Raw genomic sequence first — 72,089 nt, forward strand, 5'->3', positions numbered from 1 at the left:
AGAACGTGCGCCTACCTAATAATATAATTGACTGTGCGAGAAACTGTAGTAGTGAGAAAGTCGGCGAGCGACTGTAAGAGCGCGGCTCCAACACACGGCTATTCATTGCATCACTACCAATAACTACCTCACTACCCATAGCTACCTCACTACCCATAACTACCTCACTACCCATAACTACCTCACTACCCATAACTACCTCACTACCCATAACTACCTCACTACCCATAACTACCTCAATACCCATAACTACCTCACTACCCATAACTACCTCACTACCCATAACTACCTCACTACCCATAACTACCTCACTATCCATAACTACCTCAATACCCATAACTACCTCACTACCCATAACTACCTCACTACCCATAACTACTTCACTATCCATAACTACCTCATTACCCATAACTACCCTACTACCCATGGAATAAATGCAAAAGTGCGTTTGCTTGTTAGTTTGTGCTTCAATCACGTGCAACGGAGCAATAGATTGACACGATTATTTGCATGGATAATTTGGATATACATAGTTAAAGTCCAGGAAAGTGATATAGGTTATTATTATCCCGGAAAATCAAATAGTTCCTAGGAGATTTTCAAAACACCAGACCAACCTCAGAAGTCACGGGCATCAGCTTGTTAAAAATAAGTCAAGCTGGCTGCTGGACACTTACACTGAGATCTGTAGAGCGCACTTTTATTTTGCTCAGACTTAAGACACTGTTAAAACGAAACAACGTTATACCACTGGCATAAATCTGTCTCGTTCTAACTGAAACTTAAGTCTAAGCAAAGTCAAAGTGCGCTCTATAGATTTCAACCCTACACTCATATGAGCTGAACACGTTCCTATCACGCATTTTCTCTGAAAATATTTCAACTCTGTAGCTATTACGGCTTATGAGATACAGCCCGTTGACAGATAGAGAGATAAACAGCAGAGGATTAGTAACAGTGTTCCGTTGGCACTCTTCTGACACGGAATCCTGATAAGGATTAAAGATGACTATTTTTTTTTTTTAATTTATTTATTGTTTACTAATACGCAAATCGGAGATTGATGATCCGGTTAGATCATCGTGATGTTCTGTCAGATCGTGGCTCACGATGGTCATTAATTGTATGTAATTAAGCGTTACTTAGGCAACAAAAGTGTTAGGTATCAACCATTATGTACCTACCTACATAATTCGTTTGTACTTTGGGGAGTTCCGAACAATCAATTGAGGTTTCGTTTGTGTGCGTTATGTGTCTTAGTACGTACTATAGTCGAGTCACGGAGCAGAAAGAATTTCGTACAATGACCTCTTTGCCTACTGACAGTGGTCACAAACATTTTTATATTAAGTGCGGTATTTGAAGGAGAAAAAAAATTACTAGCCTATTAAATAAATTATTTATTTTGATTTAAGTATGAAAACAGGTATAATAATCCATACTAATATTATAAATGCGAAAATGTGTCGGTCTGTCTGTCTGTCCGATACATTTTTACGGCCCAACGGTTTAACCGATTCTGACGAAATTTGGGGAATCTGGCAAACAGGGTTAGCTTATATCCCGGGGACTGACATAGGCTACTTTGTATCCCGAAAAATCGAAGAGTTCCCACGGGATTCCTATAAACCCATCCGCTTAACCGATTTGTATGAAATTTGGCACCGAGGTATCTTGCGTGCCTGTAATTCACATAGGCATTTTATCCCGGAAAATCAAACAGTTCCCACGGGATCCCCTAAAACCTAAATCCACGCGAACGAAGTCGCGGGCATCCGCTAGTCTAATTATATTTACTTGTTATATATAAATAAATAAAAAATAATTCCAAAATCAGAAATCCGTGGTATTTTTGTTGTGACTCAAGGCCAACCACAAAAACCTCATGCAAACAAAAACAAACCTAAGTTCGCAAAGGTTTACAATCCCCGAAGAGGGCGGTCCTTGCATCTGTGCGAGCGTGACGCATTATTTTAACGCCGGAGTGACAGAGACAGGTAGTAACAGGTCAATGTACGAAATTCTTTCTATTCCGCGACCGTAGTATACTAGGAATAGTAAATATACTGTCAGTTAGGTATACTATAGTTTCGTTAAGTCCGTCTCTGCGTCTGTCTATGTGAGAGCCTTTTTAAAATTAAGCTATGAGAGCTGTATAGGTATGTAATTATAGTTTAGCACAATAATTATTATTATTCAAGAAACTAACATGTTGGCACTAAAAAAGTTTTTAGGGAACCTCCTGAGTATGAAGAATGAGAGCCGAAAAACAATTGGTTTTACTCCTGGGTAAAAACCATTGGGTATTTTAAAATCATTATTAGCTTTCTTAGACAGGATCTGAAAACAAACTTCCACTTAAGAAAATGACGGATAAAGTTTTATAGGATAAGGAGCCCTATCGTATACGTATTTTGTTGTTTCTTTTTTTAATTTTATCCGATAACAAATCACCACTTTTTTAAAACCTGAAGTTTATGAAATAGTGCATGACAAGGAAGTATCTTATCGCCGAAACTATTTTACGTTTTTAAAATGGATTCAAAAGTTTGTGAGAGTATTTGCACTGAGAAGAATGGAGAGAATAATTAGCAATTAATGGCTCAAGTAGAATGACCTGACGTTGCAGATCAGACGATTCAAATGGACCCAAAAAGTCAATTTGTAATGTTCAAATTGATTCCAGTTTAAAGTGGAGATTTGATGAATAGTTTCAGAGATGGAGGATGAAGCTCGTCAAAAAGTAACATCATATCAATCGCTATCAGTGTAATGGCTTAGTAAGAAGTTTAGATATTACTTATGTTTTCATTTCGTCTCCTCAACATATTCTGCAATTCAATAACATTCATATTAATCGATGGTATAGATAGGCCCTCGTGCGACGCCGGGGCGGATCAACTAATGTCCAATACTTGTCATGAACCAGATAAAATGGTGATTTCTTTACTAATTAAGAAATAATATCAAATGTAATTAATTATGAATTGGAAGATAATTGAATTTCGTGGAATCAAATTTAGAGTTTTCCGTAACTCTGTTTGTCAAGTATACTTGAAAATCTACCTGTTTACAGCAATATCGCCCTTGTTTCTTTCTTCAGTAGATACATAATACCGTGATGATAAAATCCTGATGAGCGATTTAGAAAAGCGCTCAATGGAGTACTGTATAAAGTATATAAATATACATAAAATATAAGAAGACAAGATAGTTAGGGCAGCATTAATTGATAACTAAACATGAGGAGTGTATTTTTGATCAGTGCTATTGTACTGCATATTTCCTGGTGTTATGGTAAGTACTTGAAGTTGTTCACCATAGCCGCATCTATCTAAACCATTTTTGTAAATCTAATGAATTAAAATTATTTCTCTTTTTCTTTCCAGCCTTTCCAGGCTATGGCCCATATCAACAATGGTACGTTCCTGTCGTAGGTATTATTTTATTGAATATCTTTTTGTGGGTAGGATTCTGTACAACTGTATACAATAAATGATCCCGTCATTATCTAAGTACGTGTGGTTTGATTTAGATGAACTGTATAATGTACTGTTGAAAAGTATTTTGCTTATATCAGGAAGAATGGAGAACACACTGATTCGTTATTATTTTTTTTAGGATTCCCCCTTTTTTCCCTGATGGTGGCATTCCAGATTTCGTAGATAGATTTAAAGAGGTATTTCTTTTGTTTAATATTATTATTTTAGCTGGTTAAGTTATTGGTTTGTAATAAGGTCTTATTTGACATTGATACATATCCAAGTTCAATGTTGTTTATATATGTAACTGTGAGTTTACACCAAGAACATTAAACATAAGGTTAATCTCATATTAATTGCTTTGTTGAATTTTCGTTCGCCCTGCAGAAAATCACAGTAGATTTGAATATTTGTAAGTCAGGCTATTAATTGTAAAACCAGTTCTTCTTCAACAAATTAAATATATGACAATGCAAAGTGCAAACGGAGTTCAATAGATGCATTAACAGAAAGCAGAGCTTTTAACATGTAAATGTTTCGTCAGTGCAAACTCATGGTAAACTGTAATGTAACACATTGGATGGCTGTAGGAATGTTCGCCTGGTGCCATGTGCAAAGGTGCCTACTTAAATATTTTTAAATTTTCAGATATTCCCACACGACGTTAAGGTTACTGGACTCAGCGATCACGAAAGTAAACCTGGTGTACCTGGGAACCATGGATCCTCTTACACTGTCACGTCACACTTCACCACAATAGGTAGTGACGGGAAACTGCACGGGGAGGGTGAAACTATTGTTAACAATAATGGAAAAATTACCAAGTACAAGTACTGAGATCTGCAGCCGAGCAGTCGGTGTCACTGTCGAATAATCACAAGGAATGCTGCAAATTATATGTAAATCAATAAACAAAATAGCTATTATCCATTAGTGTGATATTTATTTCATTAAAAATTGGTAATTTACTTAACCTTCCTTCACAAAAAAGAAACTTATGGTTTTGTTGAAGACATTTTCATCTGTGTACCAATTTTGTATCGATAAATATAGAATATAAACAATACTTTTTATTATGTAAGTACTGATTGATGAAAATAAATTTTCTTTCTCATCCGAATTCTTTTTAAGTTTTTGTATGGACTCATAGGTTGGTAATTTATTCCCTGCTTTGTTTCCTCAATATCTATAGATCCGCTATAGTTAGATAATTTAATAAAGGTACTTAAATGTTTCAATTTTAATTGATGACGTAAAATGTAGGTAGGTAACCATCCATCTGATGTAAGATTTGCTAATTTAACTCGCGCAAAAAGTACTTATTACTCTTACGGACTTTACTTTTTACTAACAAAATTAATTAGCCACGACAAAAACAAAGGTAAAATTTGGTATTTTCAACGATGCATTTATGATTTTAGTCAAGGTCATACATATAGTTTTTTTGCCATTGCTATATTGAACGTTACAGTCTGCTTGATGGATTAATCAATCAATATTTTTATTTCTACAACATAATATACAAAAAACCTGCCAAGTGCGAGTCGGACTCGCGCATCGAGGGTTCCGTACTCGGGTATTTTTTCCGTCATTTTGCACGATTAATCAAAAACTATTATGCATAAAAGTAAATAAAAATCAGTGTAAGAATTTACAGGTAAAACATTTCATATGATACCCCCCTTGGTATAGTTATCTTACTTTGAAAATTGAAATACATTTAAATTTTTTTTAAATGATGTAACGACAAATTCACGGTTTTCAGATTTATTCTATACTTGTGTTATAAGACCTACCTACCTGCTAAATTGCGGAAAGAATGTGTGGAAACTCTTCGATTTTCAGGGATAAAGAGAAGCTTATGTCCGTCCCTTGGATGCAAGCTAACTCTGTACCTTTCATCAAAATTGGTTAAAAAAAAAAAAAAAAAAAAAACTAGCCTTGAAAAACTAGCAAACAGACACACTTTCGCATTTTTAATACTCGTACTACTAGTGGCATCGCCTTGAACCCTGATGCTTATGTCATGTTCATGATAAACATTAGTGTTTTTGATGTTATCTTTTACAATGTTAAGTAATGACGCTGAGGTCACTGTAACGAGTATTTTATAATCATTATACATACATACCTACCCAACGGTTACACGATATGTATTTTTCGGGGTCACGAAAGATTTTATTATTTTGCTTTTTTTTACACTTTGTGGATGATATTAATTAGGAAAAGATTGAATTTTTTAAAGATATAACATAGAGAATTATTGTCACGTCAAACATAAAAAAAATTGGGCACAAGAATACCTACGTGTAACGAAATGATTCAGTCATCCGATTATTCAGGAGTCTCACTCAACACTAAGAAAAAATTATTTTCTTAAGGTCCTTATTTCCACATTTTTAGGGTTCCGTACCTCAAAAGGAAAAACGAAACCTTATAGGATCATTTTGTTGTGTTTGTTTGTCTGTCCTATTATATTACCTCCTACATTCAAACATATATTATATTAGTGTAGCATCTTCTAGGTAAACGCGTCCCATATCAGGCCTCAGGAAAAACGAAACCCTTATAGGGTCATTTTGTTGTGTTTGTTTGTCTGTCCTATTATATTACCTCCTACATTCAAACATACAAACTTTACCTCTTTATTATATTAGTGTAGCATCTTCTAGGAAAACGCGTCCCATATCCAGGCCTCATCATCACTTTCCATCACAGGTGTGATTGTGGTCGTGGTCAAGCGCTTGTCTATAATGAACAAAAAAATACAAAAAGCCTCAATTCCTTCTAAGAAATAAACACACGGTTATTAATCTAACAGCTTGGTAATTAAGTGTTTACGTATTTTTTAAAATCTGAATCATAATTAGCCACCCTTATAAGGAGAAATAGAGATCTTAGAGTATTATATTTAGCTAAAGCACCGTTACAGCTTGTACATGTCGTCTTAGAACATAAAATGCCAAACATACTAACCCGGTCAAGTTTCTGTGACTCGTCGTATCTCCATTTATAGATGTTCAGAGGTTATTGCCGCTTTAAATCTTGTAGTTTATACCGTGAAATAAAATTACATTTTAAAACACATATGATACTGTAAAACAAGTAACACGTGTATGAGGGCCAATAATTTAAAACTTATCGAATTAAGCATGCAGAATAAGTTATAATATGACCTAGTCATGCTAAGTAATTCAGATTTAAGCTAAATTAAACTGATATTTCACAGCTTCTAGAAGCGAAGTTTTAATTTAGTTTAATAATTAATTAGCAACTACCTTTTGTATGTTTTTATTTAGATAATTACGGTTAATAAGTAAATAGGTAAGTACTAAGTACCTATAATTATTGTCCGTTTCACTATTTTTTTTTCTATATAAAATTATCACGTTGGAAATTCAATGCAAACTAAATACGATTAATTTAATGTCCGACACTTCATCTGCGTGGATTTATGTACTTTTTTAAAAACCACACCGAAACTTTTTGATTTTTAGTGACAAAAATAAGCTATATCTTCTGTTCCCGGGATGAGTCATATCTGTAGGTACCTACCAAGTTTCGTCAAAATTGGTTTAACGGATCGGCCGTGAAAAGAAAACACGGCATTTTGCATTTATTTTAATTAATATAGGTAGGTATTAATGTGTGTAATTAAATTTAATGAACGTTAACTTCAAAAAAGCAGTAAGTACTCAATTTTTTATTATTTCACTTCACAAAGCATAATTCTAAAGTTTTTCCTAGTAGCACTCGAGACGTTGCCCCCGGATATTTACATAATATCATAATATCATAAAAGCGCATCTAAGGACGTGGAAAATAAACCTGCAATCCCTTGAAAATCAATTAATATGTATACAGAAATCTAACCTTTATCGTGTTTGACACTAATCGCATTTTACCGTGAAGAGAAAAAAAATTGATAAGCGGCCTGGAAAGCATTTAACGGAGAGCGGTAACTAACCACCAACACTATACATTGAGGATTCAAAGGATTCACTCGTGTATCGAAACGTATCCGATATTAGTCACAAACTGGTTCCGTAGTGCATCGTGTATAAATAGTAAACATGAGGGGTTTGGTTTTTATCAGTGTTGCTTTGCTGCAGGTTTCGTGGTGTTTTGGTGAGTTTCTTTATGTTACCACTGAATAGGTCAATTATGATACTGTATTATAAACACGATTGGTTTTAACATTGAACATGTAATGTAACTCTGATCGATATTATTAACTTGATAAGCTACGTAGACATATCGTACTTACAGCTTGCATAGGCTGTTATTAGAATAATGTGTGAAAATATAGTTAAAAAGAGTATGTTTGAGCTTAGAATAATAGTTTTAGAGGTATTGTTTTTAAATGTACTTAGAAGGTATAATAGGACCGCGCGTTCGGAACCCTCGTAGCATTAGTTTTAAGCTTTTTAGTTTTAAGTTTTTATAGTTTTAAGTTTACGTAATTAATTATCACCAATATATTATCTTACAACTTACTACTACTATATCATCTTTCATCTTAATACTTATCTTAAAGGCGTACAATAGTACCTAATTTGAATAAATGATTTTGAGTTTGAGGTTTGGATATTTTGGTCAAGTAGGGTGGTCTTCTCTTTCTTACTTGTGGATGGTTTTGTACATGTTTCCAAGTTCTAATTTTTATATGGAAATGAGCATCGATGGTAGTGGGATATCTTTAACACATATTATATTAGCCCATAGTGCTAATTTTCGCACCATAGTTCAATATCTACATCCATAATATTGTCATAAGAAAACTACTTGTAAGTAGGTCCCAAGTATTCAGTTCATATCTGCAATTTAAACGTTAGATTTTCCAAAGGGAAACCTAAAATCGAACACAGTTGAATATCAACATTTAAATAATTATGGTTTCGCTATTTACAACCTTTGAAAACTTATAGATACACTACCTATTTAGGTAGATACTCTTACCTATATTATATTGACGAAAACGCATCCTTACAGCTCACACACGTTTTAACTGAAAAATTAATAGGTACCTAGGTACTAAAGCTTCGTCCGCGTGGATTTAGATTATCAAAAACCCCATGGGAACTCATTGCTTTTCCGAGAAAAAAAGTAACCTATGCCACTCTCCAGGTCAGGTCTTTAACTATATCAATGCAAAAAATCACGTCAATCCGTAGCTCTGTTGCGGCGTGATTGAAGGACAAATCAACACACTTTCGCTTCTATAATATTTATAACTAGCTGATGCCCGCAGCTTCGCCCGCGTGGATTGGTCAGATCCCCTGCAGCATCAGGATTGAGGAGTTGGAATCCAAATTTTTTATGAAACAATGTCGCAAAGTTCCTCTATCGATAAAAAAAAAATTACGCAAATCGGTTCAGAAATCTCAGAGATTTCGGTGTACATAGGTAGAAAAACACAACTCCCTTTTTGAAAGTCGGTTAAAAAAGTAGCCTATGTTACACCCTGGTCAATCCTCTACTTGTCTGTGAAAATCCCGTCAAAATCGGTTCAGCCGTTCCAAAGATTAGCCTTTTCAAACAGACAGACAGACAGACAGACAAAAATTTTAAAAACGTGTGATTCAGTTAAGGTATCGTTCAAATAACCCTATGAGCTTAATATGAGGTAGTTATTTCGAAATTACAGACAGACACTCCAATTTTATTTATTAGTATAGATAATAATTTTATTCAAACAAGAAGTGCACAAGGCGTTACGGAGGTTACAATTTACAATAGGAACGCTAACAAAGCCGCATCCTTTTTTGGATCACACCGAACTGGAATGTTTATGTTTCTAGCATGATAATTAGAACGCTAGCCAAACAATGGAAAACCCAGAATTTTCAAACTTGCTCTAAAACTTCAGCTAAGTTGAATTCAGTGTACAGTCAAAGGCCATAAGTTCCTTATCACCTTAATGGTCATATTCGCGTGGTACGGTTATGCACATGCGTTAGGCGTGTGTGGCGTGTTTATAGAAAAAGGTCATAAGTGGGACATGTTTTTGATGCAATAGTTTCGCGAAATTGCTGCTGGAATTTTGAGGCCGACCGTACGATCTCCGTATTTTTACGTCAAAAATCCATCAAATACGAATCGTAAAAGCACAAATTATTGCACACGCGTACGTACGTTTTGTATGGCGGCCGCTTTGAATCGTATTTTTATGAAAACGAATACGAATGAGAGCACAAACGCTCTAAGTATTCTTGCCCAGAAAGGACTCTACTCTTTTCTGGGCAAGAATTTGAAATGTTTCATTTTACTTTTCTAAAAATTTAAATATATAATAAAAAGAACTTGATCCCATTATACATAATCGAATATTAATGGTTAAACAAACAATAAAAACAGCGGAATATCTAAGAGGCATAATCTTCAAGGAATTAAATAAAAAAGTGACACTGACCGGAGTAAATGCTTGGGTTTTTTATTATCATTAAGTACCTACCTTGCCTGCTGTAGGAAATAGGTATAAATTAAATATAACGTTGTTTATTTCAATCATTAAGTCTTTGTAACAGTAAATAAATTACAAAATCGGTTCAGTAATTTTAAAAATTACACCTTAGATACCATGCTTAGATACTAATAATAATACAGACTGACATGTCTCTGTAATTATTGTCTTCGTCTTCAACCAATTTTTTTGTCACCACCTAGCACAGATAACGGGATCTGTAGCACCTAAACTATAATCTTACCAGAACAATAAGATGATTCTCCACATTAAAACAAGCCATAGTCAATTTTTTTATTCCGGAGACCACTTTAATAGTGACTTATGCAATCAATACTTACCGATAAAATATATTTGTAGGAATTCTTGTGTCAAATGTGCATGAGACAAAATATGTTCAAAATAATTCCAATTCAAATGAAATAAGTATGGTTTGAGTCTGAATTTATGAGTTTTACATATTATTGAATAATTCCTTAGGGGAATTATTTTTTATTGCGTGATACAACAAAATGTGATGAAAATAATTCCAATTCAAATGAGCTTGAGTCAACAATTAGATGACTCTCTACGTTTGTACAAGCTATAGTTAATTTTTTAATCCCGGAGACCACTCTAATAGTGACTTATATGCAATCGATACTTACCAATAAATATTTGTAGGAATTCTTGTGACAAATGTGCATGAGACACAAGTGTAAATTTAAAATTTATAACATCCCCGACAAGTGAAGGTTACAGTAACTAGAAAAAAGCTGATAACTTTCAAACGGGTGAACCGATTTTCTTGGATTATAGCTAAGAACACTCTCGATCAAGCCATCTTTCAAACAAAAAAAACTAAATTAAAATCGGTTCATTAGTTTAGGAGCTACGGTGCCACAGACAGATACACAGATACACACGTCAAACTTATAACACCCCTCTTTTTGGGTCGGGGGTTAAAAATGTGTTGAAAATAATTCCAATTCAAATGAAAAAATAAGTATGGCTTGAGCAAGGGCTTGAGTCTGAATTTATGAGCTTTACATATTATTGAAACATGAAACATTGACACATGGTAGATATATCTAATAATTAAAAATGTCTACTTAATCTATTTCTCCTTAACTGACTTAAAAAGTAAACAAGTAGCTTCTCGCTGAAATTTTGTAAGAGGCGCACTGCACTATACGCGGCCTTTGGGACCTTCTTTTCTTACCGATAACTGACAGTTAAATCATGATAAGAGTGAAAAATCTAATTCCAGAAAAGCAACGTTGTACCGTAGTAGTCCGTAATATTTCTAAAGCTAAGCTTCCAAACGTGCTGATCTAAGAAGAAGCCACAAAAACCTCAGCTGGTTTCAGTATTTCTTTTTAGGGTTCTGTACCTCCAAAGGAAAAACGGAACCCTTACCTATTTAGGATCACTTTGTTGTCTGTCTGTCTGTCAAGAAACCTATAGGGTACTTCCCGTTGACCTAAAATCGGTAGGTATGTAGGTCTTATAGCACAAGTACAGGAATAAATCTGAAAACTGCGAATTTGTGGTTACATCATTTAAAATTAAAATGTGTTTCAATTTTCAAAATAAGATAACTGTACCAAGTGGGGTATCATATGAAAGAGATTTACCTGTAAATCCTAAAACAGATTTTTATTTATTTTTATGTATAATAGTTATTGATTTATCGTGCAAAATGTTGGAAAATATACCCGAGTACGGAACCCTCAGTGCGCGAGTCTGACTCGCACTTGGCCGGTTTTTTTATTTATCACCATTTTATCCTTTATTGGTTTGTTCGTAGACAACAAAAAATATTAAATTGGCAGGTTAGAAAAATTACCAATTACACTAGTATTACTGTATAAGCTATAAATTAAGCTTCATTAAGTATAAATAAGTAAAAATTAAAGGATAAAACACATAAATTATACAAGTTTTATTTGCTTTTCCCAAAACGGCAAGTTAATTAAACTAAAAAAAAAACTCATTAATCAAATTGATGTCGAACACAAATTTGGATATTTTCGTTAAAATATTAAATACCTGTCTACATATTTATTTAGTATCCAGCCTCTAGATGTTTTATTACCTAGCGAAATCGACATAAGCGTGACATAAAAAGGTAGTAATAAATAATAATCAATTCTCTACGCTCGACTAGCGCATAAAAGTAATACAGGAATGATATACCTACCATTAAAAATCTGGTATTTAATAACTAAGAGAATAAACCTCTAAGTATGGTTACTCCTAAGATTCCTTAATTAAGCTAGATTGGTTGAGCGTCTTAATTAAAACTAAGTAATGGAAATTGCATAATTCTGACAAATGAAAAACCGACCAAGTGCGAGTCAGACTCGCGCACTGAGGGTTCCGTACTCGGGTATTTTTTCCAACATTTTGCACGATAAATCAAAAACTATTTATACATAAAAATAAATAAAAATCCTTTTTAGAATGTACAGGTAAAGCCCTTTCATATGATACCCCACTTGGTAAGTATAGTTATCTTACTTTAAAAATTGAAACACTTTTTAATTTTATTTTTAATGATGTGACCACAAATTAGCCGTTTTCAGATTTATTCCTGTACTTGTGCTATAAGACCTACCTACCAAATTTCATGATTCTAGGTCAACGGGAAGTACCCTGTAGGTTTCTTGACAGACACGATGGACGGACGGACGGACGGACAGACGGACAGACAGACAGACAACAAAGTGATCCTATAAGGGTTCCGTTTTTCCTTTTGAGGTACGGAACCCTAAAAATTGCACAATTCTGAGAAATGAAAAATGAAATTCTTAGAATTTGTATGTAAATGGAAAACATAATTGCTCACGAAACCCCACTCACGTTTTTACAAGATGTCTATAAGGATACTAAATTTTATCTATTCTAAGACTACAGCAAAGTTTTAAATTTAATTGCATGAAGACAGAATCATCAAATAGGACAATGAAAATAACAAAAGAAGAATTGGAAAGTGGTTTTCGATATTTTATAAACCGTTAGAATATTAAAATAATATACACCTAATAAAAATAAAAAACAATGTAGATATTAGAATTTATTGGCATACCTAAGGATCATTAGCATGTAAATTGCGATATCTATATAATATTATTTTATTATAAGGTATATATTACATATACTATAAATATTTACCTTATTTGTTTATATTTGCATATAAATTATAAAATTTAACATGAAATAGCTGTATACAAGTAATAATATTGTTTATTGTTTTTTGGACAAAAATCATTATAAATGCGTATATGTATAATGTATATAATAAGTATACTATAATATGTCTGTCTGTCTGTTTATTACATTTTCATAGCCCAGATTTTGACTGGACAAAGATAGTTACTACCTAACACTCGGCAATCTAATTCAAAACGGAGTAAGTCAATCGATGGCAAACAAAATGGGTTAAATATGAACTTCTCTAATCTACTTATTTCGTTCAGTTTTGAATTCTGAAATTAAGTCAAAATATTTTTGGATTTTTAGATAAGCTATAGTAATCCAAAAATTACAACCCAACAGGAGTTCAAGAACCTAGTTAGTAAGTACTTAGAAGTTTCATGCCCTTACTGTAGAATTATATATATCTTGTAATTACCCCGGTTTATTTCCCAGATTCTTAATAATTTTACCGGTTCATCCTGAAGATGACATAGGTTACTTTTATTCCTCAAAATCAAAGAGTTCCCACGGGATATTTAACAACTCATATCCGTACATTTTTCGTGATAGTCGAGTCGAATTAAAAAAATGTAGTCTTTAATTCAAAAGGATTTAAAAAGAATATACTTACAGGAAGTTTTGTAGCATAATATGTTTATTATATTTATATGTTTGATCTAATATCAAATTATTTACAATCTGAACTTTGTGAAATGGCTCTTAAATAAAGATTACTTCAGACAATAGCTTTTTATCAAGGCTTTTATTCTGATAGTGAAAAGCGGTTACCAATTTTACGCAAATTCAATAACACTATCGTCTGTATTAGTGTGCTTTTATACAACTGTTCTTTACTTCTCTGTATCAAAATCGGATCGGAGCCGCGAGAGTTGCTCATATTTAGTCCAAGTTTGAGGACGGTTTTTTATGGAAAGTAAGATTGTCCTATGTTTAAAAAAAAACCCGACTTTTGTTAAGCCAATTATTATTTATCGGCTGTCGGCGGTAGTAAGGAATAGCTATACAGTGCGTGACGACCATTAAATGCAGTCAGTCGCAAATAGAATTATTATGTTCAAATGACATTGAACTTCAGTGTCATGGAGTTCATTCTCTGAACAGGCAAAAAGTCACCGAATGTGGGAGTACCCACTGTTTATACAGCACTCCTACACATATTTGCAAATGGATATACTTACGTATCTATAAAGCCTTCTATAAATAGGTATTTTAAGTATAAGTACTACTCGGCCGCCCTGGCTTTGCTCGAATTTCTAAAAAGTGTCGAATTTAATACCCAGTAAGCTTGGAGACGCGCTTCAAATCGCCAAATAGTTTAGTTTATCCTTATTTTATACTTCCCAATTAGGAAATAAGGCCATTTTAGCTATCGTGAGTGATATTCATTATTTTTGATGATTATATTATACAGGATGTAATCAGAATAGCAAAAACGAAGACAAGTGATAAAACTGACGATTACTGATAAAATATTACCTACCAATAAAAATAAAAAAACGCGAAAAAATAAATGAATAAATCCTGTATTTTTAAAAGTTCACAATATATTGCAAATAAGACATCTGACTGACGCTAGAGGTCAACGAACGTAGCGTAAGTAGGACATTCGGAATCAATGCCGCGTCGTAGGTAGGGCATTGACTCGAATTTCGCACGCTGTACATTGCGGGTTTAAAAATACAAAATCACTAAAACTATAGAATAAGGCAATGGTTACAGACATTGGATTGTGATTAGGTAGTATAATATATAACGCTAAGTTTCTGCTAGCATTCTGGTAATGCCCTATGTATAATAAGTATCACTCACGATAGTTGTCGGAGTATGCCCGACTAATTTCAAACCCGTCATGGGGTCCTTATTCCGTGGGCCTCTGCACGCGACGCGGCGCCCATCAGACGCCGCTGCTGGGCGCCGTGTAGCTCATAAAATGTTAAAGTGCTAATCAATTCACGCTTTGGTGATGCTATAATAATCATCTATCATTATAATTGAACTGGTTTTTACAGAACCAAGTTTGAACAATACAAATGCTGACAAAAAAAAAACACAGCTTGAAGCCCCGAAACGGATATTAGGCACATACGTAGAATAAAGACTTCCCATAGGATTTTTAATAAAACCTAAATTTACTTGAAGAAGTATCGGGTAGGTATCATCTAAGTGGTACAGAGACGGCTTACAATGGATATAGCCTGATTTTTATCCCGGAAAATCAAACACATTCAACGGGATTTTCAAAAAACCAAAATCAAGCGGACGAAGTCGTGGGTAACATCTAGTTCTGAATGCCTCTTAAGCTAAAAAGATTCTAATCGAGATCTTAGAAGACTAGCGTCCGGTGTTAATATGATATACAAGTCGCAAACTTATAATTAAACCGAGATTTAATGATTTTAATTACAGTAGGTAGCTTCTGTATTCTAATAGATTAGGTATGTATTTGAATTTTTAAATATTGTCTTAAAATAACAGGTCTCAACACCTATAATTAGTTATAATTAATGAATTGCCAGCTTAATTGATAGTAAGGAAGAATATTACACATTTTTAAAAAGTCCAGCATTTTTACCTACACGGCGAGCCATAGATATACACCACGCAATAATTAGGTACCTACCTAGTTCCTACTCAAAAATCTTAATAATTTTAAACACATATAAAAACGGAACCTGTGTTTCCCGTGGATATCGCGCCCGGAGCGTCTCTGACCACACGCGCTGCTGGTTTGAATCCTGCCGGTTCCGAAATGTTTGATATGAATTTTTGCGCGAGTATAGTTAAAGACTTGAAGAGGCTACTTTTTATACCGGAAAACCGGATTTTTTAAAAATCATACGAAGGAAATCGCGGGCATTAGCTAGAAGACTGAAAAATGACCGGTATGTACTTAGGATTTTTTCCCTGAAGTCAACCGAAAAATATGCTGAAAATGTTGCGTGCGGCGCGTGCTGAAGATGCTGAAATGTGTGAACAGTGTTAGGTACATTCTACATCAAAGACAGTTTCATATCTGCTAGACAAGGACAACGTCATGGTCAATGGAACACAAACAAAGAACAAATCAAGACGATCATAATATTATCATCTATTATTATATTGTTACTAGCTGATGCCCGCGACTTCATTCCAGTGGATATAGATTTTTCAAAATCCCGTGGGAACTCGTTGAAACTCCGGGATAAAAGTAGCCTATGTGTTAATCCAGGGTATAATCTATCTTTATTCTTTTCAGCCAAATCAGTCAAGTATTTTGCGTGAAAGAATAACAAACATCCATCCACACATACAGACTTTGGCATTTGTAATACATATTATAGTATGATTTTTCTTGCAACAAACGTAACCTTAAGAGTTACTAAATCTATAGTTACCTATAATACAAGTGCGACGGTATGTCTGTCTGTCTCTTCTTTCATAAAGGTAACCTATCAGTTATCCCAGCTTGTCATTTTTACCGATTATGTCGTGGTGGTAACTTCCTGTAGTAGTAGTAAGTAGTAATGGTGGTGGTGCTGGTGGACTGAGATAGCTTGCATTCTGGAGACTTCTACTTTTTATGCCAGAAAATCTCAAGAGTTTCCGCGGAATTTTTAAAGAACGTTAATTTAATCCACGCCACGCGGACGAAGTAGCAGGCATGATCTAGTAAATGATTACAACTGATCTTGGACCTTTTATCTATTTTATTTGGATAATATCATTCTAATATCTTATTTATCGGCTACTATGGCCGAGAACTATTTGTATAACACAAATGCCAATGTCAATTTAAAAAAATACTATTTTTTTATTCCGTTACAAATTAGCTCTTGACTGCTATCTCACGTGATGGTAAGTGATGATGCAGTCAGTGCAGCAGATGAAAGCGGGCTGACATGTAAGGATGTCCCCTTATCGGTTTTTACGCTGTATCGTACCGGAACGCTAAATCGCTTGACTGCACGGCTTTGCCGGTAGCCGGCTAAACCTCCCATCAGATAAAGAACAAAATAATCAGGAGAAGCCAGTACTGGAGTTGTGACTATCACATTGCGACAATCACACAGAGAAACAATTTTACTTTTAATTATTATTCATTTTCATCCTTCAACCCTATTCAGCAGTTTACCTTTGAACTTTTTGGGTTCCGTACCCGATAGGTGAAAACGGGACCCTATTACTAAGGCTCCGCTGTCCGTCCGTCCGACCGTCTGTCTGTGAACGGGCGGTATCTCGTGAACCGCAATGCAATAGATAGGTAACAAATAATAAAATACCAAGATGGCGAATTTCAAAATGACCGCTATGCAAAGAAAGGATGAAAAAGTACATAGTGTTATTATTTGTATGATATCTAGTCATGTGATGATGGTATGCGTCCAATTCGCACTCGACCCGTTTTTAGCTTATTTAAATAAATAGTAACATAAGTTAGTAATATAATGAAACCATGTTAGAAGCCTTTTCATATCAAAATATATGAACAATAAAAACGACTGTAAATAAGCGTAGCCTTCATACCTAGTTTAGATTAATTATTGCGCAGCATTTTCGCATTTTTCATTCGTCATACTCTGAAAACAATCGGATCGAATGCCTTAGTATAGTATTATTTGGATTTCTGTGAATGTAGGCTATAGTTATTGTTTCCCAGTACATTTGCGACTGCTTTGGCGATCACAGTTTTGGTGAGAATTTTTCACAGTTAAAAATTACCTAATTTAATCTAGTGTAAGTGCTATAAGACACGGGAGCAAAGCTTTAAATTTAAATTTAATTATTTTCTGGCCAAAGGTCTTCCTTTCTTCTGCCAATCCTTTTTATTTTGGACCGTTCGGGACCATAGCATTTATCCTCCATGCTTCAATCTCGTTCTTCACCGGCCTAGGTATGTTGGCTTCATAATTAATTTCTTACCCTTGCTATATGTTCTGCCAAGTTCCATTTTTATTAACTTCATAATAGTATAGAAAAGGAAAGCTTTATTTGTTTGTAATCGATAAACTCTGAAATTGCTGAACCGATTTCAAATCTTAATTCTTCATTCTCCCTTAGGCTGAGATTTATAGAGCGCACTTTGAATTTTGGATTGTGAACTGGATAATTAGATGTTGTGATATAACAATCACGCTCTACTTAAATCATTTATTTTGCCATTATTGTTTTTAGATTAAAACTCTCAGATAACCTCTACGCATTGAACCTGTGTTTTTTGCGTAGGTTTTAGGAGGACGTCCAATAATTCAGGTATTATTTAAAATTTAAATAATACCTGCTTTTCTGAGTGACACCAATAGTACATTGGTACTTCGTATTTATGTTTTCAATTTTCACGATAAGTTCACACCTACTATTCTAAGCTTCACTGAGATTTTGACCTTGTCAAGATCAAGGTTAGTACAGTATATAGTTACGTGTTGTTTTGAAAACTTGATTGTTAGATATAGTTTTCCTCGTCATTATTACTTTTTGTTCGTTAGGTAGGTACCTACCTGTTTAAAGAGAATCTTTACTCCTAAGTGCTACTAATTATAACCAGGTATATAATACGCGACAGGTCGCTGTCAACTCGAGATGGCAATCTGGGTATGAGACGGGGGAATTCCCTGCACACCCGCACGTCACTTGCGCAATCCCGCACCGGGGCGTCCCTCCGCCTCATACCCCGATTGCCATCTCGACCAATCACGTACCTACTATATACCTATGAATAAATGAATATACTTTTATTGTACACCACAAAATTAGTACAGAAAAACACATAAAAAGCTCAACAAAATATAGGTACAATTTGGCGGCCTTATCGCTACCTAGCGATCTCTTCCAGGCAACCAAAATCCTTCTACCTACCTTTTTTTTTAACTATAGACTAGCGCTTGGCTGCAACAAGACCTGCTAGCAAGTGATGATGCAGCCTAAGATTGAGCGCGCTTGCCTAGAAGTTGCCTATTCACTCAATTTATCAATTCGAATATGAGCAATATGTATTATTAAAGGAAACTCAGTGACATCCTATTTATCTAAATAAAGATCAGGAAAAGTTATACAATAAACATTTAATACCATTATCTTTATTTATATGGTACAATTAAAGATTCATCGTTTAAGTGTGTTTAGCACTGCCCTTTTGTAGGAAAATTATTTATTTATAATGTACATCTACAATCAGGGATTTCCGCCCATTAAAGTTTAAATGCGCAAGAGTTTTTGTCCGTTAATGTCGATTGCCATTAAAGCATCTTCATCACGTTAGATAAATATGTGATGAGCAATTAAAGTTTTTAATAGGAAGATAGGTTAGTTTGATGAAAAATTGTTTTCTTGGTTTTGATTTTATAGTGAGCAATCTGTGGTTAGTTAAATGATTTTGTTATTTATCTAGCTGATTTTTTTTATGTTATTCGTTCTTCAATTTTTAAAGTTGCTTTTTAAATAAAAAAATCTGCATTTAATATAATAATAAAATATCTATCAAGCTTATTTGTTTATTGATTGAACGAACCAACAGATCGTTGGTTTATCCTTTAATCACGTCTATCTTACTCTTTGATCACATCGCAATGCGACGGAGCAATGGATCGACGTGATTTTTTGCAACATTATAGTTAAAGATATAGGCTACTTTTTCCCGGAAAATCAAACAGTTCAGGAATCAAGGATTTTAAAAATAAATTCACGCGAACGAGGTCGCGGATATCAGCTAATTTAAAATATTTGAACAAAATGATGTCACAATTAATTTTCTCTTGTCTCTTTTTCAGCATATCCGAATCCGGCAGGTGTAGGGGCCTACGCATACCAGGACTCATCAGGACATAGGTACGGTGGAACTTACGATCTCAAGGACGATTTCAATCCATTCAGAGATCCTTTCGCATCTCCCTTCAACGACGTGGACGCATTCTTCCCAGATTACTTCAGGAATTACGAGAACTTACTCCAACAGTAAGAGATATGCCGATAAGTAGATGCTGAGGCTTCCGGTGATGGTATCGACAGGTGGAGGTTACAGTTTTCCATGTATTTGCACACACCGTTCAGTAAATTCACAATTATAACGTGAATAGCAAGCAGTATTTAAGGCTTTATGATACGTTGCATTATAAATTTTGCACAAGGTATAGTAAGTGCGTTAGTAAGTTTATCGGTTCCCTGATAGTTACCAAACCAATTACTTATTACATTTTGATGAGGTACAATTGGAATTTCGTATGTCATAGATTTTGACGTCATTACAAATACAATATGGCAGCAACAACAAAAATACTTCAAGAAATCCATACAAATATTATAAATGCAAAAGTGTTTCTGTTTGTCTGTCTGATAGCTTTTCACGAATCAAATCATCATGGAGTTTTAGATGACACATAACGTATGACTCAAATAGGTACGAAAGGTTGACAACCGTTATGGTGTGGCTTCGTTGTTAATGATCTTTCTATAGTAGGTATTGTTTTAACGCATTTTTAGATTATCGAGATGAGGCCATTTATTGTTCTAACAATTATAAAGCAAAATCAACAAAATTCAAACATATATTTATCACAGATAAGCCAATTTATGGCTCTTACGACGTAGGTAGTATTTACTATAATAGGTGATGCCCGCTAGACGATGACCAATTTGGTTAAAATTTAAACGCATGGATTTTGAAAAATCCTATGAGAATTTTTTGATTTTCCGAGACTAAGAGTAGCCTATGTCCTTCCCCGGGATGTAAGCTAACTCTGTATCAAACATTAAAATCAGTTAAACTGTTGGGCCATGAAAAGCTAGCAGACAGACAGACAGACACAATTTCGCATTTATAATATTAGTATGGATAGACTTTTAGGCGTTATCATTAGGTAAGTATCTACATTGTAAAGAAGAAAATTTCTGCTCTTAGTAGATTAGCTAAAGGCGTCATGTAGCAACTAGCAAGGATACATATAAATCAAATACCGACCATGCATAGTTCTTGGCCTAGTTGGACATCTACCCATAACATTACGTGATTCTTAATTCGATAAGTCATTGTTCGTATTGAAGGATATTTAAAGGATAAAAGATGCTATTCACTTATGCTTCTTAACCATATGGATTTATTGTTTGTGGATATCAAAAAAATAAATTAATATATAGGTATCAAAGAAAATTAATTAATAATCATGATTATAATACCCTTAATCCCTATACTGATTCTACGAGTATAGGTAAGTATGTTTCTCTCATCCTAGAATTTTTGAGTACCTATATTTGTACCTACTCTGCAATTACGGGTTTAGTACTGTATTTCAACGCCGTGAGTTTAATTTAAATAAGTACACTAACTAACTTTTTTATGATAAAGATCAGCTAAGTATACATATAATCCAAAATTATAATTTTTATAGCAAAATCGCAAGACTGACGAAGCGGGCGATCCGTCCATTTGCATTGCGCCCATCCCGTCCATTCCGTAGGTAAATAAAAACGTTATAGCTGAGCCTCAATAATCCAGAATAAGCGTGGCAGCATCGTATTGTCTTTGCTTTGCCTGGTAGCGCACTCGAACTGCACTGCAGCGGAACTGCGCGTCGCGTCAGCGCCCCGCACGATATTCTCTCCAGCCGCGCCGCACAGCAGTGACGTACGCGCGTCGCGGCTCGAGAGAATATCGTGCGGGGCGCTGACGCGACGCGCAGTTCCGCTGCAGTGCAGTTCAAGTGCGTGGGCACCTTTACCCATAAATACTCCAGCCCCATGCCTCTACTGAGGCAAAACGCGTCCTTCAGAGGTCAGACGTACATACCTATCTATATTTATCCATTGGCCGAAATTATAACCAATCTATCAGGTAATGTAACCTGTTGATAAGTTACACGGCAACGTTGTTACATTAAAATATGTTATAACAACTTCAAGGGGACCACGAATATGTCGCAATTCCCATAGGAATTTAGTCGTAATAACCTACAAATAGCCGGGCTTTAGTCATTGTAACTGATAGGTATGTCATTATGATGTTCTAAACGGGGTTTGTAAAATTTCTAAGATCACAAAATAACAACGTTGCAATGCAACAATCTATCTGTAATCGGTCGATAGAGTTTTAGACTTGGATTGATTATTTTTTTGGTCGCTAATCGATGGCGCTGCTGGACAAATTAAAACAAGACTGCCGCGCTTAGTATGGACCCAGCTATTAAAGTGTGGAAAAGAGTGACGTGTGCAGTGTGCTTAACATTCTGGAACCATTTCTACTAACTCTACCATCGCTATCCTTTTGCTTACATCGTAGCCTCTTTTTGTACCTAATTTTCGGGTGTGTTTGAAAATAATCATTGTGTTTACAGGATTTTTGCTTCTGATATAGAGAACCAAAGGTTAGCGTCATACGCTGCACAAAAAGCGTATGATCTAACATATAACCAAGCTGGTTACCATACGAATTTCTTTAGGTTCCCCAATTTTGGCGGGTTCCCATTCTTTGGAGCAGGACCGATGCCATTTAACGTGGGCCCACATAGCCATAATGCAGCCTTTGCAGGTGCTGCCGTAGGACCAGGATTCAAGCATCAAGTTGCTGGTATTGATCCGATCAATGTGGTAAGAAATTTTTATACATATAAAATATTATGATGTATCCTTAAATGTGTATTGCCCCCACGGGTCTACGGGCCCCTATCAATATCTATTTCCCCTACGGGCGATGGCTGTTGGTACCGAAAAGTCCTAAAATGGAGACCGTATATAAGTAATCGTATGGTAATGCGCCCTCCAGCACGAAATAGTAAAGAGATTGGCCGGAAGTGGCTGGAGAGGAAGGCCTAACAGTGAATGTCAACAGGATAATGATGAGTGATCCGTTAGCGGCAAGGTTACTTCTGAAAATGACTGCGCTAGATCAGTTTTTTTGAGTTTATAGATATAGATCATGAAATATAATATTTGAGGTACAATGTTTTGTAGTACTCTGTGAAGATAAAAATATTTCATAGGTTATGTAGGATTTCCTGTCTGCTTAGCTTAGACTATAAGAGTTACGTCAGTATTGAGGCTGGTCATTTTTGAAGCGTGAGTAAATCGTAATGAATATTAATAGCACACTGATTGATTTTATCGGTCGTGTTATCGAGCATGCAAATTGCAACTGAGTTAACGCTTTTTATCGATGGTCAAAGTTTATTTTTCTAAACTTCTTATACTGAAAACCGGTCAAGCGCGAGTCAAACTCGCGCAACGAGGATTCCGTACTTCTTCTGTAGAAGGAAAATGGTAAGAGTCACTTTTGTTAACGTACCGCATACACCCGCGGGCAGTCGGGCAAACGAGTAAGTCGTTTTTTGGATAGTTTTATACCTACCTACAATTTATATGGTTCTTATACAATTATAGTCATAGCTTGTTACTATTTGAACCGAATAGAAATGTCCTATCCGAATAGAACCTATCTGAGATCCATCTACATACAAAGACGATATTTTTTGCGGAACTAAGAGGCCGTATCGAGTGAAGGGAGAAGTGGCGAGCGAAGCGAGCCAGCGATCTGCGGCGATTAGGTGTAGCTGAATAAAATATGACGGGGCGAAAACGAACGAATTTTCTGGCGTAAGCCATTTGAGAAAACTCCAGGGGTAGGATCTACACTTCGTCGAGTTGCGGGAGCTTAGAACTATTTTTAACCGATATTTTTCAGTCAAAAGCACTACTAACAATAGCTTTTAGTTATAACAAGATACCTATAAGAATATACTTTTTACGAACTTGTATAGTCAAAAGTACTTTTGACTGTTTTTTTCAGTGAAAAATAGTTCGTCTGTAACATCCATAATTTTAAATTTTCAGAATATACCGAACGTGGACGTAGTCAACCGTTTTAATGATGTGCAAGGAAATGGTCCTGGAAAGTTTTACAGCGTCTCAAGTTCATCTTTCGCCTCATCCTCCAACGATAACGGGAAAATCGGAGGCCGTAGAGAAGCTGAAACTATAGTGAACGAAAATGGAAAAATTACTAAATACAAGGTCCATAGCTAAGCGTATTAACGTCATGTACATAATATATTGTATAGTCTGATGTAAAATTGCATTGAGTAAATATGGCAGGCCTTGAACAACAAGTACCTATTAGGTATCTAGTAAAATCACTGACTCGAAATGTTCGTTTTTAATCAATAAAAAATCGTACGTTCTTTGTTTGCCCCGTAGGTATATTATGTTCCTACACCATTCATCCGATTGCAACAAAACTTTGTAAAGTTGTTGTTAGAACTTACGGGATGGTTGTTGATATCTCGTAGATACCATTAAAATGTTTGTAATGCATGCTGGTGTTTACTATTGTGATTATGTCAGATTTTACAAATTTACTCAGTGCAAAAAACAAGTCGGACTAAATGTACTTAATCGGAGGTAGCGCCGCAATTCTTAACTAGTATTTTTAATTTCTATCTGCATTAGGCAATTTCTCAATAGTTGGTATTAATTGATGCTGTGCATCCCAAAAAATTACACGAGTCTGAAGAGGCTGTGATTATGACTGTATAATGTTATCAAGTTGAAATGAAATATCGTAGGTAACATATAAATATAATTTGTATCTATTGTTTTACTTAAACTAAATAGATATAAATGAGTTGGCGCTTCAAAATGTGTTTTTTTTAATCCTCTTTTCAATCTATATCTACGTATAAATAGACTTAGCCAGATTGGCGTTGTCAAGCTACAAACTGAAACTAGGTTTCTGAAGACGTAGGCACTCAAAAAGAACGGAGTTTTAAAAATGTCACCCCTAAGAGGATAGGTAAATTATAGGGGATGAAAATATATATGAAAGCCGTCATTTTTTAAGTTACTCTTAGTATATCCATTAAAATTGGTATTTCGCTTTCGGTTTAACGATTTTCTCAAAGGTGCCATGAAAATTGGTGTTTGGGTGTTTGTTCAAACTAGCACACATACCTTCGAGTTTCGAGAGTTTTTGAAATTCCAAACCCCGCCTATTTTCCAAAATTCCACTCAAGCGAAACCGGGTTGGTTTAGCTAGTTAGTAATTTAAAATTAAAATACTTTGGAACATTTTACTGCATCTAGATATACAGAATAAGTTTCAGAAATCAGGATGTAGGTAGTTGTTTGAAGCATTTTTATTAGTACTCAGTCATAAAGATCATAACATGAATAAAAATGAATGCCGCAATAAAGATGAACTGAAACGATTCCCATAAAAGTGTATATAATTGTATAACTGCAATTCTATGCACCAAGCTCAATGAGGATGATCACATTATTACTCATACACATAACGTAACCTTTAAACCATAATCCAAGGTTATAAAGATCGCAATCGGATTTTTCATTGTATAACGTAGCTTGTAATTACTATTACGTACTAGGAACTATGAATATAATAGGGGATTAACTTTAGACAAGAAAAAAGAACGGATTTTTAAATTCTCACGGGATAGGGAATACAGGGGATTTTCGTTTCAGAAACTTCATTCCAGCGAAACCAAGGCGCGTTTGCTACCAAGTATCCTGAACTTCCGAATAGATTTCAATATAGACATACAAATCAGTCAGTAACAATTAATTTAATTTTGCTAATTTGCCATCGATTTTTATTTTAGGAGTCGTACTTTCGTATACCCAAGCATTTCGTCGCTGTTGAAAGCATCCTCTTGAACCACTTAATTCTCTACATTTTTTACAATAGAATTCCCTTGCTCCATTATCTGTGACCCTTCTATGAAATTTTTGATAGTCGGGCCTTCTTCGGATGTAATTATCAAACCCATCTTGATTCCAATTAACGTTGTTGTAAAACGTTGATGGTTTCCATTGCATAGGATTTACAGCTAAAGGATAGAAATCATATTCATCCCTAGCATTACCGTTATAAATAGCAAATTCTGGGAATTCTGTAGATTTAGTCCTTGTATCCGGTGTCCTTATTTGTGTTGTTTCGACTGATTTAAAAGCTTTTACTATAGGCACTTCACCACTATCTTCTTTGGTTGATTTTTGCTGATCAAATCTGTAAGTTGTACTGCCTCCGTCATCTGAAATTTTACAATCAGTTTTAGTATTGATACCAACGATTTATCATGATATAATCAAATTAATCACGTTAGAAATCTGTTGCAGAATTTATTCGATTTTCTGCAGTGAAAACATAACAAGTTATGAGATTCGTCACAACCGATGACATATTATTGTATTCACATGTTTAATGTTTTTGATGCAATCTATGATAAGAGAAAAACAATGACGCAAGAAACAATGTTAAAGTGTACGGTATCTGAGGGATTACTGCATCAGCTGCAAAGGGTTAAGAAGTATTTAAATATTACCATTTGTATGTAAACCTCTTCGATTGTTATTTTTCAGCTTCGTAGAAACTACTATCGTGTGTTTAACTTCGACATCGTCATCTTCTTTACTTGAATTATTTGCAACTGAAGAATATTCTTCTCCGAAGTCAAGTTTTGGGGACACTGCTTGGCTCACACTAGTTAAACCTATTGAAAAGAGAATGATTTTTTGGTTAATAGATTTTTCAAAAAAAGGGTATACATATTATATACTAACAGAGTACATAAAAAATATGCAAATTAATGAAAATAAGTAGTTATAATTTATTAAGTCAGTTAATCACTGAGTTAACATAACCCACTCAGAAAAAAATTAAGGACAATGACGCCGTGGTTTCATTTGTTTAGATCAAAACTTTTTTATGACAATTTCGTGCTTGACTCGATTTCACTAGATGGCAAATAAGTGATAAGGTAGTCCATTTTAGATACCATCTGGATACAGTACCATCTGGTACAGTAGCTTAGGTACGATGCAAAGATAGGTAGCCCTGTCTGTAAAAGGTAGTCTGGAAAAGGTATGGCGGGTATAGGCTGTTTAATAATGTTAATCAATCTAGATCTGTAATCTCTCGTAAAGTTACTTAGCAATGTTGTAATATTTAGTCAAAAATTGTAAAGGCTTTTACAAAAAATATACCTACGTTGTTAAGTAACAGCTTATCGACAGGTCACAGATAGATTGATTTAATTTGGGCCGAAATCAATCAATCATTTTTACAACAAGAGAGCAGAAACTTGGTGATCCAACTTTGATAGTGTTCGCAGCTAGTAAAGTCTAAACCAAACCAGATCTGAACCAATTTAGAAAATATAGATAAGTATACAATTTCCCATCGAATCCAGAACCTTCTTTTTGTTAGCGGGAAGGAATTCTTCTTAAAATAAACGAGGTCATAGAACAGACACCGGGTTGCGTAGGATTTTTATTTTCTAGCTACTAATGAACCCTATCCTCAACGCATATTGGGAGGCTCCGAGATCTCTTAAGAATAAATCCGTGCCCCTGATACGCTACTCCCATTGGGCACGTCCCAGAGAGAAAACCCTCTGACTCACACCTCGCTATGAGTTAAAGCAGCTTGTGCCACAGCAAGGTCACATACGAGATGGTATGGTGAACGTCGGGAGCTGCCACTCCAGCTGCTCAGGACTATAGGAGAGACGGGTGGAATGAAATGGCGAGAGCGCACTTTAGTAAGTAATCCAGAATCCAAAGAAGTTGTTAAAGAATAAAATGGAATAATTCTTACCTAAAATCATAAAACAGATGGACAAAGATCTCGACATAACTTCGCCGGGTCAAAGAAATCACAGAGACGTGATCGCGTGTCCTCTACGTTTTATACAAACTGCACAAATTACACTAAACGATGTCAAAGAGGAAATCCAGCAATTATCCGAGACTACACAAGAAAAAACATTAACTTATATCATTATTAAAATTATAAAAAATAATGACAATGATCTGTATGAAATATGAATTCACCGTTGTTAGATGGGTAGGCTTGATAAATCATTATTATCATTAGTAGAATGGCAAATCGTTGCCTTATTTTTAAGAACCTGCACTTAAGCACTAGAGCAGTGATATTCTAATGGTTTAGACCTCACATAGGCCTCATTTTTCAAGGGAGAAAATCAGAATAATTAATTTATTTAATGAAATACAGCCTTCAGTTTGCTTCTGTTGTTATCATTAGTTTTTATTTAGAGACAATCGACACCATTAAAAACAGGTGCTGCCATCTAGATTATTTTCATCCAACTAGCTCTTAAACTAGTGCTAGTGTTTCAATACAGCAGACGCCTAATGCTTTTGCAATTTACATCACACAAATTACTTCACAATGATAACGCTAGATGGCAGAACGAGTAGGTTATTTAAAAATTACCTTTGTAGACTTTAAACAGCAAAAGTTTTTTCTGGCAACTGAAAAAGCAAAAATTAAGAGAAAATTAAAAAAAATACAAAATTTTACGAAAAAAAGCTTTCGCCCAACGTGGGGCTCGAACCCACGACCCTGAGATTAAGAGTCTCATGCTCTACCGACTGAGCTAGCCGGGCTGTGATACATATTCTTAAATTGCGAGCTATAATCATGTTTTTGATCAATAAATAAATGGTTTTGAGGACCTTTGAGGAATTTTATTTGAGAATATTAATTTCTGGTATGTTAATATACATTTTTTTTGTGTTTAAACTAACTCCACCTATTGTATCATTGTGTGTTGATGATACTACTATATCAGAAGCATTCACGAAACTGCCAACAAAAAAGGTACAAAGTTTGAATACAATCAGATGAACGATGCGCAAACGCGTAGAATACAATCACATTTTTTTTAAATAAAGAACAAGATACCTACCTACTTAAACTTTTTAATTTTTTTCTCTTATAAAAAGTTTGTTTCCAGTTTTATCTTAATTTAGACAGGTAAGTTTATTATTATTATTAAGCTGCTCTTCTTAGAAACGAATTACTTCTTACATCTTAGCTTATCCCTAGTATGAGAGTAGGTAAATATAATTACTCGTACGTTCATACATCCTTTTCTCTTATGTAGTTAACTGTTACATATTTGGAGAGGAACATCAAAGCCTTGGGCGACTTAGCTTTGTGCTAGGCTGCGTCTCGGATAGGCTTGTTGACAAGTGCATATTGCACTGCATTCGTATCAAAGGCACAAATAAAGTCTTCAGTCTCAAAGCCTGCTACGGCAAACATCCTTGTAGGTATCATATAGCTATACTGTATTATCCGTAGTACTTAGTTGGTCATAATATCTACCAGATACGAATGTATCTAGATTCTAGTGCTAAATAACCGGCCAAGTGCGAGTCAGACACGCGCACCGAGGGTTCCGTACTCAGGTATTTTCCGATTTGCACAATAATTAAAAAACTATTATGCATAAAATAAATAAAAAATTGTTTTGGAATATATACAAGTAAAGCTCTTTCATATGATACCCAACTTAGTATAGTCTTATAGTCTTTGTTATATTGATAGTCAGTTTTAGAAATTGATAGTCAGTACTTTGAAAATTGAAAATACGAATGATTTGTTCTTAAACTCATTTTTTTAAATGTAACAACCAATTCACGGTTTTCGGATTTTCGCCTTTACTTGTCCTATAAGATCTACCTACCTATCAAATTTCATGATTCTAGGTCAACGGGAAGTACCCTATAGGTTTTCTTGACAGACACGAGAAACGGACGGACATAGGTACCTACAGACGGATAGACAGACAGACAGGGTTCCTTTTTTCCTTTTGAGGTACGGAACCCTAAAAAATCAGTCAAGCTGGATTCTGTGGACATTGGATGAAATAAGGAAGGTGGAGAACCGTGTAACGCTGAAGGGAAACATCGTGAGGAAACCTGCAAGCCTCAGAATTCTCTATAATGTTCTCAAAGGTGTGTGAAGCCCGTACTTGGCCAGTATAGTGTACTTTTAGCCTTCTCATTCCGAAAGGAGACCCGTGCTCAGTAGTGAGCCGGCGATGTGTTGAAGATGATGATGTTTTACCCACTATTTGTATTGGTGCAGGTAAAAGTGAACAAATAAACAATACAGTCGCAATTCCTCGGAACGGAGCACTGTTTCCATCGCACTCCGCTGATTGCGCGCTGCGACTCACGGCGTGCCATTTGCATTTTCAGTATCGGCTGTTGGTACAATCGCAGCTAGCACTGAATACGAGAAAAACAAAAACATTAACGGCAGAGTATGGAAACATCTCTTTCTCAAAATTTCTTAAGAGCTTTCGATTAAAAAGTGTCTGTTTTTTTTTTATTATAATGCTACGTAGGTACCCGTGGAACTAAGAATCAGCTTAGCTTCGATTTTCTGTGTGCGTGCCTTTAGCTTTGAACCAAATATTATTCGGTACCTATATTCGAATATATTTTTGGTTTTTTTAGATGTTATAACCATTGATGACGGATGCCACCCCTATAAGTGGTGGTGGTACACACCACTAATAATTTTTTTTTTGTTAGCAAAGAGCTACATTATTACAATTTTGTACTTACACCATATATGTTTATGGGTCTGAATTAAAGAAATTTTATTTTATTTATTTATTTATTATTCCTAAGTGGCATAGGCTATATTTTATTTTCAAAAAATTAAAGACCCCTATGAAAATTGTAATAAGCACCCTTGCGAAGCCGGGGCGGGTCGCTAGTGAATAATATTTTCGTTATGCAACGTTTTTCTCGACTGTACAAGTCCGGGAGAGCGATCTGGGAATGGGATCCAGCGCAGCATCTTAATAATTTGAAAGCGTCGCCCGCGTCACTTGCGAACACATGCATCTTTCCTGAATTTATGGCAATAGATCTGAAATAAGAATCATTGACGAATTCACGACATTTCGATGAACATTTTAATAAAACCACGATTTTTTAAATGGGATTTTCTCATATTCTTATTTGATACTAGCTGTCATACTCGACTTCGCTAGTATTTTCGCTGAAATTCCCACTTAGTTAATAGGCGTACCATAACGCGACCCACAGAACCTTGTTATTGCGATAAAGGAGTGAAAAAACTAACTCCAAGAGGTCAAAAGCACAGGGCAGATTGCGTTGCTTACACGTTTCTCGAAGAAGGTTTCTGCAATTTGTTTATATACTCATGATATACTCGTAATTTAGTCAGCTAATGGATTAAGAGCCTGCGAGGGCCATACTTTCGTTATTTTATAAAAGCTGAAAGTTTCTCTGCGTATTGTCCCCCAACGACACTCTCTCTAAAGGAAAATTAGGTCCTGAAGGGAAAGTTTCCATATTTTGTCCAAAAATTTTCACTCTGTTACCTAAACTTATTCTCGAAACTTTCTAACAATTTTTCAAAGACATTTATCATTTTTCAATATATATTTGCCATTTTTCCCACTTTTCCGTTTTCGAAGGAACTTTTCGCTAATGCAGCCTGGAGCATCGCCAATGGAAGTGCCGTCCTGTCTTTGTGTAGCAACTTGCAAGCTAAAAGAGAGCGATTGGAAAATCGGAAACTGAAATATCGCATTGTCTTGATTGCTTTCCTAATTTGTTAATTGCTTTTTCTTATAACATCGGAGTACCTATACGGCTGCTTATAGGTACTATTGACTAGTTTTAGCCCGCGACTTCATCCACGTGATATAAATTATTGCCTCAGGGATTTAGGTACCTAAATTCGAAATCGGATCATTTGGTTACCCTATAACTACTTAAATACAAACTAATTTTTACTTCTTGATAATATAAATAGTTAGCACCTATGTGAATTCGCTATTTTTAAATTTCGACGAACAAAATACTTAACTCTCTCTCTCTCCGTCACTTACTCTGTAGTTCCAATTTCATTTGAATATTAGACCCATCACTTACTCCGTAGTCCCAATTTCATTTGAATATTAAGCAACCAAAGTCCTTGAAATTTTGCAGACATATTCTAGAAACTTATATCTGTGCCCGTGGTGTTTTTAGATTTTTCTAAAAATATGTAGTTTTAAAATTACAGGGGCTCAAAGATTTGTATGTGAATTTTTAAGACCGCGTAACTTTGAAACCGAATATTTTAACGGAAATCTGAAAAACCACAGGTATAGATATGAGTTCCCGGAACGTTTATACCAAATTCCATTGAGTATGATTGCTTAGTATTCCAATGAGAGACGAACGACGTTTGTATGGGGCGAGTGACGGAAAGACCCCTCTTAAGTGGTTTTTTTTATTTTATTTAATTTGTTTTTAATCAATTTTACTTTAAATCATAAAGGGCCCTCTGCTCTGCGCGGACGCCACAGTCGCTGGACCACGAAAAGTTCGAAAGTCCACCTTCCTACCTATTACAAAATAAAATAATACCTATATAAAATCTGTACCTAGTTCCAACTCATTTCCGATTGAATCCGCGACATTTCTGCGGGCTCCAATTTCATAAACATGAAATGTCACACTGGAAATGTCAACTGTGAATTGTCTATTTCCTATTGAACGAGCAGGAACCAGCTCGTCATGTGAATGTCCTGACCATTTTCCAATAACAATACAATTACTATAAGACTTATCATATAGGTGTAATAAATCAGTATCTGTGCATGTATACGGTAGTCTTTTCACTCAGTAAATATAGGTACTTATATTGTGCAAGGATGCAAAGAGGGTATTTGTGTCACACACACACACATACACACACATACACGATCACTCTATTTTCAAAGCTTATAGCATTTAAGCCCTACCCTGGCGGAAAAGGATCATAAATACGTCTAATGAAAGTCTGCTAAAATCATAACCCTTCCTTTCGGCTTTGCCGTAGTCGGGTAAAAAGAGTTCAACTACTATAAAACTGAAGCGATTATAATGGTGACTGTCACGTCTGGTCTCTTCACTATCTTCATTCATCGCAAGTGCATATAGTCCGTACAAAATGACTTCTCACGTGCCATTTTGACTCCTTTAAAATAAGGACTAAAATCGTACTTTTGACATGATATTTGACACATAAAGTTAAAATAGCGCGTGAGAAGTGATTTTTACGCATTATACTTAGATAAGCCAAGTATCAAAATGGCATAAGATTTAAAATTTAAATGTTTGTTTATAATGGGCTAACTTAAAAACATTCGAATCTGCCACCTTATTATTAGTAAGCTCGTTTTCACTGCAAGACTCTAGCAACTTTTTTTCACCTAGATCTAGAAGAATTTTCAAAAAATGAGTAATTACTATTCGGGTACTTCTAAAATACTGTCTAAGTAATTCCATATTTAAATACATTGAGTAGTCAGCGCCAGTAAAATGAAGCCGATTCGTAAAGTGTTCTCAATCTTAACTACGAATAAAACGAATAAGAAAAAAAAAACAATCACTCATAAGCCGAGCCGACGCATACCATGTCCGTCCGATAATCACGATTGTGTTTAGATAAAATATAATAATAACAAAATAAACAAGACCCGTAATCACCTCATGTCAAGCGAATGGAGACTAGGCTGACCAATAGTATGAAAAATCACGGATAATTTCCAGAAACATTTTTTGATGTACTTATCTTTTACAAAAATCATTATGTTTCCCACTTTTCACTCACAACTGTTAACGAACACAGTTAACATTAGATATACTTACTTTCTGACTATTTTTACATTCATTCAATAAATTGACAATCAACTATTTTGAATAACTGCTTTAATTTTCAGTTTGAGTTTGACACATAAGCTTTACATATCATTTTAGTAACATACATAGTTTTTGTCCATTCTTCACAAAGTATAAACTGTATTTTGGTAGTTGTACCTTTCGATGGCAGATTTTACAACATGGCGGGCATTGCAAAGCTCCCGTGGCTAATAAATGTCTAAAATATTCTTATTTTTTAAAAGGACATTTTTTTGAGTACAGAGTAGATAAAGACATAGATACTTTTAATTTGTTTGTCCGCAAAATAAAGTTTTGTGGGCACCATAGGCCTATGCCACTTGAATTTCGAGTTTCATCATTGGACATGACGGTTGAGCGACGTTAAAACATTTTTAAATCAACGTTTATTAAGTATTTAAGTGCATTACTCTCGAAAAACGCTTTCAAATTATGATTGAATATTATTGTTTCAATTATGTGACCAAACAAATATTTAAGTAAAGAAAGTTACGGCTCGTTAAAAGCTTTAATTTCAAATAGGAGTATGAAAATGTGATTCAAAAAATTATTATTAAAAACTAAAAACATGCATAAGTAATGCACAGGTTTCATAGATAGGTCAAACGAGGAGACAGTCCTTTTATTATGGCCTCCTCTTCTCTTCTTTCTCATTTTGGCTGGTGGCTGTATCATCAGCCACCTCGATAGTAGGTAGGTACCATGTTTAGTAGGTAAATGCCCGCTGCTTCGCCCGCGTGGATTGGTCAGATTCCTTGCAGCATCAGGATTAAGGAGTTGAAATCCAAATTTTATATGGAACAATGTCGCAAAGTTTTTCTATCGATTAAAAAATTACGCAAATCGGTTCAGAAATCTCGGAGATATCGGTGTACATAGGTAGAAAAACACAACTTCTCCGTTTTTTTTAAGTCGGTTAAAAAAGTAGCCTTTGTTACTCCTTGGTTAATCCTCTACTTGTTTGTGAAAGTCCCGTGAAAATAGGTTCAGCGATTGCGAAAATTAGCCCGTTCAAACAGACAGACACTTCAATTTTATTTATTAGTGATTAGTAAGTATAGATAGATCTATGCTATTGCGACTATGAAACTCGCATAAGTTTGCTTTCAAATTGTAATCTCAAAGTAGGATTAGGTATACGTGAATAGGAACTTTTTACATGTTTTTGCATTCTTCCAAAGTTTCAGGCACGCTGGTACTTGCGATATATATCAAAATATCAAAAACTTTGCTGGTTTTAGATAGTCATTTTGTAAAAAATCTCCTAGCTTTATTTTCCAGTTGCAAAAGCTCATTAAGTAGGTAGGAAGTTTCTTTTACAAGGCTTCTATTCAACAGTGTTTAAACTTTAATCCTTAGGGAGAGTCAGGAATACATCCGTGTATTAAGTTTCTTAAGCTGAAGTATGAATAATTAACCTGTACAGGAAGACGGAACTTCCATTTACCAGAAGTTCCTCTCGGGCCACCTGCGTCAAATCTTGAAACAACTTAATATCCTATATACTTGATTTCAAACTCTATTTTAATAAGCGTATGGTTGAAATTCGTATAGAGTAGTAATTGCAGTCGATTATAGAGATGTCTTGAAGTCTACATAGTTTACATAGTCGCTTGCAGTTACGGCTTTGTTGTGATATTAATCTATAAGACTATAATAAAGCCACCTGATGCTGAGGATGTTCTTACTAAGTAATTATTACTTTAAAACTTGGTTCATTTTTAACTGAGTTCCAAAAAGAGGAGGTTCTCAATTCGGTCCGTTTTTAGGGTTCCGTATCTCCAGAGAAAAAGGAACCCCTTTAGAATCACTTCGTTGTCTGTCTGTCTGTCATGTCTGTCAAGATTCGTCAAAGGAATTAAACCCATGTCCTTCCCGTTGACCTAGAATGATGCAAATGATAGGTAATAGTGTCTTATAGCACAACTAACTAAAGGAAAAACCGTGAATCCATGAACCGTGTATTTGTGCTTACATCACAAAAAAGTGTTATTTCTTGTGCGATGGATAGTACGGAACCCTTCGTGTGCGAGTACGACTCGTACTTGGCCGGTTTTTCTTGTAATGAATAGATTAAGTTATAGTAATTCTCAAACTTCAAACCCCAAAACAAAAATCAAAAACACGTTAAAACTTCCATACTTTTTTCTCGACGGCTTTCCCTAAGATAAGATGAGCGTTTCAAGCAGTAATCGTAAATTCAAATCACAATTTAGGGAGGAAAATATGGTACAATAAGAATATATTAACCTCTGAAAATATCCTTCTCCCTTAAAAGCGAATAAGGGATGAGGAACATCGTTTAAGATTATGCTTAGACGTTAATAAATTAATGCTGTAAGGTACTTATAAACACCTGGGGTTCTTAACTTTTTAATAAAAATATAGAATAAAAATGTACCTTTCACTATGAATAAAGGTTTTATATCAGACTAGATGCCCGCGGCTTCGCCCGCGTGGATTTCGGTTTTTTAAAATCCCGTAGGAACTCTTTGATTTTCCGGGATAAAAAGTAGCCTATGTGCTAATCTGTGTAATGTGGATATTATCTATCTCCATTCCAAATTTCAGCCAAATCCATTCAGTAGTTATTGCGTGAAAGAGTAACAAACATACACACACACACACATACAAACTTTCGCCTTTATAATATTAGTGTGATACAGCATTCAGGTCTCTAGAGACAACGACAGAGAGTACCTGTCTGCCGTCCTAACGAAGAGAGCAATAACTAGGTTTCGACTACTTTCGAGATATTCGCGCTTATGATTAGCTACTTACAAATCGTAATATTACATATTGCAGTTTTGATAATCAACAGAACCGAAACTACTGAAGATACAAAAAAGACGTCTAAGGCGAAAATATAGAGCTCATTTTCCTGATTACCCTAACGAAGAGAGCAATAACTAGGTTTCGACTACTTTCGAGATATTCGCGGTTATGATTAGCTACTTATAAATCGTAATATTTATTGCAGTTTTGATAACCAACAGAACCGAAACTACTGAAGATACAAAAAAGACGTCTAAGGCGAAAATATAGAGCTCATTTTCCTGATTACCCTAACGAAGAGAGCAATAACTAGGTTTCGACTACTTTCGAGATATTCGCGGTTATGATTAGCTACTTATAAATCGTAATATTTATTGCAGTTTTGATAACCAACAGAACCGAAACTACTGAAGATACAAAAAAGACGTCTAAGGCGAAAATATAGAGCTCATTTTCCTGATTACGGATATGGTCTTAAGTCAATTTGCCCAAAAACTCGACTTATTGCACTCTTTGTTAGGACGGCAGAGGTAGGAACTAGGAAGGTAAATATATCTGATGTTCCGCAATCAGTTTTATGCCTATGGGCAAGGCTTATTTGACCTCTGTCAACTACTCACTTTTTAACCCCCGACCCAAAAAGAGGGGTGTTATAAGTTTGACGTATGTATCTGTGTATCTGTCTGTGGCATCGTAGCTCCTAAACTAATGAACCGATTTTAATTTAGTTTTTTTGTTTGATCGAGAGTGTTCTTAGCTAGATATAATCCAAAAAAATCGGTTCAGCCGTTTGAAAGTTATCAGCTCTTTTCTAGTTACTGTAAGCTTCACTTGTCAGGGGTGTTATAAATTTTTAATTTACACTTGTTATGTGTGTAAAGATCAGAAATCTCCTAAAAGGTATGAAGCATGTATGAAGATATCAAATCAAGACGTTTTTCCGTTCGTAGCATATACTCTTGTTTCTGGTTATATGTGGGAGCACGTGGTAGCACTCCACGCACAGACTCACTCTACGATTTGTAGTATACCTACCTATAACAACGAATTCCAGAAGGCCCGATTTTTTGCCTCCAATCAAAATTGTTCTCCAGTGTATGTTTAAGAAATTACCGTTCGCCCAGCCATTGATTACTTCTCAATACCGGTTCATAAAATAAAGTCTTGGATAGACACAACGTGCAACGGAAGTGACGTAGACTAGCTTACAGCTTAAATCACTGGGTCTACAATATTGAGGTTTTGTATTTAAATCTTTATTTGATGGACGTAACTTGGCAAAACCCCCTCTGTCGAATGGATATTTCCCTTTGATATATTTTATTCTGAAGCACCTAAGAAAGGGTTTTCTTAGGGTCAGCTGGTCTTCCTATATAAACTACTAGCTTATGCTCGCGACTTCGTCTGCGTGGAGTAGGTACTCAAATGTCAAGCCCCTATTTTACCCCCTTAGGCGTTGAATTTTCAAAAATTCTTAGCGAATATCTAGGTATATTAGATATAATAGATAACTATCTGCAAGCTAAATTTCAGCCCGATCCGTCTAGTAGTTTGAGCTGTGCGTTGATAGATCAGTCAGTCAGTCAAATTTTCCTTTTATATAATTATTTAGATTTACATTGCAGATCACGCGTAAGACTAGGATCTAGGCGCTGAAATGCTGAAGTGCGTTTAGTAACTGTTGCCGTCGTCGCACATCGCTGCCGCCACGCTTCTTGTCTGTCCATATCCTTACAATCGGTTTGTATTTACATGGCAATTTTCCACCATAACAAATTAGCCCTTCGGCGTCTCATTACGTCCAGACCAGAGTAAATATTTCTTCATACTCTTGTACCTTGTTATCAAAGCTTGTTATATCAAATGTTTGTATATAGAGGTACATAAAGTACGTAATCGGTTCTCTGGAAACTAATATAAAAGGTAAAATAAAAATTATAATAATATTTGACCACAACATTACAACTACCTATATTGGGCACCTTCTGGTAACAAATGGCTTGGCAACTTTGTGATTTGTGACAATAGAAACATTGATTAAAAATATCGAACTTTTAAAGACTTTCGAATAAAATCCGAGGTCTATTTGGGCTACATATAAACCTAAGAAGTTTAGCATGACAGATAAATTCATGAAACTAACATACTAACTAACTAAAATATTAAAAACTAAGGATTTTGCAAACTATGCAAGAAGTGCAATAGTGAAATGTCGAGCAAAACAATTCAATTCTAATTCTTGAATTGGAAACATTAATGGAGGCCAAATCTATATTAAGTCTAACCGCGGGACAACTGTGTAAACAAATAGCACCAGAAGAACCAACAAACAAACGCAGACAGGCATGTTTATACTGGCCCGTCGACACTCGACAAATAACTAAACTTCGGTTTATTTTGAACCGCATGTCACCGCAAAAAACTAGTTTAACTTATTGTGAAAGGGAACAAAAAATACAGGAATAAGGGCTATAGCTGACGTGATGCTGTTAGCATCAGCGATCGGCGATTTAAGGTGCCCACGCACTTGAACTGCGCGTCGCGACAGCAGGCGCCCCGCACGATATTCTGTCCAGCCGCGACGCGCGGCAGTGACGCGCTACGCGGTACGCGCGTCGCGGCTGGAGAGAATATCGTGCGGGGCGCTGCCGCGACGCGCAGTTCAGCTGCAGTTCAGTTCGAGTGCGTGGGCACCTTGAGTCGCTTTTCGGAAGCTCGATGCCGCGATCGGAGTGAACACTCCACCTCCACTCTGCACACATACCTATTACCTACTCGTATAATCTACTAGCAACTAGCAGCGTTCAAGTCGATTTTATTTACGAGGTAACTAGATGATGCCCGCGACTTCGTCCGCGTGGATTTAGGTTTATTAAAAATGTTGTGGGAACTCTTTGATTTTCCGGGATAAAAGTTGCCTATATCAATTTCTGGAATGCAAGCTAACTCTGTATCAAATATCAATAAGCAATCGAACGTAGAATGTCGTTAAAAGCTGATACAGTATTGAAACAATGGCTAATAAGCGCGTATTTAATACATCGAACGCAGAAAATCTTTGAAACGCGATGCAGCATCAATGCGGTCGCAAAATCTTCATCACTGAAGCTACAATTTCCTTAGGTGTGATATAAAATCTGACTTAATATAAAGTTTATAATAGAGTCCAAGTAGGTGGCTTATCAATAGCTTTGATAGTATTTAAAATTGTCAATTTTAACCCCGACCCAAAAAGAGGGGTGTTATAAGTTTGACGTGTGCATCTGTGTATCTGTCTGTGGCATCGTAGCTCCTAAACTAATGAACCGATTTTAATTTAGTTTATTTTGTTTGAAAGGTGGCTTGATCGAAAGTGTTCTTAGCTATAATCCAAGAAAATCGGTTCAGCCGTTTGAAAGTTATCAGCTCTTTTCTAGTTACTGTAACCTTCACTTGTCGGGGATGTTATAAATTTTTAATTCACTCTAGTAAAAGCTTCTAATACGAGTGGGTACCCACAAGGCAAAAGCCCAACCAACGCACGGCACAAGCCTACGAAAATTAATACCCATCTAATTATTTTTATCGTGCTAACAGTAAACGGATATGTTTGAATTAATAACTGTTTGTATAGGCCTCATTTGAATATAAATAAGTACATTAACTTACCGAAATTACTTTAGTACCAAAATCTACTTTATAGTAAACATAATAAGATCGTACATTGCTTTACCAATTTTATAACAAGAAGGATAATGTTGCATAGGAAACCCACACAATTTTGGTCCGTTAACGTAGAGAAATATATAACTGACTTTATAGTCTTGTTAATAAGGTTTAAAATGAAATGGTAGATGTTGTAAAAGAATTGAAAATTTATTTGTAACTAGATGATACCTGTGACTTTGTCCGCGTGAATTCTTTAATTTTGCGGGATAAATAATATCCTATGCCTATCCCAGCGATGCAAGCTGTCTCTGTAGTTGTACCAAATAGTTCCAGTATGTCGGTGACTTGTTCCAGGTGGATTTAGGTTTTTTAAAATCCCATGAGAACTCTTTGATTTTACAAACACAAGGACAAAAGTAGCTTGTGTCCGTTTCTGGGATGCACAAGCTATTCTCTATTGGTACCAATTTTTGTCAAAATCGGTTAAACGGATGAGCCATGAAAAGCTAGCAGGCAGGTAAACAGACAGACAGACACGCTTTCATATTTTTAATATTAAAATATGAATATTATATTGACCAGCCGATCAATTATTACTAGACGATGCGTTTGTTCACAGTTAACGCCTGAGCCGGCGCGATACGAAGCACACAAGTCAACAAACACAGAATTATGATTATATCGATAGTCACAAAATTATCGATACCATCCATCACTTGACTATGAGCCGATGAATTGTTATTACAAGGTTATTACTTTGTAAATAGGTACTTCTTGTAATGTGCGTGGATTTTTAAAGAGTTCATTTTAAAATTTTGGATTAAATAGAGAAAATATCGATTTCTACTGAGTTTTTGGAATGAAAATCCCTTTCATAATGCTTCCTGCGGACAAGGATAGCGCTACATTAAAGATTTGTTAATTTAATTTACAAATTGTGTACCTACAACGCCCTGTGCTATTTAGAGGGATACACGGAGAAACCTCCCCACTGCCAGGTCATTAGCCACAGCTAACAATATCCCCGAAGAGAAATTATTAGCCATGTTACCGGGGTGCACCGGCCCGAATACCGCTCTTCCCCTCGGACGTATCCAAAAGGGACCAGCAGCACCCAGGCACATTGGGAGGTAACCCGGCTGGTACCCCATGGATTAGTTTTTCTGGAACCAAGCCCAAACCACACCTATGTCAATGCAGACCTCTCAATATTCAATATGCTACTCTCTATAAATTAAGAAGAAAGTAAGATAATATCACAAAATTGCAAAACACGAGTGGGCGGTTGTTGGCATCTAATATTGAAATGAGCAATTTGTGTCGCTTCGGAGCTCGATCAATCTTCCGGATCGTAGCGGGCTGTGATATCACGGCGAAAGCTGAGGAGTTTCCTTCTTGGGCATTAGTTTTCTTCTCGAAACACAAAAGAAAGACCAATTTTTTTCATTATTTGTTGTTATAACGGCAATAAAAAAGAAATACACATTGTGGGAAACTTTGTGCGAAATCTTCCTGAGTCCCAAAAAGAGGGGTGTTATAAGTTTAACGGGTGTTTCTGTTGTCTGCCTGTGGTATCCATAGTTAGACATATTGTGGCATCATAGCCATAACTAGCCAAGAATTTATATGCAGACCTTAACTGTTGATGTTTTGTAAATTCTTTGGTAATTTTTAAAAAATCCCTTCCCTTTGGTGTTTGGACCCGCCTTCCAGGCTTATTGATTTTGTTTTTTGTTTATTTTTGCTCACAAATGCCACATTTTTTAGACAAAAATATTTACTTGGTATACTCTACGGTATTATTTTTCCAGACAGTATTCGTTATGCAAACAAGAATCGCTGCGTATCGTCGTCGATGTCATTTGATTGATCGTCACAAACAATTTTTTAATCTTTCCGTTATTCGTTGTACTTCTACTCCATTTATTAAAAGAAGTTTCCCTAGCGCGCTCCCCAGCACTCTCCATACAAACGGGGTTTGGTCTCATTTCAAAACTTCGAAATATTTGAATATCATCCAATAAAACTTAGTTTTATTGGATTTAATTAATTTCATTGAGTTTCTAAAGAAACAAAGACTTGACTTGACAATACAGCATTGTAAAGTCGAAATCTCCTGAGGATGCTCCGGTGTCGGGGCGAAACGTGCATCGAGAGTAGTGGAAAAGTCTTGTGTGGTGTTGCATGTGAATGGTGGTGGCAGTGCTTGCTTGGGAACTTGGCTTTATTGCTTGGTTGGGGAGGTAAGCGGTGCTTAGCTTGTAACTGCATGTTTGACCATACAGATTTATCCTGTTGGCGGATTATAGCAAAATAATTTTTAACTGTTTCTTGCTATCTGTAGTTTGTCAGGTTTCCATAAAAATATGCAGGTACTTACCTAGTTTCAAAGTTACACGGCCTCAAAGATTTGTATTCCAATCTTTGAGACCGTTTAACGTGGAACCATGAGTAGGCGTAACTATAAAACTATACATTTTTAAAGAAATCTGGAAACCCATAGGCATAGACCCATATACTTATACTAATTTTTAGAATATGGTTGCAAAATTCTATAAAGTTTTAATGGTTTTCCTTTCGTTAAGTTTGCATGAGGTTTCAAATGAGAACCAAACTATGTTTGTTAGCGTGTTACGAATGAACTCCTCTTAAAATCTAACTTTCAAAACAGCTGTCAGGGGAAAGAAGACCTTGTTTTGTGCTTGAAACTTTCACAATTCCCTTATCAGTTAATGTTAGGAAACCGTTCTCAGTAAATGTTGTGTTATCAATAACCACACGTTTACAAACAGAAAGTTATTTATCGTTTTATATTAATGGGCGGGTAGCTGAAGTAGCCGGCGGCAGTAAGCACCGTTTCAATCATACCTACCATTAATTACATTTTACTTAGAGGTGAACCATTTTGCATATAGGTAGCATGTGAAAAGTTTTTTCACATGTAACGCTTGCTACCTTACATAAAGAAGACCGTGAAAAATCACGAAGCAAAATTTTCCAATAAATTAAATTGAATCCCGCTTTATTGCATAAACGCCAGCGACATTGTCGACCAGAACTAAAGAGCGCGCGAGCGAGAACACTCGCATCGCTGCAACTTAGAAAGCTAAGGGAACACATCTAGTTCAAATTAATGTAGCAACCACACGTTTCACGGAAAGCAAAATTTTGCACTTAGGTACAATCATAAGTGTGAAACTATCAGCTCTATTTGATCTTGATTATAATTTTACATTTACGAAGCAAACAATAAGCAAAAAAAATTGAAAAAAAAAAATCACTTTTGGTGAAAAATCACTATGAAGAAAATTAATATATTTCACCAAATGAAAATGATTACAATTAGCAATCATGCCCATCGCTATATAATTTTACAAGAGTTCTCTCGATGGAAACATGATAAATTGTAGACTGTCTGAGACAATGCTCGTTGTTCGTTCACCTTGCTACCGTACGTTTAGGAATATATCTAAAGGCCTTTTAGACGGTTCTATTGTTCCAGCACTCAATGTATGATTAATGGCCGCAGTCCCAGAAAGCTTGAAACAATTATAATGTTCCCCAGACCAAATTCCAGCCAACAGCAGCCAATCATAACGAAGATTACCGCAATTTCTTATATTTTATTCAGATACAAGTTAACCCTTGACTGCAATCTCACCTGGTGGTAAGTGATTATGCAGTCCAAGATGGAAGCGGGCTAACCTGGAAGGGGTCTGTCAGTTTTTATTAAACCCAATACCCCTTTGGTTTCTAAACGGTATCATATCGGAACGCTAAATTGCTTGGCGGCACGGCTTTGCTGGTGGGGTGGTAACTAGCCACGACCGAAGCCTCCCACCAGACCAGGAATCGAACCCAGGACCTCCCACTAATAAGACCACAGCGCTTACCACTGTGCCAGGAAAGTCGTCAAGAAGGACGTAAGATATAGCGCACAAATTATTGTATGCATAAACACTGATGCACTCTATATTCCCTCACTTCCATAGCCCGATGCGAGATGACCGTAGAGAAATCAGGCTCAGGACCAATAGTTTTAAGTGTTTTCCATGGAACTTTCTTATTACGTTTATTTTCACTGGCAACTTTTCAATTCCGAGCTGTTAATGAGAATTTCTTGAGAGAAGAATTTTATAACTTTTTTTGGCTCAAACCGGGAATCGAACATATGATCCGCAACTATAACCACTGGACCACAGACTACTTTGTCGTAGTATCTACTCAGTTTACTAGACTAACGAGGCAGTTATACCATAGAAATAAAAAAGTTTTTACAAAGTTCTTTTGAATCGTCAAGTGAATCTACTTCATAGTTCGGAATGCCCTTCTTATCGAGAGGAACCAATTACGTACGTACTTTTAAGAATATATTATAGACCCTTCAGACATTCGGCAAAACGCGCCATTAGGCGTATTGTGCCAGTACTCAATACATGATTAATGTTACCGGGTCTCCTGAAACATATTTGTTTGTGGGAACCCCATCTTTTCGTAGCGATCTGGCACAATGCGCACTTACCCCATCAATATTTTCCGCGAGGCGAAAAATACCATGTTTATCCTCGCTCGATTAAACGCGGAGGATGGGTTTGAAAAATATACCAACGCCCTGATCTAACACGACACGTGCCACAGCACGTTTTGCCAAAACACATTATCAGTCTTATTTCTGAACACGTAAAGTTCGGGATCCGTAATTTTTTTTCCTTTTGTTTCACTGAATATAGGAAGAATGTTGTTTTATTGGAAACGGATAATTTATTTTGAGTATTTATTTTGCTGCGGCATGTCGAATTCAATATCGTGGGAGCCGTCCGATTTTCGCGTCCTTTATTAGTCGATTTGTCTTTCAGTGTTTTTTAGCATTACTCATGTACCTAAGTAACGACCCGGTTCTCAAACTTCGTACACTGGAACCACTGAAAGGAACAGATACAAGTACGCTGGAAGAGATGTGACATATAAAATAACATTTTACTTAATGCATAAAATTTTGAGACGTGTCAACTGTCTTGTTAAAAGTACGATTTTGTGCGGTAAACCGTACTTTGATATGACAGATGACACATAGAGCAAATATGGCGAGTCGTTATTTTTCGTGCTGATTTGAAGCGCCCCACCGAGCTACCGAAAATTACAAATGACACCTTGTATCAAATGGTTTTTGTGTTGACACTATGTTGACAGATGCCTTATGACTAACAAATACTTACGAACTTACGTTTCACATGACGCTCACTGCTGCTAACAGGGCCAAAATGGCGCAAGTCAAGTTACTTCAAAAACCGATCAGCAATCGCAGGTCCAGAGTACTTGTAAAAGTAGAGGTCAGTAACCCGAACATTGAATTTGATTAAAGAAAGTTGTTTACATTAGCGAGTGCAAATTGAGTTACTCGTCGAGCAAATGAATTAGTTCCAAAAGTGGGACGCCACTCGAACTTTGAAATTGGGGAAATTGAGTTTTCTCTGAAATATGAAATACTTAGGTATCTGATGCCAGCAGCGACTTCATCTGGGCGTGGTGCACAGATTTGGGGTTTTAAAAATCTCGTGGTTTTCCAGTAAGTATAAAAATTAAATTTAAAATTTAAAAAACCCCCCGACACAAAAACCTCTAAAAAGTAAAAAAATAATAAGTAAGTATGTCGGCGGTACCGACTTTTAGCTGTCAATACTTTGCTCACTGAGCATTACGTCATCTCCCCACTGTCGTCGTTGGACTATAAAATCAGACACGCTGTGCGTAGCGAGGCATTATTCGTCCGGTTGTTGCCGAGAACACTTCTCAGTAGGAATAGTCTGTCGTACTGTAGGTTTTAGAGTAGTGGTTACCTAAAGTGGTACTGTTGGTTAAACGAGTTGTTATTGTGGTGGTTAGGTTAGATGGTTGGTTTGGGACCGGTGTAAGGGGTGGAGGAGCCGGTCTAGGTAGGTTAGGTTAGGTTTACCTAGTTACGCTGGTAGTTGTGACATGCAGTAAACGGAAGTATTGTCCTTAACACGTCTGAAGATCGTCTAGTGATCAAAGCAGACCCTAAGGATCTCCGCCCGCCTTCATCAATTCTTAAACAATCCTCGGCTCGATCCGACAAGTATGTTATAATAAGTATCTATGGCCCTTTAAGTTTAATATTAAAAAAGTAAAGTTTTCACCCAAGCGCTCGTCGCGAAAGTCATCTGTTGTAGAAATAATAGTTTCTATAAAAAATGACCTAACACGGCTTTTTAAAGATAGGAGATACCATCTCTCTAACATTATTTAAATTGCATGAAATGTGTGGACAACTGGAGACTCAAAACATTATTTCAGAAAGGCCAACTTCTGTAGTTACAGTTTAGAATTAGGATAAACTCTATCAACAATCCAAGCGTCCGCGGCCGGAACCGGAAATTAACTTGGACCCATGTTGAAGTGACGCAGATGACACCAACAAACTTTTTAGTCCAGTTACTTGGTTATATAATGTTCCCAAACTTCGTATAACAGCTGTTTTGATAATTTTGAAATCTCTTTTCTCTATGTACCTACTTACCTAAGTAGTCGTAACTTAAATGGTGATCATGACTACTAGTCAAATCAGCGACTTTTATCAAACGTCAAAACGCTTGCTTAGTAAGGGAGCTTGTATGAAATTCACAGATGTGACGTCATGAACGTTTGACGTAATTTGACGTACTTTATTATTAAATTGATAATTTAAAATGGTTAGCAAACTAAAACTAACAGCGAACATGATTTTACGAATACTGGAGGACCCTCATTTACATAATTGATTTTTGACATAGTCATCATCCAAATTGTAATAGGGAGATCAATAATACTGAACAACTAATCAAACTGCAAGCAAATTTTTTTTATCCGTAGGATTTAGAAGTTAACGCCCAATCCCTTGAAACCATGCCATCCGAGTTAAGCTTAACGAGAAAACTTCTGGTCCTGAAATCCCATAACCGTAAAGTTGGGCGAATCAGCACAAGTAGAGGCTTCATAACAAATTAACAAACAAAACTAACGGCTGCAAAGTTGGGCAATCGGTTTCATGGAGATTATCCTTAGTGAAGATTCCAAATTTTTGGGATTCGCGACCAAAACATATGTACAATAAATAATATTTATTTGTCACTCATAATAAAGTTTAGACGTAAATTGTACAGCCATAAGCCAATTTTATTCAGATTATTCAATCAAAGATTACACCATAATTCTTTATGAAACAGGCAAAAATTTAAGTATAATTTTGACGGACGAAACTTCATAACGTGCCACATGTACCACCGCCCAGTCAAGAGAACGATTTTGGTTTTACCAAACATCAAAGTTATAGAAATACCTAAGCATCGCCATACTTCCCTATCTTCAGAAAAAAAATGCAATTACTAGGAATACCCCGTATACTAATGTATCTTACGTCATATTCTATATTCAAAACTATTCCAAAAAAAATTATACCAGTTTCCTTAGCAAAACTTTATCACCATCATCTATAATCTCTAGGCCAAGCGGTTTGGCGAAAACGTGATTCACTCCGTCTCTTCGTGGCTATGACCGACTACTGACGAAAACCTCTCCTGCCTCCCTCTACCTTTAAAAATATAAGGGGTTCAGGGGGAAGTGTGGGAAGGAAGAGAGGCCTTTAATTTGGCCCACAGAGGATATGAGTGTCCCGAAAGCGATTTACGCTGGAATCCTATGTGATTGCCGTGTATCCCAATTTTCGAGTTGGTACTTTCCGTAAATATAAAGTTTGTGCTAATGATATTTTGAATGATATCTGAAGAAGATAGATAATCCACAAGAAGACATGGGTTTTATCCAAGCTTGAAGAATCACAAGCCAAAATAGAATTAGTTTATGGGCAATTTAAATTAGAATAGTGGTAGTGTTTATGATATACTATGCAAATTTTTTATGGAATTATGATGAATAATAATTTAACTAAACCAGAAAAAAATGCGGCAATAATATTATGATGGAGCGCCGAGTAACTTTGGAAAAAAATGTTGCTAAGACCATTTCACGCATTTATGCTACAAATATGAAATGAAAGCTTGTATCCAACGGGATGTTTTAAAAATAGGTTTCCAGAGCTTTTTAATTACGTTAATGCAATTTCTACATAGAGCCTTCTGGGACAGGAGAGCAATTAACTACATAACTGAATACTAATTTTTCACCCAAAGAAAACTCTACTTTATATGGAACCCCATTACCCTATTTGCCCACTACACCGCTTAATTCATCCCTTATTTAATTTTAACTCTATTTCTTTCCAGTTAGAGTGGATATTCCAATGTATGCTTTTAGTTTGTTTAACTCCTTAACTATTTCAGGCAACTGCCCTCTTACGGTTGGCTGAATATCGGGACTGGGTACTTAATTACGTGATAGCAATGGTCCATTTTGGAATCAGTCCCCGTTCAAGTGCTTTGTATAAATTTAGAGCTCTACGTCTGGGTAAATTTTCCTTTGGAATTTTGGCTATACTGCTCAAAGTTGGTAACTTGATTAGGAAATTTTATTAGTCTGTGTCTTTAGATTTGTCCGTTGGCTTATAATGCAACACATGGCGATTAGAAAAGCCATTTCACTAACGACTGTGTGTTGGTTTGACAATACGATTTAAGGGTTTGGAGGGAACCTTTTGGATTTGGCAAGGGCTATCTGCCCTTTGATTAATTCAGTCCTAATGACTCCACGGAATTCGCAATTTGGAAACTGTAAGAGGTCTCCTAAAATTTATGTAGCTCAAATACGGAAGCTATTAAGCCGTAAATGGGATTAAGATTCAAGCATGTGTTTAACTAAAGAATGCGGAGACACCGTTCAAAGTGTACACTTCAGTAAGAACTTCAAGAAATATGAATTGACGTTGGATTTAAGTAGGAAAAAGCAGATGGAAAAACAATTTCAAAGTATGAGATTGTAAAAAACTAATGCCAGGAATGAAATATGACAATACAGGATAAAGTTTTGGAGACAATACAGAAAATTATAATTCTAATCACTTGCACCATAAACTAATCATGAAAGTATGATTGACCGTGTACGTGAACGCAATAGAATTTTTATACACCATTGTTTTGATTACCAAACCCATAGAACATTAACTAACTTCAATAGATAGTTAAACATGTTCCGCAGTTGTAATAAAAATGTAAAAAATCATTATTACAATACACATTACTTTTATAGGTCGGCGCTTATTAAACTTTTATGGATTTTAGTGGGCCGCCCACATAAGTAGCTCCTACTTGATATTTATTTGAACAGTTTTGATATACTATGCGTGATAGTAGTAAAAGCCTAAAAAAGTCGGCGCCATATAATAATGGGAAAAGTTATTAATATTCAAAAGTCAGGTTTCCTCCTTTTTGAAGTCGGTTAAAAAAGGCGACTTTTTATAACAGAAGCCAAAAGGAATGATAGCAAAATAATGGAAATCCCTTTGCAATCAGAAGACAACCGAGAGTCAAAACTCAAAAGAGACCGACAAAGTTTACCCACAACTTTCCCTACAAGTTTCAAACTCCCAATCTGTCGATATCAGATGTAAGCATGTACAATAGCTTATTTGACTAACAAACAATATCGAACGCGATTATCCTGCATACTTGCTGCATAATGCATGAGACACATCCGTCTTCAACCCTTGCAAGACATGTACAATCGGACACTTCATTAAAACTACCAATTCAGCTGCGCAAAATTTACTTTTATTTATATTAGCTGAAGGAGCATTTTCCTGTAGGTTCTTTTTGTGCGTTGACATTTGGATCTGTGTTTTGTCAATACTTTACATAATTGGTAAAGGATTCGATTATGGGACTGTGGGACTGCTGTTAGTTTGCGTTGTTAGTAACTTAAGAACTAAAGTGGTACCTACTTGTTTGCAATATATAATAGTCTGATTTATATCATTAATGGCTTCTTGTTCACTGTTTCAGAACTAACAATGTTGATTGGAAGCTAAATAACGAATGATACTACCAAGTCTGCAGAAGTCAAGATGCAATTCAAGAACGCATCAAAATTGGTTAAGTAAATTTAGAGGTGAATAATAACCTTAATACGCAAAACAAACACAACCCAATTCCTTACCCCAAACACAACACTGTTTCTGTTGTAATGTGATAACAAATAATTGGTTGCGACAGAAGGGTTCGCTAATTTTTTTTTGCACAAAAATTATCAAATGCAGCCATCTTCTAGCACCACTACACGCGGGCACGATTTGTTTACTTGAATGAATGATGAAGAATTTTACATGATGTAAATAGGTACCTACGTCTTCATATACGTATTGCTTTTTACACTTTGTCAGTTCAGTAAATTAAATCAATTTTGTTATATATCTAATAGTGAAACTTGGAAGTCATTAAGTCGATATTAAGAAAAATAGAGAAAGCAGCGATACAGTATTCATGTCTGTGAGAAAAAGCAATCAGTTTAATGATACTGATATCTTATTCTAGGAGTAATACTTCGAGTGCTTCGAAATGACTACGAAGGCGTTAATGTGACACTCACTGGCATCAACGGAGTGGTGTTGGTTATGGTTTCCATAAAGTTTTACGATTTGACCGACTATTTGGATTCCATTAAGAATTATTTTAATGTTCTGATTGCTTGGACCGCGGCCAGCCATGAAGTTTTTAATGGATTTGATTAAATAAAATAATTGAAGATTTCACGCTACATAAATACCTACAGTCTACACATAGGTAGTATAATCCAAGTAAGTAACTAGATTTTTTACTTGGTACACTTCAATGAAGCAATGATGAATTTATGAGGCAATGAGGTTCATTTTTTAACAAACATATAAAAAGATGTAGAAAAGAGGAAAATGAAAGATCAATCAGATAGACCCAAGTCACAATAAGTAAACGGCCAAATAGATTGATTTACTGTGTCTAGAAATCCGTAATATTTACCTAAATCATAAATTGTTTTGCCTTTTATTTTTTCTTTTCTATTAACAAAGGTTAAATTGATATTATGATTGATTTTTTATTGGCTTACTATCGATGCATATAAAAATAGCAGAAACGATGAGGATAAAACTGGTCCAAGGTGATTTTTTATGACATAAAAATATATTTACAAAATCAACAAGAAAAAAATCCCAACGAAGTGGAATTGTTTGTTTACTGTCAGTTGTCACAATTTTATTGCGATCACCATGTTCATGTGCATACAATGCCCATCCTGCGCCCACGCATCTCATGTTATTGATTTGGGTATACCACTCTAAGATCACTTCTACACGAACCACAAATAAATCTATAGGTACATATCATTAAGTAATCCTAATTAATATTATGAATGTGAAAGTGTGGATGTTTGGATGTTTGTTACTCAATCACGCAAAAACTACGGGATGGATTTGGCTGCAATTTTGAATGGCCAAGATTATCCCCTGGATTAACACAAAGGCTACTTTTCATCCCGGACAATTAAAGAGTTTCTACGGGATTCAAATTGAGACCCGTACTCAGTAGTGAGCCGGCGATGGGTTGTTTGATGATGGTATAAAAAAAATGTTACCTAAATTATCAAGCGGGCGTTTAAAAAGGCTTGTATGTGAGCGGTCTTACCATCAATTTACAAATTCAAATTCGTTCTTCCAAAATCAAACGACCCGACATCCGTTTCATCGGATTTGAAATTGAATGCTATTTATGTATTTATGCTAAACCAACGTGTCATCCATCCTTGATTTTAGATAATGGTCTTAGGTTGTGACTTGTGACTAACCTGTAGATCCCTCTAATTTTTTTAATGATGTTTGTATCATGATTTATTTATTTATTCATTAAGCAAGAACTTAAAACTTTACTTTATAGGCACACGCTTGACCACAATCACACCTGATGGAAAATAATGATATTGTGGTCTAAGGTAGGATGCCTTTACCTAAAAGATGCATATTCACTCTTGTTTTAAAGATACTCGGATTGTAATTGGTAGGAAACACAGATCGTGGATAGCGTTCATATTACATGTCGAATAAGATACTTAGGTTATCGCTGATGAATAGGTACTCGTAGGTTCCTACCTAAAACCTAAAGTAGAAAAGATAGCCTTCTACAAAATGTGACCCAAGTTTTCACTTGTCCACTATTTTAAAGGCACATTATGTAAAGTCAAAGTCAAATCATTTATTCAAATTGGGTACTATTGTACACTTTTTGATTGTCTTTGTTGAGTTTGTATGATAATGATGTAATGTACCTAATGTATAACGTATCTAAATACTTCCGTTTTTCATATTATAGCATCAGCTTTAAGTGCCTAGTATTGGGTAGGTAGCCCTATAAATAATAACTGAGTATAAATTTATAGGAGCTCGTTTTCCATGCGCTCCTGTGACCCTCTCGCGCTTATCGGTAAATCTAACCGCCCGATACTCTATCCTGATTCCTGTGATAAATAAAGTAAGACAGCCGCTTTAGTGCGGTTGTAAGCAGGTCTCGAAAAAAAAAACAATGCCAAGACCAAGTATTTGGCTTCCTCTCTGGTAAAGTGATATTAAGAGCTGTGATCTCAAAAGCGGGAGGATATTAATTCGATCCCTCATTCTGGGTTCATTGCGGAATTAAATTACCTAATAAAAATTTCTAGTTTGACTCAGGTTCGGGCTGGTAAGAGGCTTCGACTGTGGCTAGTAGTTGCCACCCTAAGCCAAACCACCAAGTGATTTAGGGTTTCAGTACGATGGAGAAATTAGAAACCGATGATGAGTTTAATAAAAATACTAATTTTGACTTGGTCATTATCATTTCAATCCCCGCCGGACGGCTCTCTGCTCAGAATGAGAAGGGCTTAGGCCCTTCGCCTGCTGGACTTTGGGTTTAGGCCCTATGGCCTATCACCCCCACTGCTACATCACGCTGGTCAAGTTCGTATTTGCAGACTTCAGATAGCTTTGTGAACATTACGGAGTATTCAGAGACATGAAGGTTTCCTCGCGATGTTTTTCTTCACTGTTAAAGCAAGTGGCCGGTCGACTTAGTACCTACCTACCTACTAGAAAAAGATTACTACCTTTTCTAAAAGTTCACCATAATTTTTCGTCATAAATCGCATCAATTCTTATCAAGTTTCAGATGGAAGAGTATAATTAAGCCATTGGCTCAATAGAGAGTAAAAAATGTTCTGACTTACAAAAATATCACTATGCAAATAGCGTAATAAATAATAATGATTTACGCTCCTCTTTACTCAATAAAGTACTACCCGAGGAACTGTAAACTGATCCTGAAAAATAGACTCGTAAATGTGATGCACGTGAGCTGTCTGCTTTATAATAATGGCGTCGATGTCTTGCTCTACACGTCTATGCTCTGATTCTAAAGTTGATTGAAAACACGAAGCGCATCTGCATTTACTTTCTGAAATATATCCGGATATCTGAGATCTCGGATATCGGTGATGGCTGTGAGTTTAGGCATCAATCCTGAGCGTAATTTATGTCATTACTGGCAACATGAACTATTCGAAGAACACTAAGGAATCTTCAAGCACTAAGGAATTTTCAGAGAAGACATCTCGAAGCTAATTTAGCCGAGTTGGATGAGACGATTTTTTGAAATCGGACCAAAACACGCCCAGCGAACTCTTAATAGAGGTCGCTGTCGAACCCGGGATCCCTCGAATAGAAAACCGACGTCTTAACCAGCTATACCAGCTATCACCGCCCCTACGAAAAACTTAGTGAAACAAAACTTCATCGCGCGAAACTACTCGTACGAACTTCAAGCCAAAACCGCTTAGCAACAAAGCTCATAGAAATGGAATAGTATAATTAAAATTCACGTCACCACAGCGAAGTTTGAAGCCTCTGCTTCATTTTGATAAATGGATGTATTCCGTTTAAATTCGAATTCAGTTAAACGCCGTGCAATTAAAGCGTTCAGCCGGGCGTATTGTAAATTGCCTTCTAACTGCCGCTGTTGATTCTGAAATACGTTTAGGATTCGCACACATGCCGTTCGGGCAAAACTGCAGCGAATAAAAAATTTGTAGTATTGAACATTTGGAAATGAGCTTCTGTTTTTTTTTTTTTTTTTTTTTATTGAAAATATTACAATAAAACTTAAAGCTAGCCTTATCTAATTACTATACAAATCATGCCCGCGTGGAATGGTGCCAAGAATACTGGCTGCATTTCCGCGTTGGACAGCCAGGCTGATCCGTTGCTTCTGTTCTGAGTTCTGACATTTCGTTTGGTACGTACCTCAACCATTCTAAATAACTATAATATAATGGCAATTGAAAATAGAAATGAGAATTGCTGTTTTATTATAATTTAGGGCAATGTTTAATAAGCGGCGATAACCTGCCTAGTGGTTAAGGGGAAGTTCCATCCCGCACTCTTTAATGTTTTGAAGGTAGTGCGCTTTAAGCAATTAAGTATCGTTTGCTTTAATGTTGAAGGCTTAGAGGACAATTTCGTGAGGAAACCTGCATGCCTGAGAGTTCTCCATAATGTTCTCCAAAGTATATGAAGTCCGCCAATCCGCACTTTGCCAGTGTGGTAGACTATAGCCTAAAACCTTCTCATTCTCAGAGTAGACCTGTACCTATTTATTTCCTAGTGGACTGGTAATGGGTTGAACCAACAAAGCCCAACAGGTTGCGAAGCTGAAGTGGCAATGGCCGGAAGAACTGGTAGACGGTGGGACCCTATGGTGCTGGAAAGGCGATTTCTTCGATTAATGGACAGACGACATCTGCAAACGAGAGAGCCGCTGATACCAGGTGATGCAAGACCGCGGTGTGGAAGTCCCTACAGTCCGACAAGGCTCTTTTGGCACTTGAGTGAGGGCACTGTTGTAGCTTTATGCCGACACAGCGAAATATCAACAAGTATACTTCTCAATATGGCGGCTTTAGTTCCGATTTTGGTCACGCGCCAAAAGGGCCTTGTCGGACTGTATGTCCAGCTGTGGACGTCTATTCGTTAACGGCGTCGACTATGTCTTAATTCCTATTGGCTAGTCTCCGTTGAAATTGGCTGCCGTGGAAATTAGGTCAGGACAATTTGTTTTATTGCTCCTTTATCGTTTTTGTTTGCCAAAAACGTTTCCAAACGCCCAATGTGCACTTGCTCTAGCTCGATTCTGAAATACGGTATACATATTAAATTATACTCATATGCAGAATTGCGACTCGCGACTTGGACTCGGCAGGCGGTAAATAATAGGCTGCCATAATTAGAAACTTCAGGACACTTAATTCTGATTGCTCGTTATTTATTCAAGAGAACTTGCCTGACTTTAATTCTAAATGAGGCTTGAGGGTGACCTAAATCAGCTTGCTTTAGAGTCTTTAAGACAAAATATAAACTTATTCGTATGCCGTAATTTTTAACTATGTACTAGATACTGTTATAAACATTTTTACGACGATTTTCTGATATTACCTGACCCTTTAGCGATTGCCTACATAACTATTCAATATTCCGATGTTTGGAAAATTGGCGCAGTTTCAGCTTTATAGATCTTTCGGAGTCATTCTCTTGTACAAAAGTTTTTACCGAATTGCGCGATAAGTACGTACGAGTAAATGCGCTAACGTATAGGTAACCAACCCACAAAATTTAATTTTTGAATAATGTATAAGATTAATACTAATTATGTCGTTAAACCAAGTTCATTTTAAGTTTAAAATCGTAAGCTCTCATCAGTCACTAACCAAAACGAAATTCGAAAGTCAAGGTAAATAATGCCACCCAATTATTTATTCCATTGCCCCTATCGTGTCTTGTTCGCAGACACATACGTCTTGTATGCGACAATATCATTTATCCGTGACAATGACTGCTCGCGACAAGTACGCTCAGTATTTGTAAGAACAAATCAATTTGCATACTGCCGGGGTTGGGCCAGACGGTGAACTGCGTTAACATACAGGTTGCTCTTCATTTTCTATCGCTGCACTTAAATAAAGCCGTCATGGATAAGGGCCATATCAGACACGATGATTTTAGCTTCAACATTCGGCAATTTAGTTGCTTTTCGGAAGCTCGATGCCGCACTTGAACGCTTTGCTCTTACCTGTACGAGTTACAAGATACAACCTCCAGTCGCAGCAATCATATCGATTGCCGGAAACTCTATGCCCCGTTCGAACACTGAAACATGCCATTTCTTTACAGCGATCGAACTCTTCAAGTTATCGAAAACCAGAGTGAACTAGTGTGAGAAATTTGTCAGTTTGATTCTGAATCGGCATCTGTCATCATGATTCTCATCGACATCCATGATAGACGACCGTAGATATACAAGTACTATATTTTGGATTCTTAGTAGAAGACCTAAGAGGTGGAAACTTTGAAAAGGATTTATAGTATCCAGCAGCAAGCGGAACCTTCTCATGACAGCTGAGATGACTACACAGGTTAATTTATTATGTTAAAAAACTTGTATGTTTACAGAACATCCTGTATAAGTGATCTGGTGGCGTGCGCAGTATGCATCCACGCCAGTGTCTTCTTAACGACAGGCGCCGGCGCAAGACAAATGCGACTTCATTATTAACACGCGCGAAATCGTAATAAAGATCTTTCACTCTCACAATGGCGCTAAATTGTTTAACATTCATGTGAATTGCTTGTGCTTTTCAACAGGTTTTAATAAATCTTCATATTTTATCAACAATGTTGACGAACCTCCTCGAATGTCGTTGAATACTTGTGTATTTTTTAAATTCAGTTAATTAATCGGAGTTTACGAAATGGGCATTTAAAGTGGTGGTTTTGTTACTCCTAAACTTAATTTCTTTTCTTCTTGTTGAAGTCTATTTTGTAGGAAATTTCCTAAGCTACAACTTGGTAACACATAGGCAATTTTTCTGTGAAAGTGACCTTCTGAAATGTTCACTGAAAACTGTTTTTGGAGTATAGGTATTGAGTTTTGTCCGCTTGTAAAATTTTTAGCCGCAATCGAACCATGAGGACTTTTTGCTTAGAACCACAATATCAAAGTTGATTCCAGCTTGCCTGAATCTTATCGATGCACTTAGCTTAATTCAAATAGCTTATAACAAGACAAAGATGGGTTCTGTCCACAATAACTGTACAGATACATTAGAAATTCCGATAAAAGCAATAATGTCTGCAGTTATTTATAGACGGCTCGGAAACCAATCAGGCATGCGGCATCACGTGCTGCTAATGCAGGCAACCCTCATTATTGGGGACCGTGTTATTGTGTTATTGCTTCTCATTATTGGTAGCCTACGATAACATCCCCATACGAATTGTGCACAACCTGCTTAACAACATGAAGATTTCTAATTAGACCGCCCTCCTGAGTAAGCTACGATAAAACCAGTAAAGTCGTTGGAAATTCAATATTTTGCACTAGATATGGACAAATGAAGTCATTGCAACTTTGCAAGCATCCTTCTACTGCTTGTTCACATTTAGGAAGTCCAACTTTAGCTCTGTGACTTGACTTTACCATTTGTATTGGTTGACACTTGACATTATCTCCAAATGTCCAAATTATTTTGGAAAATCCTGCATTCACTTATTTTTTCATAGTAAGTATACAGCTACCTCTTTCTAGAAGTCCAGAATATGTGTTTCTGTTATCCACAGCTTCTACTCGTATCATTTCGAGTCGTATTAGCATCTTTATGATAAATTTAAGTTTATGTAAAAACTATTGTTTGTAATAAAACCTAGTACATTCACATTCGTGCCTTTCGATGCGATTCGTTTCCTCGTTTATAATATTATGCATCTTTGTATACCCAGCTCCCGAATACAATACTGATATCTTGAACAGAAGTTTCACTAGCATCGCTTATTCAAGCGTGCTCAACTTTAGTAGACTATATTATCACTTGATGATGTGTGATTGCAGTCATACACAAACCTTCATAGGTAAAAGAAACAAATTATACATTTATGCGATATAGGTATTGTAAAACAAGCTTAGTTGCAAACCGTACAGTTCTACTAACCCTCGAACGGGAAGCTCCCCTAAAATAAATTTACACCGGACACTTATTAGGAGCTGTCGATACGAAGCTCTTAACGAGGTGTCTCAATCGCTCTGAGTCACCGGGTCAGGGGTGACCCGCCCCTGCGATTATCGCCTTACACTCTGCTACACAATGGCACAGTTAAAATGACCGTTCCTTTAGGGAAATTGACATTTTGTCCTTTGGCCACACCATTGTATCGTAAAAAGTTATTACATATCATGAAAATAAGGTAAGCCAAACTAATTTCATACAACTGTACTTTCATACAATTAGTCCAAACGTAAAAGATAAGCCAAACTCTTAATGTATCGAAACTTTACAAAGTAGTTTTTCGTAATGGTAAATATGCCGTTTTCTTTACTACGTTTTCTTTTACAGAACTTGGCTGTGATTACCAGGAGATCCTTAACAGTCAATTAAGAACATTAATTACTTACAAGTTATATTAGAGCTCAGAAAATAGTTATTAGCAATAGACTCTATGAACGATTTACGGTAGATTTACTTATATGTAGGTTATTTTTAAACTATCGTGAGTGATTTAGTTTCGAACCCATCCGGGGTCCTTTTTCATAGAGACTTGGCTCGTTGCGCGTCGCGGTTGACATAGGTTCTAATTTAAAGCAATAAGAATTTTCCCTTGTATTCTGTGATGGTAACATCAAGGACCAGTTTGAGTAGACCTCCTATAAAAACTGACTAATAAGGGCTCGCGTCATCTCGTTATATTCTATCGTACGTGACCGCGCACCCGGGGGCGGTTGCAGCCACTGCAACGGATCGGGAGTGCACGAGGGATTATAACGACTATGTTGATCGCACACTATAGGTATAGAAGAGAGTTGTAAGAGCCGCGCGCACTGATTTTCTCTTTCCGAATTTAGAGGCTAGCCAATTACGCAAGAGTTAAATGGAGCACAAGCGTGTGCGCGAATATTTCTAGTAGTTGAAGTAGGTATAAAAAGCTGTATTGCAAAATACAGAACATACTTAAACATAAACACAAGAAGGGAAACAATTGTGCAATAGGTACTCTCTCTACTCCCTTACTCTCATAGTCCGATGTAATGGCAATTCCACACGACTGGAGAGACACCAGGTGCCAAATAAATAAATGTAGATTGAACCGTTCAAAGAATTGGTGCAGGCTTTGGGTCTTATACTAAGTAATGTGTGGCTGTTATTGCAGCCTTTGCTGTAATCGGTGATCAGCGTTGCAAGTGACTGCATTTGTCCCCACGCCGGATTATGACGTGATTATTGACATTCGAGTCCATCGTATGACAAAGCCGAACTACCTACTTGTAGAACTGCATAGATTATTATCCACCAACCTACGTACCTATGAGTCTATTCCCGGGAATTTATTACCTTATCTAAAGTATCGTAGCTCAAATTCAAATTCAAAGTATTTTTATTCAATTAAATTTTTCCAAGTGCTTTTGAATCGTCAAAGTAATCTACCACTGGTTCAGAATGCCGTGTCCAGAGTTTTCAAAATAATGTAAGTATAAGTAACTTTCTATATATCCTGAATTTCAGGCTATCAGAATTTCAAAGTAGAATTCGATTATAAGTACGTATAACGTAGCGTTATGCTTATGTTACGTTAAGTAAATAATGATGTAGGTACCCAACGTTGTCCAACTTTCTCCATAATCGGAATTTATTTGCTTTTAGAAGCAGGCCTACATAAATTCAATTGAAAATATTTACGCCAAGGCCAGTCACGCAAAAAATAAGCAAATCCAACTAGAACAAACTGGGTCGGAGAGTTACGATCATGTTTATGAATGTTGGACGACCGACGATCAAATTCAAGTTGTCGGAAAAGTTGGTTTCATTTCCCTGAACGACGTTCCTGTTTTATTTTATGGACTTTTATAACTGACAAGTTACCTTAAACTTTTGTGGAAATGTCTGTTTTCCTCGGTGTACTTTAAGTAGATTTCGTGATGAAATGGATTTAAGTTTTCTTTTTGTTTTATTCGCTTTTGTGGTGAAGTCATAAAGCTGTCACGCTTTAAATAAGCCAATAATAAAACTCGAAAACGACTTGAAACTTTTTATGAAGAACGGAAATGAATCAAAGATTTTTTTGTCTATCACTGATGCTAAGTTTTATTCAGAATTAATTCAAACTGTATAGCTATCCAAGTATTCTGTTATCAAACTTGTTATCGCTGTGTGCTAAATTAGTAAAATATGGTTCCCCAAAACACGGAAATCATGTATCGTTCCTATTCAATAACAATTTTGCTCTAAGATGTTAGAACGTTTTTAATTTTTGGCCGTATATCGGGAGAAAAATAATGAGTTAAAACAAAAAAAAAAGTACCTCACTATTTGACGAGCTAACAATAATTATAATAAATACTTTTTACTTATTTATGTATTGCCTGTGCTTCCGAGTTATAGCGTTTTGCTACAATCGATCTAAGTACATAAAATAACTATTCAAACGTAAAAGAAGTGACATAAAAGTGCTATAAAAAAGTCTTATATTACTAGGTTCTACATTTCAGAGGACTTCATTTATTGCCTTTGTGGACAGCGACCGCTTCAGAACTTCATTGATTAAAACTGAGTGCAAAAGCCTCGGTTCATAGCCGCCTTTGTTAGGCGTCAACTTTTTCATTTTATTCCTATGCCCTGGGCAGGAAATGAGCGAGATCTCATATAAGCCGTTCGTTTTAAAATGCATAGAGAAATCCTACTCGATAAGCTGAAAAACAAGCGAAAAATGATGTAGGTGCACATATTTTTAGGACAGAATCTTGCACTATAAAAAATCCGGTCAAGTGCGAGTCGGATGCGCACACGAAGGATACCATTCGTTCCATACCATCGTATCTATACTAATAAATAAAATTGGAGTGTCTGTCTGTAATTTCGAAATAACTACCGCGTATTAAGGTCATATGGTTATTTGAACGATACTATAACCGAATCACACGTTTTTAAAATTTTTGTCTGTCTGTCTGTCTGTCTGTCTGTCTGTCTGTTTGAAAAGGCTAATCTTGGGAACGGCAGAACCGATTTTGACGGGATTTTCACAGACAAGTAGAGAATTGACCAGGGCGTAACATAGGCTACTTTTTTAACCGACTTTCAAAAAGGGAGTTGTGTTTTTCTACCTATGTACACCGAAATCTCCGAGATTTCTGAACCGATTTGCGTCATTTCTTTTTTAATCGATAGAGGAACTTTGCGACATTGTTTCATAAAAAAATTTGGAGTCCAACTCCTCAATCCTGATGCTGCAGGGGATCTGACCAATCCACGCGGGCGAAGCTGCGGGCATCAGCTAGTAAGAAATAATACTTTTAATTTTTTTTTGTGCTATAAGCACAAATTCACAGTTTTCTGATTGTTCGGAGTTTATCGGAAAATACTGTCCCCGCGGATGAAGACAGTTAGTAGGTAATAAAAATTTCCAAATGGCTGCCATAAAATAAAACTTGAAAGTTTTAGGTATTTCTAGTACGATGGTACGCTACGGAACTCGACTTTGAACGATTTTTTAAGTTATTCCCTATTTGGAATTCCCACTTCTCACCTATAATTACAAGTTTCAGTCTGCAGAGTTGACTGCGCTAAACATTCTTTTTGTACTTTATGCAAAATAATTAATACAGCAATACGCCATGGATCAGTCATTACTCCATCAGCATGGGCTCGACTCTAACAGGGTTGCTACCATTCGGATAGATTTTCCTTAATTAAAAAGGTTTGAGGCAGTGAAGCGTAGGCCTTTTTTTTCGTGGGGAAATCCTCATGGATACCACCACATCTGGGGAGGTACGGAGGTTATGTCGGATTCTTACCGACTAAAACCCCACGGTGTTCTACTTTCTATTGGCTGGCTGGGCTACGGGGCCAAACATTTTCACATAACCCAGCCGGTGGCGAATGCTGAGGACCCTCCTCTTGGGACCAATATAGTCCCTACTCATCGTCTGAGGCACACTACGAACGAAAAGGTTCGCCTCACAAGTCACGACTCGAGGACTGATCTTTTAGTGAAGTGTAGGCCTAGGCTATGTCTACTATCATCCGCGTAGTTTGGTAAGTTAGGTTGGGGCAGACCACAAACGCTAAGATGTGAATGTGTGTTTGTTTATTGGGTTGTCCTTCAATCACGCTGCAATGGAGCAACGGATCGACATTCGACATTTTTTTTTTCATTCATATAGATAGAGACCGGAGAGTAACATAAATCAAAGTGTTTTTTGAAAACCACGTTGAAATCTACGCGGACGAATTTGCGGGCATCGTATAATAGTCATATGACAATAGAATCGAAGAAATGAAAAAAAAAATATTGTTATAGAAACTACTTACTAAAATGCAGTTAGTTTCGATGAGGCATCCCTAGTTCAGTCTCGTAGGTATTAAACCGCGGGTAATGTGTATTAAACATTAAAATTGAAGCGCTTTCACGCGTTTCATCAAACAATTGTAATTATAATGCAGATTGGAAACTTTATCCCACCGATACCAAAATGCGGGAGTCAGATATTATCGAGTACCTCCTATCATAGGTACCCAGTTTGTACCCTGGATAGCTGCCTTTGCGTGTGCATCATTCATATATAAAAACACGAAAAGAGCAACCGCCGAGTTTCTTGCTGGTTCTCGGTAGGAAAGACATTTCAAAGTTCGAACCAATGCAAGTGATAGATTCATCTGATGATTCAAAAGTAGTAGCTTATTTGAATAATCAAATATTTCTATTTTTTCTATGAACCCTTTTATAAGATGTGTTACATAAAATCTAAATAGGTAAGGATAAAACATTCGGTCAATAGTGAGTCGCATTCGCAAGTGGAGGGTTCCGTACCATCGAACAAGATAATTGAACCTTTTTTCTTTTTTTTCATGGCTATTTTGAATTTTTTATTATTTGTTGTTATAGCAGCAATAGAAATACGCATTCTGTGAAAATTTCGACTCTCTACCTATTACCTACCGTTCACGAGATACAGCCCACTGACAAACAGAAATCCGCCTTTGGGTGGGTTGGAAGGCTGAGTAATCGGGTCCTGTTTGCATCTTTTGGGTTTAGAACCCTAAAAATTAAAGAGAAAGCTAACAACCACATTCAAAGCAAAAACAAGCACCGATGAGTAGGTAAAAGGAGCATTGTCTCCACAGCTAATGAGTGGGATCTGGAGCAGAAGTCATCAGTGTGGCCTATTGAGAGTTTCCTCAATCTAGACTTTCCACTGTACAAAGGAAATCAGCTCTTATTTTTTTGTACTCAAGGTTCGGTATCCTGTAGCTGTGCAATATAAAGCAAAGTTAGCTTTCGATAAGCATTGTACTGAAAGTAGGTAACTTGTAGATGAAAAGAACTATAGTTTAAATCTATGAACCTACCCATAAAGATGTTTATAATTTAACAGTTTCTTAACAATAGTCCTAACCGTTTTGCGCATCCATCATTCGCACCCATTCGATTGTTCAGTCAATAGAGGGAGTTTAAACTTTTAGTGTGAATAAGACAGTTATACATTATTCACTATTTGCAGATCTCCCCTAAAAAGCAGAGCAACCCCACCCCTTGGTGGAGAGACGCTCATTGCAACATTCCTTTGCCGGAATATCGGACCAATTGGCCAAGTAAGTTTAGAACTGTTTGACAAAAGAGCGCAAAAAAATCTTGTTATTCTAATTTTTATTGGTATTTTGCTACGTATCTGATACTGTATATTATCTGATCAGAATGTGGTTTACATATTTCAACATATGAAATACGAAGGCTTTTTGTATCAAACCAGACACCCATTCCTGCACTCCAGCTTCTCTCATTGTCTCAGTCTAGTCTTGCGCCTTTCATTCCTCAGACTGAAGGCATTCTGATTAATCATATTATTAATCATTTACAGTCCTAGATTTAGACTTCATGTCTAGGGTTTAGACCAGACATATTTTAGTCGCTAAACCACATAATATATGTAAGTCCCTAGCTTATATTGAACAGGAGCGCCATGCTCTGTCTTCTCTTGGATTTAGGCAAGTTGCTCGGTGAACTCCCCCTAACAAACGAAATGCAATTCTGCGACGTGTTAGCTTTTTTGTACGTCCCCCGCTGTGTGGGCCCTCAAATATCTTGATAACTTCATTGCAAGCTCCCTGTACTAGACTGGATGGGTTTAGACTGAAGCAAGCATGAAACAATTTTAAAAACACCAAAATAAAACTATCGATCAGTTCTGTTTTCTGATTTGATACATTGAATTCTAATTCACTCTGGTTCTTGCGGCTACGGTCTGATAGCCCATGGACACAGCTGTAAGAAAAATATAAAATGAAATCTTTTTCCCAAAGGTATAAACAATATATCAATATACCTTTATTACAGGTAAATGCGAAAGTGTCTTTATTTGTTTGTCCTTCACGGACGGACAAGCTGAGCAACGGATCTATGTGATTTTTTGCATATTATACCTACCTGGAGAGTGATAAAGACCGGAAAATCAAAGAATTCCACGGGATTTTTAAAACTCTAAATCCACGCGCGTGAAGTCTTCGCGGGTCATCAGCTTGTATAAATGTAAGTAATAATTAATTCCTTGTACCTACCTTTTTCTATTTTATTTATAGTTCAATGATACATAAAGTGGACCTTCTCTATGCACATATTATGCAGGTTGGATGCAGTGTGCTCTCGGGGGTCTAATTTTCATAACCCGGCCTGTGGGGACCAACGTTGGCCCTTCCTCCTAAGGGAATGTTATAACTGTGACAGTCCCACCTTTAGTGCGTCGATCATACAAAAAATCATCACTTTTTGTTATAATCAAATTGTTTATTTACAGATATTTTCAGTTCTTTTACTCATTTGTAAAAATATCGTTTGATGCCGTCGAAATACCTTTAGTAGGTATAATTATATAAAGGTCGTTTTTCTATATTTCGCAATTAGATTGCACAAGTTAGACGTCCACTTTTAGCAAAACTTACGTTGTTTGGTAATTTATCAACAGATAACAGATAGATAGATTAATTATAATTATTTTGGCTGTTACATCTGACATAGGAAAATCTTAGTATATTTTTTTACCATAGGAAAATATTAATATATTTTTATTAATGTTGCGAATCATTTTTTAAAAGAATCTGGCATTTATCAGCTCTGTATTTTTTTTATTATTCACGAAGACAAATAAAATAAAACCTCAATTTAAGTGCCTACTCAATTTTCTTTAATTTTTCTAATTTCGTCATTCGTGCAACCCCTGCAAAACGCTCTAATCTTTCACTAGCCATCGGATTGTCCCGCATTCGATTCCTGGGGCACCCCAAACATATTTCAAGTGCAGGATTAAACCTTTAGTAAAGTGCGAATGCGTAATGTTCCTGACAGATGATTCTCTCAAATGGGCTCAAGGTTGAAACAAACAGAACGCGAGCGCAGTGCGGTGCGCTTGCAACATGCCCAACGCACCTCGTAGAAGTTAAATAATTAGGAACCGTATAAATGTGTTCACACTCTGAACCACGCGTCGGTGCCAAACTCTACAGTTGCTTTAGCTTCTCACTCAATGGCAAATACAGTCCCTATGCACAGATTCATCAAATGTACGCAAGTGTGAAACGTAGCTAATTGGAATGAGGATATATTAAGTCCAAAAGGTCAAATAGTCTATATAGCCTAAATAGCATTGTTCCTCTATAATAAAAATATTGTCTACGCTTGTGTCCAGTGTGACCTCCTGCCGTGCATTTTCCGTCGCGCGTTAAGTTTGTTTCAAGCTTAAATCGTTGGATTTATACTTAAAATCTATGGGTTTAAATTTAAAGGCGGGTCATAATGGCACGCAGGCCGTTTTTAATCTCACCCGCTTTTGACGCTAACCCACGTTTCCAATGCAGATGTTTTGCATGTTTAAATTTACGGCGGGCTTCATAGTTTTGCTAATCCACCTACTTATGACTATAGAAAGGTATTATGTGCCACACATTTTTCCCAACGCAATACTCTGAATACTTACAAATAAGATATTCTCTAAGGTAGTATCTTCATATAATATTCAGTGGTTTCAATCCAAGCTACGGAGAGCTATAGATAGAGTATTCACACGTCACTACCAATAACGGCTTTGTAACGTTAGGTACTTGTTTTTTGTTTAACAGATTAATTGCTTGTTTTTGGATATGAAACGAATTTGATTTAATATTTTAACATACCTCTAGTACTTAGTATTCTAGTTTACCTAAATGGTAATAATAGCTACCCGTGCGAAGACGGGGCGGGTCGCTAGCTTTTTATAAATTCATTTTTTACTTCTCTACTACCACTTCTTTTGCGGGCTGTAACTCGTTTTTGTTTACAAGTTGATGATCAGTGTTTAATACTAATTTCGACAGCTTCATAAAACACGATTTTTGTTTGAAAATTGAAATAGCCCCTATATAGCTACCAACTTAGTTCAATGGTTTTGAGTGACTTGGCTTTTGAATGCGTGAACATATTCAACATTGATTGAACAATTAAGAGGGATCTATCCGTCACTCGCTCCATACAAACGTAGTTCCAATTTCATTTAAATACTAAGCAACCTAAGTCCATGAAATTTTGCAGACATATTCTAGAAACTAATATCTATGCCTGTGGTTTTCCAGATTTCTGTTAAAATATTCGGTTTTCGAATTCGGGTTTCGGGTAAACGAATTCACATACAAATCTTTGAGCCCCTGTAATTTTAAAACTACATATTTTTAGAAAAATCTAAAACTCCACAGATATTCGTTTCTAGAATATGTCTGCAAAATTTCATGGACTTTGGTTGCTTAGCATCAAATGTAATTAGAACTACGATTGAATGGAGTAAGTGACGGAGAGAGCCCTGTTAATGAAAGGATTATGCACGGGTCAATATTGGATTGGACGTTAATAATGCATTAATAGTGATTATGAATGGTTCATTATTCGGCTATTAGACAGCGTTGTTGTGTCTGACTGCTGACACTATGAAGTGTTGTTAATCATTATATCATCACTTTTCTAAATAGAGAAACACATATTTAAGGAGAGGCGGCACATTATTTTGCAGCAACAAAAAATTGAAATTTTGTGGCTAGATAATGATCGATGTAGAGAATGCACTCATAATAATATACTTAGCAATGATGAGTCCGTATTCAAGAAAATACCTATAGGTATGAGTGCTATACCTATTTTAGATAAGTATGGCCGTCAAGTCTTTATATGCATTTATATGCACAACCATGATACTTACTGTTCATACTTCAATTTAACAACGTTAGTGAAATTGTGAAAAGAGTGAATTTTTTGAATCAAATGATAATCAACACTCGCTGCGTTGCGTGAAGCGCTACATTACTACTTTTGCTAAAAATTAAAAGAAAACAGTTTAATTGAGTCAAATCTTGGAGGAATTGACCAATCATCCAAGAGTCAAATACAACATAGGTAAGTAGCAGGCAGGTACCTGATCTATCTCTAATTCAGTTCTTTATCGTCTTAGAATTCTCGCAAAGGGTCAACTTTCCTATTTTAATATGATAATAAAATAATGGGGTACCTACAAATTTCAAATCTGGGGCAAATGCTACCTTGATCGGTTATGTGAAAAACTGTTATCATATCGGGGCTACCGGGGCAAATGCAACTTTTTCCCCATTTACTCGGTAACGGAACAGAGGCACCGGCAGATGGGATTAATTCAAACATAAGAGTATTGCCGTGTCTATGTTTCTTTACTCTATAACCATATCCTAGTTTGATCAACTAGCCACTGTTCCATCAATAATACTTTACACCCGTCCCGCAACAATATCTAAGTCTATTTCATTCCCATCCACCAAAATCGCCATAAGAAAGAAGGAGACAAATCATTCAATAATTCATTCACATTTGAATTTATAGTAGGAACTCTCACGATAATTACAATGGTGTCAAAACGGATATGGTGTCGTGTGGTTCCATAGGGTGAAATGATGGGGAAGTGAGGCCCATTACAAGTGGATTTATGGCTTCATGTGTAAACAATAGGTTAATAATTATTATTATACTAATTTACTACATAGCCCACATAGAGTTAATTAAGTTTGTGGGGTATGATTGAATGAGGTTTTGTATTGTAATTATAGAGTCGCGGGCAGAAGCGGGCTGAATCGGCTGAATAATAAAAGGCTTCATTGATTAAATGATTTATCAACGAGGAGCATAAATAACTGATATTTTCGTATCTAACTAAATTAATACACCTAATTAATAGTTTAGTACGTAGGTAGGTGGTACCTATGCCTTGTATGGATTTTTTAAAATTCTTTACCCAAAATCATAGCAGAAAAGAAAATCGGCTAATTTACTCGTAACATATCTCTCGTATCTCTCTGAAATATTTAACAAATTAAATTTAATTAGAAAGATCTTGTAAGGAACATTTTCTAAAGTTAGTATTAGGTACTAGAATAATCTTTTAACCTACAGTATTGTAATAAATTCGTTAATAAGTAATTAAATACAAAACAGTACGTAATATGAAATGTACGAAGTTAAACGAATTTCAATCTATCAGTTTTTGAATTTTGGATGTAGCCCTTCTGATATAAGAAATTACAACATATAGCCCAATATATTCCTTATAATGTACTTTACTAAAATTTCTGATATTTTTGAATATACTTAATTTAATTCCATGAATGTAAAGGTCCAGTAATGTTATGTTAGAGTTTAGCATAATCCGGCAATTTGTCGGTGCAGTGGGCACCAGGCCGCGATAGGATCCCAAAATTAGGATAGACACACGTCTTGAAAGTCTAGGACTAATCCTAAAATTTACAACGCGTACCTACCTAAAATTCGATTTTTTGTTGTATTCGCCAAGGATTATTTGTAGCTATTTCTAATTGAAAATATAGTTATTCATGTGTGATACGATAATTTTGAAGGCTGGTACGCCGCATAAAACTACAAAATAGCCATTCCCAAATCAAAATGTTTCAAAATCATTGGACTATTAATAACCTGGATACAGCGTGAAAAAGGCAATAATATAGTACAATTATGTACATGATTAGATGGATCTGCATTTCCAAAGGATCAGCCTGGGTGTTCAGTGTGGAAATGCAGCCATTATTCTTGGCACCATTCCCCGCTGGCATGATTTGCATAGTAATTAGGTAGCTTTAAGTTTTATTGTAATATTTTCAATAAAGGTTATTAAATAGGTACATTATGTTTCAATTTAAATATTCCTACAAAAACGTTGGCAAATGGGATCACAAGTGCGGCGCGCAATTTTGAAATAGCCTGTCTCCACATTTATAATAATAAATATACCTACTGTCACTTAATATTCTGGTTGAAATATAAGACGCTCAGTAAAATACCCTAGTTTTTCGGCTTTCCATTAAAATTGATGACTATACCCAACAGTCACGTCCCATACATCACTTTTCGCGTGCGTTTACAAATAGTTGGCTACCCTACCCTCATATTTCCCCCATTACGCATTTGGGGGAGGTTTCAATTTTATCATGCCATTGCGTATAATCTTGGCTTTTCAGGACAAGATAAGACGACTATGAAGCATTTGAATTAATGTTATATTCGCTTGTTATTAAGATAATCTTAGAGCATTTGAATTTTGGAAAGCATATCTAGCCATATGCGAAATCGTGTTTGGTTAATGGTTTGTCCATCAATCGTCATCAAATATCGTTATTTTTTGAATGCATACCTAATACATATCTATAGTTAAAGACCTGAGGAGTGGCATAGGCTACTTTTTATCCCGAAAAATATAAGAGTTTTCATGGGATTTACAAACACCTATCATGTACCAAGTCCAAGTTTGTCAGTTTTCGCTGTGTAGGTAGGTATATACTATATAGAGACAGAGTAATATAACCCCCAAATCTAGGAGTCATTGAAAAATTGACAAAATTGGACTTTTTATGGAATAGTTAAGCTTTCCCAAAAGTAACCACGTAATTCTGATATCGTACTATAGTGGTTAAAACATTGGTAACAATTTTTTTTTTGTTCTACAGTTCATGATTTTTCAGGGATCTATACGCATACGTAATACAGGTGCCCTATTTTACTGCCCAAGTATATAAGTCTTCTGGCATTTCTAAGCTATTAAGCGCAACCATTTTTATACACACCTAAATAAACTCCTTCAAATAAAAAAATAAGTCAAATCCATTTTTTCACACCATCCCTCCATCGCAAAATCCCTGAGCGAATTATACCCGGAAAGTCGGTGACCCAAAAGAAAATTGGACGAGCGAAACATTAGTTCCACTTCGCCATAAATAATGGCATTTCTTTCTAAGGAATTAGGTTACTGAGTCTCTACGCTATCAGTTGAACGGACTTTTATTACGCAATATTAGCTGACGAAATAACCACCTAAATAAACTTAGGTAGTCTTGTATATCCATTGACTTAAAATTAGGTATACATATAAGCACCAGGCCTACTTTGGCTTAGGGTTTCAGTACTGTGTCCTATGAATAGTAATATCAAAATAGAAAACCCTTTTAGAGTTTTGATCTAATATTGCTGGGGTCCCAACGTGCTAGAATGGTCCCACTAGGTGGACAGATGACATCAAACGAATCGCAGCGTGCCGCTGGATTCAGGCGGCGCAAGACAGTGGCGCGTGGAAATTCATACAAGAGACCTAGGTATGTCTAGCAGTAGACGTCTAGCGGTACTGATATATTACCGAAAATCGATTTTCCTACTGAGTTCTATGGAGAAGAAGTGAAAGAAGTTGAATAGCCAATTTGTCGTCTATATAAATTTGAAGAGTCTTATTATTCAGAATCATAAGATCGTCTTTTAGTTCAACAATTCTCAAGAATAAGCACGCCGATTTGAAATCCTATTTTTATTTCGAACAAACTTCCTCTTTTTCTTCCGCGTTTAATTCGATTGTTCGTTTTATTGCCCATGCAATATGATACTACTGCTTTTGGTCTGTTTTAAGGTGACAGCACACATATCGACTCGGAAAGCGCCTTTCGCCTCGCCGTCAACCAGGCGTCAACCTAATGTAAAAGCGGACCAGCAGCTCCGGTACGTCGACTCGGCTAAGCCGTAGCAACGAACGCCGCGCTTACAGCTCGCCGATCGCATACAGCAGGCAAGCGTGGACAAAGAGACGTATTGGAGAGACGTAAGCGCGGGCACGCTGCGCTTCGTAAGCTTGTCTCAGGGCGAAACTAGGCGATTACGCCACAATCTACTCATGTGATTACGCTACGATTCCGATTAGCATGGGTTGCAGTAAGGAGTTTTATACAAAAAATATTCGACGGCTGAAGTTGATACGATGAGTTTCCCTTCCAGAGTTGGTATGTGTGCTATGACCTTTAACAGAAGTTTCCAACTGTGTAAACATAATATACCTACCAACACCAGAATTGTTAAGGATAAATAATAAAAACAATGTTTTCAAGGATTTTAATGTCTTATTTGGTATTCTATAAAGATCAGTGCTAGTGATCTCCTGGATGGTAAATGACGTTGCAGGTTAACGATGAGCAAATCTTATAGGACTTCTTCTTCTTGTTTGTTGGTTGGCGGCTATGCAGAACACTTCAGACGCTGTATCACGTTGACCGTTGCCAATCTATTGGATCGCCACCGTTTTACAGTTCTCGCCCAATACTAATTGCCGCCGGGAACAATTTATAGGTACTCCTGATTAGTTTCTAGTCGGCGCTGAACGTAGCAAAACGCTAAATCGCTTGGCAGCACGGCTTCTTCATCGGAAGGTAAAGTTACCTTTCTTAGTTAAGAAGTTATAGTTCTATCCACAACTATCGGCAACTAGCCACGGCCGAAGCCTTTCTCTAGACCGTTTCCGATAGTCAATTAAAAAAATGGCTCTAATTTTCCCTGCCGAGAATAGAACCCCAGCCCTCCCATTTATAAAACCAAAGCATATAATAGAATAGAACACCGTCAGGAGGTTGTTAAAATGTCTTATTTAGTTCTTTGTAATGCGTGAAATTATCGAGGAAAACAAGAGTCACCATTG

General features: G+C 36.2%; 3 protein-coding genes, 1 long non-coding RNA gene and 1 other non-coding gene across 6 annotated transcripts; 2 read left to right on the forward strand and 3 right to left on the reverse strand.

Annotated features, from left to right (window-relative positions):
* The first annotated feature begins 3,219 nt into the window (after positions 1–3,219).
* LOC123875050 lies at positions 3,220–4,367 on the forward strand. Its single transcript, XM_045920706.1, has 4 exons — positions 3,220–3,297; positions 3,390–3,420; positions 3,622–3,679; positions 4,131–4,367. The coding sequence occupies exons 1-4, from the start codon at positions 3,243–3,245 to the stop codon at positions 4,317–4,319; spliced, it is 333 nt and encodes a 110-aa protein (XP_045776662.1). The 5' UTR covers positions 3,220–3,242; the 3' UTR covers positions 4,320–4,367.
* Positions 4,368–7,435: 3,068 nt separating this feature from the next.
* On the forward strand, positions 7,436–24,742 carry LOC123874970. 2 transcript variants are annotated; one of them, XM_045920570.1, is made up of 4 exons: positions 7,436–7,610; positions 19,890–20,073; positions 22,446–22,698; positions 23,938–24,742. In XM_045920570.1, the coding sequence occupies exons 1-4, from the start codon at positions 7,556–7,558 to the stop codon at positions 24,127–24,129; spliced, it is 684 nt and encodes a 227-aa protein (XP_045776526.1). In that variant the 5' UTR covers positions 7,436–7,555; the 3' UTR covers positions 24,130–24,742. The 2 variants fall into 2 exon arrangements, with proteins under 2 accessions (XP_045776526.1, XP_045776532.1); XM_045920576.1 differs by having other exon boundaries at positions 7,437–7,610; positions 22,551–22,698.
* On the reverse strand, positions 23,292–35,129 carry LOC123875059. Its single transcript, XR_006798060.1, has 3 exons — positions 35,118–35,129; positions 31,296–31,300; positions 23,292–23,472 (listed from the first exon to the last, which is right to left on the reverse strand). It is a non-coding gene; the product is annotated as an uncharacterized LOC123875059 (long non-coding RNA).
* LOC123874985 lies at positions 24,321–28,641 on the reverse strand. The gene is made up of 3 exons (XM_045920591.1): positions 27,719–28,641; positions 26,445–26,612; positions 24,321–26,153 (listed from the first exon to the last, which is right to left on the reverse strand). Exons 1-3 carry the CDS (start codon positions 27,753–27,755, stop codon positions 25,681–25,683), a joined length of 678 nt encoding a protein of 225 aa, XP_045776547.1. The 5' UTR covers positions 27,756–28,641; the 3' UTR covers positions 24,321–25,680.
* On the reverse strand, positions 28,461–28,533 carry Trnak-cuu. Its single transcript has one exon. It is a non-coding gene; the product is annotated as a tRNA-Lys (tRNA).
* Positions 35,130–72,089: the final 36,960 nt, after the last annotated feature.

Source organism: Maniola jurtina, chromosome 2 (genome assembly GCF_905333055.1).
Source record: "Maniola jurtina chromosome 2, ilManJurt1.1, whole genome shotgun sequence".
NCBI classification, from domain to species: Eukaryota; Metazoa; Arthropoda; class Insecta; order Lepidoptera; family Nymphalidae; genus Maniola; species Maniola jurtina.

Coding starts and splice junctions, on each gene's coding strand:
- LOC123875050 (XM_045920706.1), top strand. CDS start 3,243: ATGAGGAGTGTATTTTTGATCAGTGCTATTGTACTGCATATTTCCTGG. Junction 3,298..3,389: donor GCATATTTCCTGGTGTTATG/GTAAGTACTTGA, acceptor TTTTCTTTCCAG/CCTTTCCAGGCTATGGCCCA. Junction 3,421..3,621: donor TATGGCCCATATCAACAATG/GTACGTTCCTGT, acceptor TATTTTTTTTAG/GATTCCCCCTTTTTTCCCTG.
- LOC123874970 (XM_045920570.1), top strand. CDS start 7,556: ATGAGGGGTTTGGTTTTTATCAGTGTTGCTTTGCTGCAGGTTTCGTGG. Junction 7,611..19,889: donor GCAGGTTTCGTGGTGTTTTG/GTGAGTTTCTTT, acceptor TCTCTTTTTCAG/CATATCCGAATCCGGCAGGT. Junction 20,074..22,445: donor TACGAGAACTTACTCCAACA/GTAAGAGATATG, acceptor TTGTGTTTACAG/GATTTTTGCTTCTGATATAG.
- LOC123874985 (XM_045920591.1), bottom strand. CDS start 27,755: ATGTCGAGATCTTTGTCCATCTGTTTTATGATTTTAG. Junction 26,613..27,718: donor CATCTGTTTTATGATTTTAG/GTAAGAATTATT, acceptor TCTTTTCAATAG/GTTTAACTAGTGTGAGCCAA. Junction 26,154..26,444: donor AAGAGGTTTACATACAAATG/GTAATATTTAAA, acceptor GTAAAATTTCAG/ATGACGGAGGCAGTACAACT.